Below are 68,868 nucleotides of genomic sequence, written 5' to 3' on the forward strand. Positions count from 1 at the left end.
GTAACCAAACAGACATCACAAAAACAAAAAATTTAGTGGCAAAACAAAAGCATTAAAAAAAACAAGGGAAGGGATATGGCCATATGTGTTACTTTTACAAGCTATTGTAAACGGCTACAACTAATTATAACAAATAAAGTACACCAAAGTGTGCAATAAAAAGCCTGGAATTGCATCTCGGGCTTCTGGTGACATGGATCCTCCACCTTCAATAAAATTGATTCGCAATTGTAAGCAGCTCACAACCCTGTTGTGTAACTACACTCCGGCAAGCACTGGGACATCCATTGACATCAGATGGAATACCACAGCAAAACAACAAAGCAGGCATTTACAACTTAATATTAGGGAACTTTTAAGAAATATTGCCACTCTTATCAAACATGGGTAAAACAGTTTTTGAAGCTCATAAACATATCATATTTGTTTTAATATTCCTTTGATTTATCTAACAAACGTCAATAGTTATGCCTTGTTGAAAAGTGAAAGAAGTGAAACACACTACATTTCTTACCTGCAGCAGGGCTCTGCACATCATTGCTTGCTGACCACTCTGATTTTGTGCAAAGTATTCACTTGCAACATCCATCTGGAGCTGTCCTTGGATAAATTAGTATTTAACAGGTGCGGGAAAAGAAGACGGTTTGTGCTAAAACTGTTTGATGATGAATCTTGGCCAGTCCGGCTGTTATCCACATCGTTAAATCCACTATTATCTGCATTTACAAAACTGTTGCTTGCAGAGTGATTGATCAGCGGGATTTGTTCCGTGAACACGTTGTTGCAGTTTTGTGCCTGAGCGCCAGTTCCAGTCATGTCACGTGAATTTGGCTCTAGCTCACTTGATAAATCCATTGACCACTGTCTTAAACAGCTTATATTCTTAGGAATATCTGTTGACATGTTTCTAGTAATATGTAGCCACAAGAGACTCTTGCCATGTAAGTGCAAGTAGTTTCTTCTTGTCCTGCCTGTTATGATTTATGTGACTCAGCTGCATTTTTAAATCTATTTTTTCATGATGATATCTAAAAAAAGAAACATCATGGGTGAGTTTTTTTTTGTTGTATTTTTAAAAAATGTATATACCCCCAAGTGAAATATCAAACTAACACAAATGAGTAGATCTATTCTGTATTAAGGGCTATTTGAAGTTGATTTCAAAAACATGACGGCATATAACTGGCTCATGAATTTTGCACCATAATAGTTTCATTACGAATTAAATGATGAATAGAATAAAACACCAGAGAGTCTATAGTTGAAACACCATTAATTAAAACTGGGTTTCCAATATGTCATGGTGGAGATTCCTCATTTTTCTCTCTCTCTCTCTCTCTCTCTCTCTCTCTCTCTCTCTCTCTCTCTCTCTCTCTCTTTTTTTTAAAATAAATTCCTTAAAATAGTCAAGCTTTCAACATTTTGAAGAGCTCCATTTCGTTGACCATATTCTGCTCTGCTGGATCGGGTAGGGATGGGATAACTCTTCTAATGCAAATCACACCAATGTGTGCTCACAAATTATCATAGATCTTAAAAGCGGGGAGGTGAGATTTTGGGGTGTTTTGTGTGAATGGTCAGCTATAAAAAAAATATGTAACTGTGCTTGTTTAATTCATAATTAAGCTGAATATACATTTTTAAATCAATCCTGTAAGGTGTTCAGATATTCTAAAGCATTCATAGAAATAAACAAACATCCATAACATGCAAACATATAAAGACAGCATATTCAGCAAACAGAATAATGCTCTTACAGTCATCACCGGCTTTATAAAATATAACAACATGTCACATTTGTTTGTGGTTAGAAAAACAGAGTATGGAAATTTAAACATACATTTGTTCTTCTCTTGCTGGGCACCGGCTGGTAAATAAGATCACAGTTAACGTCAGCAAATACATTAATCAAGGAGTATAAACAGCTTCCTGTATCAGTACTGTATTCTATTAGCATATCTGCAATTGGTTCTTTTTAATACCTGCTGTGTTTTACATACTGATGCATTATTTAAAACAACTTCCAAAAAAACTAATGAAAATAAACGATGTAAAAATAATTTATATATCAATAAGACGCATTGTATTCTTTAATCTTCCCAGCAAAGGCTACTATTCTGAAAAGGTAACCAAACCTTGCCCAAACTAACTGATTGCTCCAACTGTTATATAATATATATATATATATATATATATATATATATATATATATATATATATATAATCGTTTGTACCAACTTATTACAAAAAGCAAATAGTATGCTCGTAAAAAATAAATGTAAGTTATGAATTTCAGATTTATTTTACAATAATGTCTATGAGCAAAAAAATTGTTTGCAAGTGCAGTACATGTCCAGTAAAATAAATAAATAAATTAATAATATAATTTAATAATATAAATAATAATAATAATAATAATAATAATAAAGCTTTTACATAAGGTTTCTTGTTGCATCAGCAGTAATTCATGTTACTTTTAAAAAGCAGGATCTTTTGGATTAAATTGGACAGTTTTAAAATGTATCCAGAGTTTTTCTTTCGTTTTTACTGCGTAGAAAACAGAGTAATTAAAACCCAGCGCTTTTAATCTAACCAGGCGTCTACAGCGTCGTTATTAGTAACTGTAAACATTAAACTGAGTCAGATGCACTGGTTAAAACGCTGAGAATGTTATCTTATAATTATAAATAACCCTCTTCTGATTATATGAAATCCGGTTCAATTTCTATCAATCGTACACTTTTGTAATAGAAGTGAAGAAGCGCTATTCAGCGTAGGTTTCCGTGCCACTTACAACGGGCTTTGCTAATAATGCCCAGCGCACCTCTGCTGGTATTCCACTGTATGGGACTTTTACTGCACCGTGAGAATTAATTCAAGTGATTGATTGCCGAAACCAAATTGTAAATTACAAAGCTGGTTCTTGGTAACTAGTTTAAAGTGATGGTGTTTTGTATGCAGCCATTTGTTTTAAATTGCACGTTTCACATTTTCTGTTTCCTATTTTCTTTTCGCAATGAAACCTAAAAGGCTCCTTGTTTATAGATCACCCATATTCCTTATCTGATGACCTGATATAAAAAAAAAAAAAAAAAAAAAAAAAAAAAAAAAAAAACCGATTTCTAAGTCATCAAAAAAAGAAGCGATTTTACATGGTTTATCAAGAGCAATGATGACGAGAGTACTGCTGTGCTGTTTAAACATGGCATATGCCTTTCTGCCAACTCTCATTGTTTAAGATGAGATATATAAATAAAGGGCTATTTTCAACACGACTTTATAGGACTAAGGGGACATTCCAAGACGTGATTTAAGGTATTATTTCAGAATGTTACCACCTAAATGATATAGAATGTGTTTGTCATGTGCTGCATAGATGATGGTGCATTGAAAATCAAAGGTCAAATCAGTTGTACATCAGAAATAATGACCCTTATAAATAACACAGTAGTATTGCACTGTGTACTTTAGTGATGCAATTCTAAACGATTAACATTACTCCGAAACTTTTTTACACAGACTACAAACGTTCAACAGAAATACATTGAAACACCTATTTACTGTATTTAAGCATTGGGCAAATACCTTTTATCTGTTTAAAGTCCTTTATTTACTATAAGCTACTATTTTAAATTAAATGCTCGAAAATTAGCAAACGTTTGGTGAGATATATATATATATATAATATATATATATATATATATATATATATATATATATATATAATAAATAACTTCGTTGGATCTGCATCTGCTTTGTTTGCAGAAGGCAGGTTAATGATTAGACTTGATAAGAATCACATTTTTGAATAAGAAATGCTTGTGGTCAGACTATTTAAAAGTTGATCACTGTATGTAATTGTTCAAAACACAGCATTCTCCAGACAAACACGCATTTAATTCACCTACAATGAGACTAAAATATACCCTTGAGCAATGAAGGGACATTTAAATATGTGACTCAATGTCTGTGTACCTGTATCACACAACAAAACAGATGAGTGCAGTTACTAGTGTTACTCTACACGTGTATGGAATGGTTATTTATTCATTAAAAAATATATCATATTTTATTATTAAATTGAAGAACACATAAAACACATATGTGTGCTCTTTTTTTTTTTTTTTTTTTTTTGTTATACCAAACATTTTATCAAGGTCATGCTAACAAGCCAGTCCTAACCTTCTGTCTAGGAAATCAAAACAGATGCATCACAGACTGATCTCACAATAACACTGATAAACAAAAGGCATGTCACGCTTTGAGAACTTACTGGAAATGAACACCTACTCAAAAATAGTCTGTTGGTTTGCTAATTACTATAGTGTAGTATTCATAAAACTACAAAAAAAGAATCCTTGATATGGTTTCCATCACAGGGTCACATTATTTGTTTGCAAGGAATATATTCTTCTCAAAGTTGTGCAATTTTCATTAGAAGCACCCATTTGTGGATTTGTGTTTTTTTTTTTACTCAGTATCGCTAAAGCAGACTTTATGTGTGTAGTTAAAGTTGAACTCTCTTGTAAAATATCTATGTATTAAAAAAAAATAAAAAAGTAAACATGTTTGTTCCTGATGAAATGTGCATAGTTTTCAAAGCTTACTGTTGCCCTTTGGTAAGTTCAATAATGTGAGCAAAATGATATGTTAATGGTGAGAATAGTATCAGAGGTAAGTACGTTTTTTATTTTTTATTTGGTTATTTAATGTTCTACACATTTTTAACATAGAAGATAACAGTCAGCTGTACAAGAAACCCAGGTTAGATGAACAAATCAAGTTTGAACTTTTGTCTGTGTCCTTGCTAGGACAATGATTGACTATCAGTGGTGCCTTTTTGTTTGCCATCAAGAGCCAATAAAAGGTACAAACATCTAAGAGGTCTTAGAAGTGCTGGATGTCAGTGCCAAAATGGTTACCTGCAGAGCAGCATTTTTACTTTTCACTGTTTTCCATTCAGGTATGTACATTAAGATCTTGTATGAAGAAATCTGAAGCATTGTGAATAAAATACATTGGGGTTTCAGTCTAATAATTACATAGTGCAATCGTTTGTTTTGGTTATTTTTCTTATTATAACTTGGATACTGCCACAACTGATGTTATTTTATGTATTTAAAAATGTATGTAGAAAGTTGTATCTGTAGAAAAATGCTATAGCTTTAGCCTGGTTTGTGTTGAATTAATCAATGTCGTCTATGCAAAGACCAACATCCCCCGTTGATCCTACTGGGAACTAATTAGGTTATGTTTCTCCTGTAGAATGAGTCTTGGTCTTGAAGCTCCAAGCTCTCTATGTATTTACATATCCAGTAATTAAGAAACTGCAACTACTGTAACATAGCTCAATTTAAATGAAGAAGAAGAAAAAACTACAATTGAAATGAAATCATTTGTGTTTAATAATTCATTTTTTTTAAAAACTGTTTATAATACACTTTCTTGAAAAGTTAAAGAAAATAGGGAGCTTTTCCTGGTCTACGTTATGGTAACTGATCAAACTAGAGTGACCCCAAAACAACTGTTTTTTTTTTTTACTGATAATATGATTAAGATTTATTTTAAGAGAAAAGAAAAACAGATTGAAAGGAGAGACTTAATAACATGGTTGTATTCATTTTAGGAGGTTTGCTAGTTTTATTACTAATATCATGTGGTTAATACTGGCAGAGTTTCATAGGATTCCTCTAAACGGGATTACATTTGAATTGTGTTTTTGCAATGTCCTACCAGTGCCAGTCAAAACAAACAACAACTGTGACAAATATAGGGGATTTGTTTTGCTGTTTTATACTGCAGCACTAAATTATTGGACAAAGTTATCCAAATGCTTGTTATTTGATACTTTTAACAGCAGATAGTAAAATTTAACATCCTAATTAAAATGTAATCTTTGGATAGATCTGCCCTCAGCTTTTAACAGCAACATGTATGTTAGGGAGTTGCATCCTAGTCAACATATTGTACTGTATACACTACAGAAAGAGATTAATTTTGTAATTTTTGTAACTTTTTTTTTTTAGTGGCGGCCAGTATTTTGGATAACTATATCAAAACTGAAGGAGCCTGGATATTTGCTGCCCGGAAAAGCTATTACATAACAAAAACTAGCCTAGAATGTGCAGAAAAATGCAATACTGAAACAAAGTTTACTTGCAGGTACAGTTTATTTTTGTATTGATAGCATTGTATTTTTTGGATCAGTAATGTAAGTAGTCACATACTGACTTCAGTAAGAAGACCATGTCCACATTGAGTAAATACGCTGACGTGTTACTCCATGCTCACTTGATTGTTTTTTTAATTCATGCATTACCCATCAAGCCCAACACACATGGTACATTAAGTAACTGAGGTGCCCAGAGCGAGAACTTTTCCGTTCACTCAGATCACAGATGAAATCTGCTCTGCAGCTCTCAGCTGCTCAGAGGAAGAGAAACTGAGCATGCCGTTAAGTGGGCTCTTTCACAGAGCTGCTCTGAGTGGCTCACTTACTTAACTCTCCCACTGTGTCCTGCTGAATGCGTATCACATCAGAATGTTGGGGTCACAATTCTGGTGGCCCAGAAATGTTAATGTTACAGCTGTGGAGGAAAAATGGGCTTCAGTAGAATTTTTGTAAATTAAAACTAAAGTCTGCAGATTACGTAGAAAAACAATGCATACACGTTGAACGTCTTTTCTAACATTTAGTTTTTCTTCCCATTATTAGGGCTTTCAGATACTCTACCAAAGACCAGGAATGTATAACACATGTAGACAACAGCAAAACAACGCAGGTGTTGCGAAGGGGAGACACAACTTTCTATGAGAAGAAAAGTAAGTGAATATTTGAAAAGTGGATAAGTATATAATGTTACCTCTTAAAATGTCCATGCCTGGATAAGCTTTTTGCAACAGTTAGACTTACCCCCTGTTCTGGTTCCAGATATCACATTCCTGATAATTGCGAAATTCACAGTAAATTTTGTCAAAAAAGTCTATAAGGTTAATGATTTATAAAAAACTGCGTCTGTCAGTAAGTTAATAAAATAAAAACACCACCCCATTATGGGTTTAAGCAAGTGCAAAGGTGAAAGGCAACTGTGCTATGAGGAATTAAATAAATATAATGGTTTAAAACATGCAAGGTATGACGGTTTGAGAAAATAACAGCTAGTGTTCTCTGAAAATGTGCCTTTCCTTTTTTACTTGCTTCAAAACTGGGGGCAAAGTTTATCATCAATTTTTTGGTACAATTTGCCAAATTGTATTTCAACATAGAGTAGTGTCTGGGCCAGCTAAAACTTACCGCAACAGTTCGATTGGAAAAAAAAAGATCAAGAGAACTGAGAATCAGGGGGTCAAAAAATATCTTCAAAGGGAGACAGCTGGATTTGGTTACATTCAAGAAATACTCCATCTGTGCTGTACACCCTATGGATTGTCAGAGTACAGTACATTTCCTGTTCCTGATAGGAAACCTTTAAAAAAAAAAAATAGCAAAGAACTATATTTAATCAAGAAATATATACAAAACTAGCAACACATATACATAAATGTGTTTTTAAGGTGATTGTTTACATTTATGTTTCCATACACTGTTTCCGGTATTTTCTTATAATCAGAAAGCTCAGAAAGAAACAAAAAGAAAATCTTGTGACATGAACAAACAAGCTAATTAACATATTTGGAGTCTCACTATTCAAGTAATTCTGTCTGAAATAAACCAGAAAACCATTTGTTTAAATTAGCTGAAAACCTGTGTACTATTAGTTATAATTGCAGATAGAGAACAGTACTTTTAAATGTAATTGTAACTGATTAAGTGTGACCATGTACTGCAGCTGTCTTCCAGGAGCCCCATGTTAAAGAAGTGAACTGTGTGTGTGTGTGTATGTATGTATGTATGTATATATATATATATATATATATATATATATATATATATATATATATATACACACACACACACACAGTGCCTATAGAAAGTCTACACCCCCTTGAACTTTTTTCACATTTTGTTGTGTCAGTGCCTCAGAGTTTCATGCATTTAAATTAGGATTTTTTCCTACTTATCTACACACCACATTCCACACTGTTAAGGGGAGAAAAGTTTTTATTGAGAATAAAATAATATATTAATTTTCCCTTCTATCCTGACAAGTGCCCCAGTCCCTGCCAATAACAAAGATCCCCATAACATGATGTTGCCACCACCATGCTTCACAGTAGGGATGGTGTTCTTTAGGTGATGTGCTGTGTTGGGTTTTCGCCAAATATAACGCTTTGCATTTAGGCCAAAAAGTTCCATTTAGTTTCGTCAGACCACAAAACTTTTTGCCACATGGCTACAGAATCTCCTGAGTGTTTTTTTGCATACTTCAAACGGGATTCAAAGTGGGATTTCTTGAGTAATGGCTTCCTTCTTGCCACCCTACCATACAGGCCAGATTTGTGGAGTGCTTGGGATATTGTTGTCACACGCGCACTTTGACCTGTCTTGGCCATAAAAGCCAGTAGCTCTTACAAAGTTGCCATTGGCCTCTTGGTAGCTTCTCTGATCAGTCTCCTTCTTGCTTGGCCATCCAGTTTGGAGGGACGGCCTGATCGAGGCAAGATCTTGGTGGTGCCATACACCTTCCACTTCTTAATAATCGTCTTGACCATGCTCCAAGGGATATTCAAGGCCTTTGATATTTTTTATACCTATCCCCTGATCTGTGCCTTTCAAAAACTTTGTCCCGGAGTTCTTTTGAAAGCGCCTTGGTGCTCATGGTTGAGTCTTTGCTTTGAAATGCACTACCCAGCAGAGAGAACCTACAGGAACTGCTGAATTTATCCTGAAATCATGTGAATCATTACAATTTAACACAGGTGGAGGCCACTTAACTTGGTGTGTGATTTTGAAGGTGATTAGTTACACCTGAGCTAATTTAGGATTGCTATTACAAGGGGGTGGACACTTATCCAACCAAGCTATTTCAGTTTTTATTTTTAATTAATTTTCTACACATTTCTATAATATTTTTTTTCACTTGGAAGTAGGATGTGTAGATAAATGGAAAAAAAAAAAAAAACTATTTTAATTCCAGGCTATAAGGCAACACAAGATGAAAATTTTTAACGGCGGTGTAGACTTTCTATAGGCACTATATATATATATATATATATATCCTTCATTTTCTACCATACTCTAAATACTTTTTGGTATTTACTTTTTCAGCTAAGCTTAAAGTTGACTAGTAAACAAGCACAAGATAGGAGAGGTTATACACACTGTAAAAGGTTTACACAAACAAGGTTGAATCAGCCCATGCCAGGTTATTACTTGTTTGCTCTGCTTTGGACAGTCAAGTTCAGTACATTCCCAATGCTGGAAAATCAAGAAGACAAAGGCCAAAGTTTTTTGCAAGCACTGGTAAATATGACGTTCATATGAAATCAACTAAATTCAGTGGTTCAGGCCAATCTGCCAATGTTATACCTTTAATTTACAGTTGGTATGATACATATTTGTATTATTAATATTTAGTTAAATTTCCCTGTTCCCTTTTTAAGATATTTGTACCTTTTTTCAGTTTACCTGACAGAGTGTAAAGAAGGCAATGGAGTGGGCTATAGAGGATTCTTATCCCACACTGCTTCAGGAAAAACCTGCCAACAGTGGACATCCAGCACCCCACATAAGCCCAAGTATGCGTTGCTTTTTAATAATGTGCCTATATCAAATTTAAGATACTCATAGTGTGCTGTGCCTTTCACATGTTGCATATGTTTTTTTTTAGAAAAGTATTTGAATTACATGTGATGCACACCTTCTCTCACAGGAATACTGACCCATTCTATAGAAATATATGTAAGCAACTTATTAATTAAGTCATTTTACTAAGCTCAGGGATATGTTTTTTATGATTATTTTTAAATATATGTGGCTTTGCAAAACTTTAAAGTAATTGTAGCTAACAAATTAATTGCATACATCTTAACCTTTTTGTTCTTCCATGAGCTACAGAGGTCGTCAAGTGTGCAGTTTTATAAGGAACACATTATATAGCAAACATTTATTTTAATTGTACAATTGTACTACACTAACTTCTCAGTTAGCTTGCCTTGACTTCCAGGATGTCTGCTACTGCTTTACTTTGTCATTTCACCCTAGCAGAGTCTTTTGGATCAAAGCATGATACTGGCTGAAAGCATTTCAGTCACTAGAAGTAGATGATAGGTTATTGACAGGAAAAAAAAGCCAGTGAAGGGGGGGGCAATTACATCCTCTTGGTGAAAAGACGCAGAATGTGCAAGAAATTTTTTATAACTTAGTATACTGCCAGATACCGTGTTTTAAAAGGAAATGCATGTTTGCTAATACATTTGTTACTTTCAAACCTGAACATTTAAAACCAATATCATGAATGGGTGTGCATGACGGGGAAAATGTATGGAGCTCTTCTGTTAGCTACATGACAAATACCTCGAATCTTGCTCCCTGACATTATTTTTTTAAATCACAGAAGCAATTCAAGCCGACCCCTCTTTCTGTCAGTTACACAAACCCAACAATGGTTATAATTGCTTACAGCATCACAGCAACAACACATCCAGATGCAAATTTGGAGTCAAACTACTGCAGGAATCCAGACGGTGATCCAGAAGGCCCATGGTGCTACACCACTGATCCAAAGTTGAGATGGGAACACTGCCTGATACAAGATTGCAGTGGTACTGTTTTTCACACTGGGTTTTTTTTTTCCAGTCTCTGTCTGTTTTGCCATATCTGCTAATATTCTTTATGGTTTGATATCCAGTTTACATTTTCTTTGCTACAACAGTTTCAAATTAAAGTTGCTGCATTTCATTTTATTTTTTTTTAAATGTAATTGAAAAGCATCTTTAACATACAGTGCTTCCTTAAAATGAACTTTCGCCATACCTTTACAGAGGAATGCATGCACTGCAGTGGAGAAGATTACCGGGGGAAAGCTGCAAAAACAGAAAGCGGCTATGTTTGCCAACGCTGGGATTCTCAAAGTCCACACAGCCATGGATATCTACCAGATATGTAAGTGCTGAAGAATGCAACTGACCACAGATGAAACCTATGTGTGCATGGGACTGTAAATACTACAAACACTATTGGCTCATGTATAAACTGCTATGTTCACTGTAACTACAAACTGGTATTTTTGTGAGTAAAACTACCAAAATATTGTCGATTTTATCTTTATTTTGTCAATACAGATTACGTCAGTTATATATCTGTGCAAAAATATTTAAAACATTAAGGTTAAAAGTTTCTGTTGAATAAGCACACATTTTCTAAGACCACTGCAAATGTACTGAAATTACACTGTCCATATCAAAGCCAGTGATAACCAGTCACGTTCTTCTTGGTAGATTGTTGTCTTTCCAGTTTGTTTCACAGTTTTGTAAAACTCCTGATGTTCAGCTGCGACGCAGTGGCACTGCAATGGCAATGCAATGGTTCTGTGCTAAGGAGCAATGGTAGCACAAGCACAGCTACAGTTGTGTGTGAGCCATTGGTAAAATGTTATCACACTGGTAACATTTTCATATTTTGACATACCAATGATATCACAATGGAAAAAGCAAAATATACTGTACTGGCAAATCTATCTTTGTTCTACTGTATCAGGACTATATATTCCAAACCCATTGTGTTGTTATTGCAGTTATATGCCAATGGTATCCCAATATATGTTCTTAACTTTTCTGTTAGAGCCGGTGTTAGTGTTTATTGCTTAATTAAATAACAAGTAAATATATTGCCATGGTCTCCTGCTAAACAGTACATACATTTAAAATGGCTTTGATAAAAGGGTACCTGTTTGTTTCATTGTTAGATTGCCAGATAAATACCTAGAGGAGAACTATTGCCGGAACCCTGACGGAGAGCCTCGGCCCTGGTGTTTCACAACCAACCCTTTAAAACGCTGGGAGTACTGTTCCATCCCTCGCTGTGGTAATTTTGCTCTTCACACACAGTCCAGCTCTACACCATTAACAATCTGAATGTTGTTGGTGAACTCCTGTAATACACATCTATTAAAGGAGCATAATGGATATATTACAGTCACAGTTGACCAAGTTTCCGGTTTTGACAGAAGAGTGTCTTCTCATGAGCACTTCAGGTGGTCAAGAGAACCACAAAGCTTCTGAGCAGCTCTGCCACTCACGCAGTTGTGCTGGTGCTTGTATAGCTAGATAGTCCCATTGAGAACTAAAAAATAAACCATATATATATATATATATATATAAAACAGCAACGTCTTTTCTAGTTACTCAGCCTCCTGCCATCACCCCGGAGTTGACATGTGCAACTGGAGATGGCAGTTCTTATCGAGGAACCGTATCCGTGACAGAGAATGGAAAAATATGTCAGGCCTGGGATTCTCACACCCCACACAAACATTCCAGAACTTCAGAGAACTACCCCTGCAAGTAAGCAGACTTGTCAAAGGAACACTTTTTTTTGGCATAGTCTCTGATGTTGCCCAGCGAAACCATACTATAGAAGGGGGCCAGCCTATGATGTGTTGCATCACTGCACGTGTAATGAAATCATTAACCAATGGCCCAGATACAAAATGGACTTGTGTAAATATTTTTAAAGTAGCCACTATAAAGGAATCATCATTTTTGATGGAAGCCATTTCATAATTATGGTTATTCATTATAACACCTGATCCCTTTGATTATACATTTTGATTCATGAGACAGTTGACACTGTAAATCATCAAAGTCATCATCATTCTAATGTGAAATACCTTATGCATATCCGGTGTCTATTTCTAAAATAAATACAATCAAGCTGAATCAAGGACGATTAGTTCTATAGATTCTGCACATACTGCATCAGTGCTTATAGAGTTCTCATGCTTAAAATAGAAGGATGTATCTAAATGAAAGATAACTAACTCTTTAATATCAAATTTCTAACTTACCAGCATGAGCAATCTTTTTACTAGTCCCCTTTTCATTATGATACAATGTAAGGTCACATGGCTTAATTGCTGCTAGACTATTGGATACAAGTTGACAGTTCTGGAAGTGTTTAGGAACACAGGAAACTGACATTTCTAATTTTAAAGCCTTCTTTTTAAAATGAAAAAAAAAAAAACAGCAGTTTGATTTAAAGGTTAATTTGAAGATAAACCAAGGAGATATTGCAATAAAATAATATTCTGTGTTCTACTTCCAGAGGTCTTGAAAAAAACTATTGCCGAAACCCTGACAATGAAAGAATGCCTTGGTGTTACACAACTGACCCATCAACTCGATGGGAGTACTGCAAAGTGTCAAGTTGTGGTGCTCAGCCTCAGACAGGTACGGACTATTTGCTTATTACATTTTTTAACCATTTTCATGGAGTGCTGTAGTCGAATAACCAACATGTGCTGGAAGTGGCTGTGCAGCTGGTTTACAGCCACCCTCATAAGTGGACTTAACATAGGACTCAGAAAATTACTTTACTTAGATCAGGCTGCTCATAATTTGGTACAGGGTGATTTGTTTAGTTATTCTGTCTTTGGATTTTAAAAAAATGTAAGGTAGATAGATTCTAATGAGATTCTGTTAAAAAACAAAACAAAATCACACAGGAATATGAAAACGTTAAATCAATGTTAGAGCTCTCAACGCTGGTTGTATGACGTAAATGTAGCTCTTGTTTAAAAATAAATAATTCCATGTATGGATTTCTATTTGTTTTTTTCAGTATGGGAAGAACCGATTGTTCCTCCTCTTTTGGACTGCTACGTAAATAACGGGAAGACATATCGTGGAATAACATCACAGACCATCAGTGGCAAGAAGTGTCAGTCCTGGAGCAGCATGAAACCTCACAGTCATAATAAGACCCCACAGAATTTCCCAGATGCGTATGTTCTTTCACTTACCAAATACAAACCTGTTAAATGTGGCAAATTCAAAATGATGGCCTACAAATTCACATAGGTTTACAGCAACTAAACATATACTGTACAGTTGGACAAACCAGTTATCCAGTACCATGAATGAGGTAGTTATTCACCTTTATTTTTCAAGGCTGAAACAACACTTCAAACTATAGGAACGTCTGCCTTGTATACTGAAGTTCTTTAATAGTTATCTATCATCCAGACCTTCAAACAATCCCAGGCACAAATAATCTAGTAGAGTGTTTTCTTAGCTGACAGATCACACCAATGTACTGAGTTAAGTTTTTAATTGTAACTAATTGTAGTTTGGGAAAGAGGTTGTGGTTGCTCAAAATGTACAAAATGAGTCACTTTTACAATATAATTAATTAGTATTAACTTATCACACAAATGAAGATTGTACCCAGGAATAACTTTAAAACACAAAATATTAGAATTTTTGTAAAACATAGTCCAGAATTAACCGCCACAGTAGCTGAATGTGTGTAGACCTACAGGTGGTGTGTCACGGTGCTGTGGTCAATTTCTTAAAGGTGCCAGGTATTTTTTAATTTTTTTTTAAATTTTTGAATATTAGAATTAGGTTTGGTGTTCTATGCATGACATGCCATCTGTATACAGGATAAGATGTACTGGAATCCTGGTAAATACTCTACTTCACTGTGATGGTTGATTTCTGATAGTCGATTTATAATACACTTGCAAATGATTTATGCTGTAGACATAATAATAGTTCGCAGATGGGTTTTGGGGTATTTTGGATGGACGGTTTGGTGTAAAAACAAAACTGTGACTGTTTCGTTCACCCACCACCCAGACAAACGTTTTGGCACAATCACAACACTGCAGTAGCCATTAGTCAAAATAAATGATTTTGTAGTGAAACCTCACTTGGGCACTTAATAAATGATTACATAGAGATTCTAAAGTTGTGTAAACATAACCAAAATTTAGGGAAAAGAAAATTCTGGTTAACAGGGATCTGAGGAGAAACTACTGCAGGAACCCTGATGATGACAGGGCGCCCTGGTGCTATACCATCGATCCCAGTGTGCGATGGGAATACTGCAGCATTGACAGGTGCCCAATTGTGCCATCTAATGATGCCATCACCAACTTCAAGCCTCCTGTGGAAAAACCTTCTTCTACTGTTGAGCTTTCAAAACCAGAAGTACCTCCACAAAATCCTGATGCTAAAGGTGATGGCATAAGTGTCTTCTATCACATATTTCCTATGATTTTTTATGATTCAGCCATTATTCCTGCATACATTCATTCACATTTCTGCTGGTAGAGAATGGAAAACAAGAAATGTACAGTATGTTTAATGCATTCAAATGTCTACATGAGGCATTAACATTGGTACTATTTTCACTAACCAATGCATTAATCAATCTATTGTACTCTAATATTATTCTACTTTAGACTGCATAGTTGGCAATGGAGAAAATTACAGAGGGACAAAGTCAATTACTATGCTGGGGGTAACATGCCAGGAATGGGCCTCCAATACACCACACCAGCATGACAACTTCACTCCTCAGACCCACCCTGATAAGGGACTTGACTCAAATGTAAGTATCTGAATCACAGCTGAACTTCTCTAGAAAGAGCATGGGAAAAAAACAAAGTATAATAACAAGTATTCAGGAACGAATTACGACTGTAAATTAAAAATTAGAATGACGAAAAAACAGGATATTACAGACTTAAACCATGGCAATGGATGGTTGACAAGTGGTATTTAGACCTATATGTCATTAGGTAATCAAATAAGGTGTTAGCATCATTCTAATAGATAAATAAATAATAAGTGTCATGGTAAAGTATAACAACTGATCGATCACTGAGGAGAGTTTTTTTTATTTACCTGACCAAATCGAATGGTTTTATGGATTATGTTTTAAAGGACAGGTGTGTGTATTTTCTGTACAATACGACAGCACGATGGTCTGGAATCAGCTGATACATATATATATTATACATATATATATATATATATATATATATATATATTATATTTTTCTTTTTTCTTTTTTTTTTTCTTTTTCTTTTTCTTTTAGTATTGCAGGAATCCAGATGGCGATGTAAACGGACCATGGTGCTACACAACGGATCCAAACAAAAAATGGGACATTTGTGAAATCCTCAAGTGTGGTAAGGATATTTTGTATTATTACTCGCCTTTGGAATATTACAAACTAGCAGAGACTCTCCAAGACATTAAATACATTTTTAAGGACAAAAGGCAGGACTTCCCCTCTACCTTTATTAACACAGGTTTAGTTTTGTAAACATAGATTCTGTTGTGTTCACATCTACTGTGCAATTTTCCCCTGTGACTGGGTGGTATGTTCACATGGGGTGCTCAGGTAACATAGCATATCCAATGATAACCCAGATTCAAAATCTGCAAATGCGGTATATAATCATATGGTAATAAAGTAATTCATGCTTTTGCGGAAATAAAGCACTCCAGTCTGCATGGTCTCCGATTCATGCACACCTACATCATACAGGTGAATGCTGTGGACTTCAGATAAAATTCTGTTGGTTTGCATTTTATTTCAAGTGTTCCTTGAAGACAAGTATGAGGCAGATTTCCATAATGCTTGATTGAAACTTATTTAGTATAGATTCAAACCATCGCTGTAGTTTACACTCTGTTTGATTCTATTGTCACATTATTAGAGATATTTTTTAAATGAATAGGTACTGTATTTTGTTGAGTGGGGTGATGACTGTAGACGTCCAGTAAGATGTATTTATTGGTTATTACAAAAAAATATCTGTGTATGTATTCCCGGGCTAAAAACCTTATACACTGATTGTGTCTATCTGTCAATGTCACACTAGACCAGGTGAACAGAGTAATTGTCTTCATTTTGCATCAATCTTCACCTAACTCTTGTCATACACTCCTAGCCTCCTACAGATGTTGCGGATTACATTTAGCTAAAATCAAGGGGAATTTAGTTGCTCTTACTTTGTGAGATGTTTGTTTGAAATAAAGGGCTACACCCTTACCCTTACACCCAGACCTTGGCCCCTCCCACTTTTAGGAAGTCTCCGGTGACGCTGGCTATAATCCAATAAACTTTACATTTTATATGAATATTTGTAACCTCTACTTGTGCTCATTCATTTTCTTATTTTAAGCAGTCCAAAAAGCATGACATCATCTCTTTACACTGTATCCGCCAAATATGCATGCACAAATCATACATGATTACCATCCAATAGGTTTGATAAATGTAAATTACAAAATTTGTATTGAGATTTCAGCTGCTAGGATAGATCGATTAGCCAAAAATGTAATACAAGAAGATCAAAATGATTTCATTTCTGGAAGATATTTGCATAATAATATAAAAACGTGTTGGAATGTAACTACCCAATCTACACAGAAAAATATACCAATATTACTACTGTCATTAGGAAGCTGAATTCCCTTATCTTATTCTAACATTAAAACATTACTAATTTACTGATAATTGTATTTATATACTTAATTGTATTTACACAGGGGCATCTGCAAAACTTATTTCAAATTAAATACTTTCAACTTCTTTTTTTTTTTGACACAGGATATCCTTTTTCTCCAATTCTTTTTGACATTTCCACAGAACCATTAGCACAAGCAATAAGACAAGAAAAAAAAAATTATAATTATATTAAATATAAATTATTATAGGTGATTAAGAGATAAAAATAATCCTTTATGCAGATGATATTATTTTATACATAACAGATCCCAAAAAGTCCTTATCCACCCTGTGGCAAAGTGGTTTGTAGTGCGCAGGTGTAGAGGTGATGCAGTGCTCAAGACAATGACAAACAATAAAGGACTGGTGAAATGTGGTTTATTTGTAATCCAAAGTCTGATGACAACAGTAAACAATAAAGAGAACAGGCAATACACAGCAATGTGTATTGCTTTGTTTAAATCCACAGGTTAATTCCCAAAATAATAAACATGGTATTTAAACACAGACAATAAACACAAACACGGTCACAAGTCCATTGAGTAAGTGAGTGCTCGTGGTGAAAATACCATTATTCATGAACAAGTGCAGTGTTGTTCGGGTTTAGTGCTGGCCTGTAGCGACAGCTCTGGATCGTGTTAGACGTCTAATAAGAACAAACACATAGATTTTAGACATGACAAAACAAACAAAACACTCCCGATAACAATATGATTCGCCTTCTGGTTCAGCATTAACCATAACAAAGGAACAGATCACCTCGCTATGTCCCCTTACGTACTGTCAATCACGCCCCCTTGGTTAATGATTGCAACTGTTCCTCCAATCCACGGCTGCCACATCATTTCCCTTCCGGGTCGATGGTTTAGTGTACTTTAGCCCTGCCTCCTTTCTAGATGACTGACTTCCGCCTAACACTGGGAATGAATTGTCTGGCCATCCAGTCCAGGGCACTCTGTTCCCTTTACACAACGCCCTCATAGGTTGGGAGGGAGATTTATCACCAAGAATCATTCTGTCTCTGTCACAACCCTCACATAAATAATTAATAATATAGTAGTATATCTGGGTATAAAATAAACAAATTAAAATCAAACATATTGCGAATAAATTACAAAACACCACCTCATGTAGCTGATTTACAAGATTACAAATGGTCTCCTTAGGGGATAACATACTTGGATGTAGAATTACATAAAAATTACAAGATTCCTTAAAAGCTAATATCACACCATTAATAGACAGATTTAGACAAGGAGAGATGAGAACTTTTACTCATATCACTTATTGGGAGATTAAAATGATTTATGTACCCAAATTTCTTTCTCTATTTAAAGACATCCCATGCTTACCTAGCAACATTTTTTATTTATTTATCTAAATATAAAATAATGAATACAGTTTATTACACTAAGTTAAACAAATTCTAAATCCACACCTACCACATCCTCTGAATAAAAAATTGAAAACATTATACATGCATTTTGGGGTTGTGCTAAAATTAATGCAATATGGCAAAAAATCTAGCAAACATTTCTGATATTTATAAAATAAGGCACACAGTGATACCTAGCTTCTATGGCAAGCCAAATTATCTCAAATTGCATTTTAAGATATCTTCAAATGTTTAGCGATATCTGTAAAACATTTCAAGATATCTCAAATTGAATTCCAGATATCTTCAATTGTGCAGTTTGTAAGATATCTAAAATGAATTTAAAGATATCTGTAAATCAATTTGAGATATCTAAAAATGAAATAAAGATATCTCAAATTGATTTATAAATATCTTTACATACTATGGAAACCATATGGACTGTGCTAGCATGGCACGCCAAACTGTCATTTAGAGATATCTTCAAATGAGGGTTTTAAAGATATCTCTAAATCATTTAAAGATATCTCTAAGTAACTTCCTGTAACGTCCTGTTCATTTAAAGATATATGTAAATCATTTGAAGATATCTTCCAATAACTTCGTGTTCATTTAGAGAAAAAAAAAGACAGCTTGGGAGGACACGTTTCGGAGGACACAGCGGTGAACCAGGAGAAAAATTATAAATGGGCATTACAAATTGGGAAGAAAACGGGGGTAAAAATAATTTATGACTAAATTAAAGTTTTGATGTGTTTTTTTATTTAATTTTGCCATGTGAAGGGATTTGAGATGTCTTACGTGAAAAGCACTAGATAAAAATGAATTGATTGATTGATAACCCCGTCTTTAATCATTTTTTTGATTTAATAAAGTGTGTGTTTACCTGGGGCAAATGCTTTAGAATAGTAGTAGCTAATGTAATAATACAGCATATAGGGAAAGTTTATTTGAAAAATCCCACTTTCAAATTATTCCCCAGGATAAAACTACTGCAGTTTAATAAGGGACATTTCAAGGGGCAATTGTTTTGGGGGTTAGATTTAATGTGTTGGGGCAAAAGCCTTGGAACCATTCAATAATGCAGTAGACCTGGTTTATATGTGTAATTTACATGGTCTTCTTTTGTGTAAAACCCGTTTTTTTTTTTTTTAGGAATTCATAATATAAAAAAAGACGATTGGAAGACATGATTTTGTTGTTATAGGAAAATGGAAACTTAAGTTTTATTCTGTTCTGGGTTTACCCAGTTCCTGCACAAACACACACTTTATTAAATAAAAAAATGATTAATTAATTCATTTTTATATATCGCTTTTCATGTAAGACAACTCAAAGTGTTTCGCATAACAAAATGAAATCAATCACAAACCAAATACATCGAAAAAAAAAAATTATGTATGATGCCTTATTCTGAGATTTGCCTTAAATTCAAATAATGAAGTTGCATGTTGTAACTTTTAAAGTATTTTTTAAAATGCTTCAAATATACATATTAAATGGTAAAGGTAAAATGCATGCTCCAATCAGCAGCTACATTGACATCTGTGTCATCCAATGGAAGCACCAAAAGTTTTTTTGCATTCAATTCGGCGATTCAATTCGGTTGATACCTGATTCCTGACGGTTGACTCAAGGAGGGGTGCGGTTTGATGTCTGACAATTGAGTCAAGGAGGGTTGATGTCTGACGATTGACTCGAGGAGGGGTGAGGTCTGATGTCTGATGATTGACTCGAGGAGGGGTAAGGTCTGATGTCTGACGATTGACTCGAGGAGGGGTGAGGTCTGATGTCTGATGATTGACTCGAGGAGGGGTAAAGTCTGACGATTGACTCGAGGAGGTGTGATAGAGGCAGTTATTGATGTGTGAGACTTCAGTGGGGCTTGCCTGACACTTGACTCCAGTAAGGGTGATGTCTGAGGATGTCCTAAAATGGACACTGTTTTCCTTCTTTCACTTCCTCTCCATAACGTATGCATGCTTAGTCCCACCTATTCATAGATACAGTATCCACAAGCTGTCACTCATGTCTCTCTTACTGAAGGTAAACTTCATTTTCGGGCAAACGTAATTCTAAAGGGCTGCGGCAACACTATTCCTAATATGTAATACTTATCACTGAAGTTATGGGTATGGGTTGTGGATTTTGATTTTTATACATGTATGAATGTTAGTTATATATTTCAGAATATGTTTGTATTATAAGATTGCATGTATTTTATTTAAAAATGTGTTATAAAACATATATTAAAACAAAAACATACTGTAGAGACTGAAGAGCAGTCAGAAGTCATCAAAGTTAAGTTTGGGTGTAAAAAAAAACGTGTTGTTTATTATACAGGCAATACACATGTGCATGTAGCAGACTGCTTCCTAAAATAAAAATCCGGTGGAAGCTAGCTAAGTGACATTTGATTTTCGTTTCCAGTCCACCCAAACCCCACTACACCCCTTTAAGTTACCTACAGACTGTGACGCAAGATTACTTTGCAGTTCTTGATAAAGCTCACCGATTCTCTGTAGAGAAAGTCGAAACCTCCGTAAACACTCAGATATATTTAAATAGATTACCAAGACGCTTTACATACCATCTGAAAAACAAGATAAATGCGTTTGCGTCTGTAAATGTATGCCTTTTCTTTCCATCTTAAACAGAAGTCCTGGAGTGCGGATACTCTGCTGTGAAACCCAAAAGATGCTTTGGCAGAATCGTTGGCGGCTGTGTTTCCAAGCCCTACTCGTGGCCCTGGCAGATTAGCCTTCGCACAAGGTGACATTTTTTTTTGTAAATATATGTGTTAATATCCAAGCATCAAAAGAAACCTATCACTGTTATAAGGCATTTTTTTTTTAAAAAGGTATGTAAATGATGGACAAATGTTTTTGGTTTCTTTTTAATCACTTGATCATTCATCATTGACCATGACACACTTGAGTGACTACGACTGAAGCATATGCACTTAATCACCTAAGCAGTTGATTTGACACTGGATATGGAGTGATTTCAGCTGTTGAATTGCAAGCTTGAATAAAAGCAATAAAGAAAATCACATAAAAAAAAAACAATATGCCATGTCTGTCAAGAGAACAGTGCCCTCGTGCAATAGGCATGTTGCAGGCTGGACTAGGGCAACATACTGGTGGCTCACTGTGCTCACAGCCAGCAATTTCAAACCTGGCGAGACAGTATAACCAGACACACTCTGTCAATGACAAGCCACGAACCGGGAGACCAAGATCACAACACCTGCCCAAGATCGACAGAACATTTTGCAGTACCTTCATGATGTTAATTGTTAATCAGCACAATAAAAAGTCACTGCACCTGCTCTAAAACAGAGTTTGTCATTTTTCGATCACATCTAGTGAATTTTGTCCAAATATAAGTGATAAGTTTCTTTGGATGCTCAGTATATATATGTATGTACATATGTTGCAACTGATCCTATCTGCACATTCTTCAAAAAGGTATAATTTGTTATAGCTAATTAGAAAGCATGTAGTGATCTAATCTTTCAGATTAGATAATAAACCTGAGCTCCTTCGGTCCTTAGTAAAGAATTGTGCCGATGAGGACGGTTGTAATATAGGATAGGCATGCACACATTTATTAAAACATACAGTTTTTTGTTTTGTTTGTTCTGTTTTCTTTCAAGATGATGGGAGAGGCTGTTATAAACTGTTGTAAAACAGCTTAATTTATATACTCGTTCTTTTGTTCCAGTTTCAATGCCCATTTCTGTGGAGGTACTCTGATAGCTTCACAGTGGGTTCTAACTGCTGCCCACTGCCTGGAAAAGTAAGTGAACACATGGAAAATGACCCAAATTGGATTCTGTTTGAAATGCAGTACAAAGATAAACTTATTAAAGGTTCAGCTTGTGCTTCAAGACAGTGTTCTACTGTACTTGTGCTATATTGAAGGCCATTTTAATGTCTGACTAAAGGTAATGAAAAACGTTCTATCCATCCACTGTATTTACGATTATTTTGTATCTTAAATGTACCTACAATGTCATGTTTTATAACATTGGTATTTCATTTTCTTGCTTTCAGAGTGAGACAGATAAAACTGCGACCAAAAAGTGTATTAAAATGAGCACGTATTACTCCAAATGAGTGAGATGGCATGTCTGGATAGCATGTCTGTTTGTTAGTAGTCTAGTAGTTTTATTTTAGTTTCTAAAAAAAAAAAAAAACTTGATAAATATGTCCAATTATATTTGCAAGCCAGTATCAAATCCAACATTAGTTAAATTTACATAAGAAGAAAAAATGTCAATATTTGGTTGATAGCACATTTTAATAAGTAACAAAGAAAGAAAATGTATGAACAAAAAACACAGTTATTTGGACCAATGAATGACAAGCGAGCAAACACTTTACACAATGAGGCTCAGAGTAGAGCAGTCATTACCCCACAAACAAATGCCCTCTAAAAGCTAACAGGACTTGTTAAATCCTAAATATAACATGAAAAAAAAACCCCATTAAAAACCATCTTTTCAGTTTAGAATGTTGTCGCATCAATCATTACCTGTAGATAACTGAACCTCTCCTTCGGGGACACCTAACTGTCCCTGTGGTCAATTATCCAGCAGAAATGCCTGCTGCTTAGGACATTAATGCTTAAGTCAAATTAAACAAAATGTGTCTTTCACAGATCGTCAAGGCCCTCTGCATACAAGGTCTTGTTAGGAATCGCTACTGAAAAAGCAGATGAACCGTCAAAACAAGAGAGAGATGTTGAAAGACTGATTTTGGGACCTAGTGGAACAGATATTGCATTAATTAAGTTAAAAAGGTACTTGAATTTAAGTGCACGTGTATTTTTGTTCTCGTGAAATGTATGACACAATGTTATTGACTACAGTGAACCTCAATCCTGACTTGACTGCCTGTGTCTCTCCCAAGCAAGGTGTGGTGTGGTGCTTTTGTAATGTGTCAGATTCTAAACCAGAAGGTCAAAAACATGAAAGCTAGAGCATTAGGCAACTGTACCACCTGTAGTGTTGGGTCTCCCACTAATAAAACATGTATTAGTTAGAGTGTTGTAATGTAAAAACTGGTAAACGTTTAGTTAATCACTACATGAATTACAGTAACCAGCTGGTGGACCTGCATATGTAATTTACATTTTGATTCATTGTAGCTACTATAGTTACCATAACCATGCTTAATTAAGAGATCCTAATTGAAAGCCATACTTAAAAAACAGAGAAAACATTAACCATATGTGCCTGTTATGTGTTTCAGTCCTGCTTTACTTAATGATAAAGTGCAGCCAGCCTGCTTGCCAGAGAAAAATTATATTGTGCCGAGTGGAACAGAATGCTACGTGACAGGTTGGGGTGAAACGAAAGGTATAGTATTCTATAACTCATTTTTATTCTAATTGGAGTTTACATGAGTGAATTTTGCATTCAGAGAACTGACCAACCATGGACATAGATTGAACAGGGATCACCAAGGGTATACAAATACATATTAAAACATGAATAGAATTTAAGCAGGTTTGCTCCTTTATTTATTATTTATTTATTATATTTATTTATTTTATGAAGCACAGTGACCAAACTTGTTTTGACAGTTCTTTTAAACCATGCACATGCAGCGGTTCAGCAATAAAACAAATAAATTGTAAACGTGATAAATTGGATTCTGTGGTACGCTATAATCCTATCTGTACAGTAAATTGACTATATATGTATATAAAATATATACTCTGTATTTTAACTGTTTTATTTTTATACAGGTACCGGAGGAGATGGTGTGCTTAAGGAAACCGGGTTTCCAATCCTCGACAACAAAGTCTGCAATCGTCCAGAGTATCTCAATGGCAGGGTGAAGGCACACGAAATGTGTGCAGGAAACATTGAAGGAGGCACAGACAGCTGTCAGGTATGGAACCGATTCAGTTCTTCTGTTTTCTTCACTGGTTCATGTAATCAGGTTTATATATATTCCCAGAAAAAATGCCACCTTATATCTTGTAAACATCTGCATTTAGTTTATAACTTTTCAAAATAAATTATATAAAAAATAAACTATACATTTTCAAAAATTGACAAACTATGCCACACCTATAAGTCTAACAATGGAATACTTGTAGTTTCTATATTTGTTGGTTAAACCGATATTAAATCTGGCAGGTAGTGGATTGACCAGCAAATTCACCTTTCCTCCCTCAGGGTGATAGCGGTGGTCCCCTGGTTTGTTATAAGGCTAGGAGTTTTGTTCTTCAAGGAGTGACTTCGTGGGGGCTTGGCTGTGCCAATGCCATGAAACCTGGAGTCTACGTTCGAGTGTCCTACTTTGTTGACTGGATTGAAAGAACCATGAAAATCTATCAGTGAGCGAGCAACTTTGTACTCTGCACCTACAATGACCTTTTTAATGTTGTCTTTATAATTAATACTTTTCTTAATGTTTTGTAAATACAGCACTTTGAAATGATTACGAACAAAGGACTAAATAAAAAAAATCCTTACTCTGTTTTTTGTTTGTTTGTTTCTACAAAAATACTACAATATTGTGCTATTATTCAGTAACCTACTCTATAACAGGGATAGTCAATAGGCGGACCATGGTCCAAATTCCGACCACCAGTACTTTTTAGAACGTACAGCAAGATCATATGCTAATCTATGTTTTGATTGCATATACACATTGGAAATGCTGTGGATTTCTAAGACAACATGGGCAGGACTTTCAAAAGCTTGTAAATTATAACTCTAGTGATCTGAAAAAAATGACTCCCCTCTCTACCTTAACCTCTTTAATCCATTGTAATGCCAAAATAATCTTATTAGATCAGCCGTCATAATAGACATGTTATCAGTAATACGTACATATTTTCCTACCTCAAATTCTGGAATGTAATAATCTACTCCAACCCTACCATTATCTATATTTTTAGACCCATCTGTAAATCTTACAGTAATTTTCCCACACAGTTTACCCATTTCCCCGCCTGTTCACAAAAAAACCCTCTTTCCTCCTTTTCTTTAACTTTTAATAAATGCAGATCAATCGCTGGATTTTTAAAACACCATGGACTGATGGCCCGGCTCCAGCTCTATCAGTCCCCTCACCCGCAGAGAAGAAAGTGGACCACTATTCTCCAGGGGGGGTGGGGGCCTCACACACACCCATATACACCCACATTACTGAAACTAGTGGTATGGTCTCACCCCAGAACAGTACAGATAATGTGAATGCACAGGATCAGATTAAACAAAAGTCTGCCGACCTGAACTGACTTACATTCATGAAGAGATATTGTTAACATTTTTCAAATTAGTGCTCAAGTAATTATAATTATTTTGAGTACTCTAACCCACCCCTAAACACAACCTTTTTAAAACGTTCGGCAACATGCACTGATTGATTGGAGAAAAGTTTAAATTTTTAAAAGAGGAAGACTCCTTCGAGCATTTTAAGATCAATTATAACTGTACAGCAAGCCATCCGCCAGAAATTTGTAAACACACAGCACATGTACTCTAAAACTTTGATTAAAAAAAACAAAACATTGCATCACAGGAAGTGAAAAGCTGCAGCTGTAAGTTTGAGTTAAAACAAAAGTTGTCACGTCTGTCACACCTGTTAGTTACTGTGTGATTTTTTAAGACACTATTGCAAAGATTTTTCACCTGTTCAATAACACACCTGTATGGATGCTTTAACTGTGATCAGGTCAAATTGTTTAATATAATTCAGTTGCCTTCTCATTAAATCTGCCTATGTCCAACCTCAACATTTTCGCTGTTAACTGCATCATAAATGATTACATATATGAGAAACCTGAATTCAGAATGTTGCCAGATTTATAGCCACGTTTAGTCACTGCAAAAAGGTCAAACAATGACTGTACCTAAATAATAGTTTTACCAAGATGCTTGGGCATAATAATGACAATAACCTGGCTGTTCAAAGCGTCCTCTTGCTTTGTGGTCATATGCAGAAACTTCTAGGCTTTGACTTTGTTTCTTTTAGCTTTAGCCTTGTGGCCCCTGTGAAAATAACACAAATTAAAAACGTTGGGTTACCTTACCTTGTAACCGAGGTTCTCTGAGTCATCAATTCCACTTACAAATGAGTGATTTACTAACATTAGTCTTTCTTGAATATATATATATATATATACACACTATTGTTTTTAAATTAGGGTTATATAAATAGCCAGCATCACCTGTACACTAAAGTTCAGAAAGCTATAAAATATGTTTAATAAATGCTAACGTTACGGCTATAAACCACTGTATCAAATCAATGACATCCTGGCTCAGGGGGAAACATTACTGTTAGGGTACAAGTGTCCTTTCTGATTTCATCTTTCAGATGCTGATAGAAAGGTATGGGCATCTTGGGATATAGGACTGAAGTTAGTTTATGCAATTTCTGGAGCCTATTTCTTAAAGTCCTACTCATAGCACAGTTTCTTAAGTCTTACCCTCCTATTGCTTCTACATCCTGCACTGCCTCTGGTAAATCAAGTCTGTTGGTTTCAGGTAAAAGCATTACTAGCCCACCACACAACAGAGTGATGACTCCTGTAAGAACATAAGGAAACTGAATTGAATTAAGGTTTGTACATTGGACCACAACTCGAAGACAGACGTACAATATGCATTTAATAATTCCAGCAAAAACTGCAACTTTTATAAAGAAAAGTATTATATTCTGTATAAAGATGTTAAAAATGTTCAGTCATACGACTTTTGTTTCATTTCAATATTCTATCCTGTGAGGGTCACGTGTTGTAGCAAACATGTACACTTGTGGGTCACAGAACAAACTGTGCTTGGGGAGAAACTGCTGAGTTGGAGAAGGGCAATCCCAAGGTTACTGAGAGTCTGCAAATCATTTAATGATCATACTTTGTTTTGGTTTTAAAGGGGCACTTTTTAGTTCAATAACTAGCTTATTAACATATAGTATCAACCAATGTCTGTTTTGTCAGTTAACTGTACTTACAATATTTCACTTAAACTGGGTAAAACGACATGCACTTACGTTGGGTAGCCTGCAGTCAGTCATTACACAGTAACCTATTTATGAACTAGAAAAAAAGGCCAGCCTAAACTATTCAGCATATCAGATCCCTACTATCACATTTAAGTTTATCATATAATTGAAATGGGGTTACACAACTAGTAATGTTTAGCAAACAAGATCATGTTTTATTCTACTAGCTTTTAACTAATTCATAAACAAGTAAAAAACAAAAAACAAATATATATATATATATATATATATATATATATATATATATATATATATATATATATATATATATATATATATATATATATATATGGTGTGTGTGTGTGTGTGACTGTCAGGATTTTTCAAAGTCCCTACACAAAATGGCACCCAAAGTTAAGCACTACAAGTCACAAAATGGCCATCCTAGAAAAACTACATTTCCCATATTTCCCTAGCGGTTCCACAAGGAGGGGACAAAGAAGAATCAGTTTGTCACTATATCATCACCATCATCATCGTCTTCAGCCTTTTTCAATCCACTGCTGGATGAAGGCCTCCCCAAGATTCTTCCACAAAAGCCTGTCTGCTGTGTTCCTTATACCCACGATGTTCCAGCGTGTTTTCTAATTTCATCTTGCCATCTTTTTGGAGGTCATCGTCTTGGTCGCTTTATATCTCTTGGGATCCAGTCTAGTATCTCCTTGGTCCAGCAATGGTCTGTTCTTCATGCTACATGTTCGGCCCACTGCCATTTCAGTTTTTTCCCTCTTATAATAACACTGCATACTTTTGATTGCCCTCTTATCCATAGTAACCAATGCCATTTTTCCATTTTAAAGTATTTTAATCTTAAAATTATCAATTTAAATACCATTTCAATGTTGTTTTTCTGATTTGCTTTTCATTCTGCCTGAATATTCCAGTTATCTTCCAGCTAACTAATGGAGCTTCCTGATTGGTGGAAGAAAGTTTTTAAGGTTCTAACTTTATTCATGTATTTTTTATTTTTTTTTACCACCTGTTAAACCTGCCCTATAAATCCAGTAAATTATGATTTGTAACCTCCACTGTCCCCCTGACACATTATCAAGCCCCAGTAACTACTTTAGCCAGCTCTCAAAGTGCTGTAAAAGCAGCCGTCACCAACTTTAAAAATGAAGCATAAGTTTGTTTCAGCAGTGTCTAATGCAGGAAGGGTTCTATAGGGTTAATCTGACATGTTATCTTAATGATGTGGGACACAGCTTGGAGTTTACAAGGTAAACGATTTCAAACATTGTTATCCCAAGCCTGCCAATAACGGCAATGGTTGTCTTTAGTCAGTTATATCTAAAACAAATCAGATACAAAAATATATACGACAAATAGTTTTTTGGGGTTTTTTTCTTAATTGTTACAGCACAATACCATTACTCCAAACATTTAAGCCAAATGTTTTTTGCAAACATGGTTATGTGGTTGCAAAATTAAATTTCACATGTATTCATGCTGGAAAACATAATACTCTCAATCACAAAGTTATAATAAGCCAACTAAAAATATAAAAAACATATGATCAAATGTGGAAACACTGTCTGCTGAACTTTAAAGAGCTTTGTCATTGTTATTTAATGCTCACTGTCAGCATTCATTTCTATTATTTTTACGATATTTAAAAATAATTACATGTAAATCAATACTTAAACTGTTAGGATATGCCTGGGAACAATTGCTGCACCCACACTGCATCACTAAAACTGACATTGTTCCAAAGGATTACAAAATGTATGGGCTCTCCTTCTTTGCCACATTCCCAGATTACTTCTTCCTGATTATGTAGTGTGGCAAAAAATACTAGCAAATAGAAGCTTGGTAAAATGAGCCAATCATCAGGCCACAACCCCACTTTGGGATATATGGTAGCAAACATAGTGACGTTCACTCCACGTTGACCAGGCACTTCCACAATGCACGCTGTCTGTTTTGACCAACTCCTACACAGCACCTTTTGCACAAGTCCAAACTCATGTCATCAACGTAGATGTACTAAACAGGCCGAATGCTGGCAACATGTATCGTGCACAAGAATGATACTTTTCACTGTGCAACAACCATGATCATACAGAGCCCTGACACCATCCTCAAACACACTTTCCCTCTTCTTGTTCTCTTTGTTTTCTGTTATAGCAAGCTTTTATGCATGACTAAAAATGTGTTAGCATATCGGAAAATGCATTTCCATGTGTGAAATGTTCAAATAAACAAGTGTTAATAGTTGGCAATTGCAAACTGAATATGCATTTTTAGACCCCTCACATAAGAAATATAAATGTTAATGGATTTGTGTTAAGAGAATTGTGGCGTGTGAGTTTAGAAATGGCGTGATAATTGATCATGCCTTTTCAATGAGGTTCAATCTAGGTTAGGGAAGGGAAGTCCTAACACAATAAAATGTCCTTTCAGTATTTATAAAGCATTGCTAACTATAAAAGCTACAGTTTTTAACTGTTGTGGCAACAACAATGTGAGTGGAAATAACTCTGTAATGGTCACAGAGCAGACAAGAGCGGGTCCCACATCATATGTGAAAGACAGCACTCGTCTAGACTGTCTCAATGCACACTTTAAAAAAGCTTACCTTCTGTTAGCAATGGCAAACGGAAGACATCTCCCCACTCGGTAGCTAGTAAATAAAATAACGAATGCTGCAGGCAGTTCCACAATCCCGGAGATAAAGAACCCAAGGTATAGGTTACCTCCCACGATTCCTAGATGCATAACAAACCCTTGGTAAACCACTGCACTTGTGAACCTGAAAAAACAAATACAATCTTTGACAGGCAATTCACTTCAACTATAAACAGATAGTCTCATCCAATCAGATTATGTGTAGACCGGTCATTATCCCACTGGCAGGCTTACCTCAAAAAGCTAACATACTTTAGAATCTTGAAACTCGCTTTAAATAGCAACATACATTTCAAGTAGTCTAAGCCCAAAATATTAGTGTATCTAAAAACACATTAAAAAATGTCTTTTAAAAACAAAAAATGTGTTTGGTTTATAACAGCCTTAATATCTTCCTGGTCATTACATTTCGTAAAGTGCCTTCACCTTTTCCATGGCTCGGAACACGTGGTAAATTATCTAGCACTACTGTACATTAATGCTTAAACAGCTGATTCTCAAATATGTGAACATAAAGAAATGTCCATGTTCCAGCTATAAGATAGCATTTGACAGGCTTTCTAAAAGAGCTTACTTGACATCCAGTAATATTGCACCCCAGAGGCAACACACTGTTTACTGTACTGTATGAATGTGGCAGCAGGCACCCAGATGAAATGGCGCTGTTAAATGCACAGCTCCCAAAACTGAAACATAAAAACTGTGCCATTTAGGATTTGCTTTTCCATTTACTGTTTAGACTGTCTTAAACCAGTCTATGGAGTCAACTGACATCAGTTAGCATTGATCTTTGTTGAAATAGCTTAAGTTTTAAGAGTGTTCTTACCAGGCATACATTAGAACAAGTGTCAGCTTTGTCACCTGCGGTGTCCTAAACAGCTCGAGAAAGGACGGGTTACTGAGATCTTCAGGGTTTGGCTGTAAACTTTTCATCTGAAAATGAGAATTAGAGCATCAGTCTGTGTTCCAGAATCATGACCCATTTAACAGATACAATTGCTTGGTGTCTGTCTACTACATCATTCTAGAGTTTAGCCTTCAGTGACTCTAATTGATCAGAAAGGAGAAATTGTGTCGTTGGTCTTTATTTATTTGAATTTAATATAGGACATTAAATGCAGATAGGAACAAAGATAAGGAAAAACATGAAAATAAAATAAAAATATAGAAACAATAATATATTGTGCTTGCACAAAGGGGTTCAGTTAAATATTGACCAGCTCAGCAAGCCACTATTATTTTAGCTGATGATGTTTTGGTATGCTTCCAGCAGAGCAGTATTTTCTACTTTGTATTGGAAGTGATAGTTCACTAACACAAAGGTGAACTTCAGAATCGTGTTACCTCTCTTTACTTTTGTGGTAATAATCTTCCATTGTGCTTGGCAATGTCCTTTGAAAGTTTTTACAGGTTTAGCAGGATTATTAGCCACGGCATAATTTTTGCATCTAATTTGCTTTTCAGCCGATTGATATGGGTCTGTTTATAACAATATAAAACATGTTTTGTAATACATGATGGGCCATTTATTTATTAAACACATATTAAACACGTACCAGAAGTACCAGAAGTATATCAATAAGATGAAAGTTGGCAGTGTGATGGTTGTAAGGCCTTCCATGAGGGGATGAGATAAGAGATCCCAGGAAGGACAACCACACCAAATGTAAAAAATATCACAGCCACAATAAAGACAATCCTCCTGTGATTTGATCCAACTACTTCTGTTACTAGAAAACAAGAGAAACACAAATGGGTGGTTAATATTGTAGTACTGAAGTAGTTGCAGTTTTGCCAGTTTATAGATACACATAATGTATACACTGTACATTTACAGTAGTGTCCAGAATTATTGGGATGACCTCTGCTGGTTTGTGGTGTAAAATGTAAAATGAGTTTCTGCAATTGCGATTGATATGACAGGTACTACCTTTATGGACAGTCACTGCAGAAATAATGTTTTGTGTAAAATGCAGAACAAAATTCCTACCCAATCATTATGCGTTGGTAGTTAACCGGTAACATTTGGCGTGCCAGTACACGAGTGTGATATGTTGCTTATTGCTGAAGACTTATCTACTTTGCAATATCAAGAAGTTTAGTAATAAAGGGTCTGATCAGGGGTTAAAAGAGCAATAAACACCTAACTCTAGTCATTCATTATACGAAAAACAATTCTGAATGTTTGTTTTTATAAACAATTACTCTTTTCTGGAGAATGATATATTTGAAATGGTATTTTCTTTAATAGAACTCAGAAGTCCCAGAAGCAATATGCATTGGCCTGCCTGTGAGTATTAATCATTGCTTTTCCTATAACTTACAGTAGTTCCTTCATGTAATATCTCCAAGTTGACCAGAAGTGTAGCAACAAGGTATCTGCACTGACAGCTCCAGTTAAATTACAAATACAGTTCAAAAAAAGAAGCCAAGTTAGAAGCAACAATTGTGTGAAAGTTGGGCCACAGCACCTTTCCAATTGTGCCTATTTGCTTGATGCTTGTCAAGGTTGCCCCAGTTGCGTCTCCTAACTTGGGCTTCTGTGTTTGACAAAAATCACCACTTTAAATGGCTGTTGCGTTTTTCTAACTTGATATTTAATTTATATAGACCTTTCTCTGCTCCGTGGCTGTGTAAAATACTGTGAGGTAACAGCAAACGAGAGGTCACTGTCAAAGACAGAGTCTGTCCACTGAATTGAATAAGCCAAATGGTGTCTATGGGACAAAGTAAATTAAGCTTTTTTTCAGTTGGAAATACTGTTTTATTGATTCCTTACTGATGATCTATAACATGTTTAATTCCTGAATGTATATGTCATTTTACGGTTGAGATACAGGACTGTAATGCTGCTTATGTAACGTGTTTAGGGATTCTTGAAGTGAAAAGCACTACATAAATGTTTGGTGCATTGTATTGTACTGCATTCTACTGATTGTTGGTTAAGTAATCACAGATCCGTGCTTAGTCTAAAGCCTGGCATGACCTATATACAACGTGGTTGTAAACTGATTTGATGTATGTTTGAAGCCACTGTTTCTCTTACCATTGTTTTGTAGTTTGTTTTGTAGTTGATCTGTATTAATTGTGTATCGCTTGTCTGTATAGTTTGAATATTTATGAGTTTCTGTTATTTCTTTTGATTTTCCTGTTATTAGTGTGTGACCCTACGGTGCCTAGCTCACTGACTTAACATTAGTACTAAACAGTCCTTGTTAAGAATAGCTACCGAAAATTATTTTACTCTGTGGTTGTTGGAACTCTTTTCCTCCGACTGCACTATGAGTTTGTGTGCACGGTATAATTTGATTATTATTATGGTCTAAAGAATTGTATTTTGGTTTACTTCGGTTTGATTATTTGAGTTTTACTTTACATGTTCACTTTGGTTTTTTGTGTGTGTGTGTGTTAATTTACTTTGTTTGTTTTGAAGTTTACCTGATCTGCGTGTGGTTGCGGGAGTCCCTAATAGAGCTACAGTTCATGTTCTCGATAACATTTGATGAGCATAAATACACCCAGTTAACTAGTAAAGAAGATTTTGTCTGGTACTTCATTTAATTCTTATTTAATTGGATAATAAAAAATGGATGATTTTAACTGCACTGCTGTCTCTGTTATCCTTCATTCAATTGAGAGGGATCTGAAGGTTTTATCTGATCTTTTCAACCTCTAGCCGAGGTTACATTTCTCTTGCCCTAAAGGTAAGCCCTCTCACCGTTTGTGTTTTCCCAGTGTGATCTTTTAATGTATTTATTGTATTGGTTGTTTTATGGATTTTATTTTGAACACTGTTTAGGGGCAACCCATGTGACTTCTTTGTGTGTGGCCACAGCAACACAACAGGCCAAGGTAATTAACTGGGAGTTTTATTCTTTAATGTATTAAATGCTTATGGTGGCGTGTGTTTATGAATTGCACCATTTTGTTGCGAGTTAGTCCATTAGTTAATGCACATTATATGTTCTTTTTCACAAGTAATTGCTTTCCTTTTTTTATTTTTAGTTTACCCCTTCTGTATATGCTGTTAGAGGTGCGGGTGCTATTTCAAGCAAGTCTGTTGATGCTTTGACTGTATTCCCCCTAGTGGAGAGTTTGTTGTACTGCAACTACCAATATTAGTGAAACCTTTGTTTCTTTATGATGTTTGTCAATGCTTTTAATTGTTTTCTGTTAATGAACTTGGTCCATATTTTGTAATAAAACCTTTAAACTGTATTCTTGTCTGTTTCATTTTGTTTGTTTAATTTTGTTTTTCGGTTTTTTTTGCAGTTTGTTACGTTTGTTACTTTACCGTCCTATTGCCTTATTAAAACAGATTTAAGTACCAGATAACTCACATAAGAGCCAGAGCAGTAGAGTTATCCGTGCACTGTTTAACTACTCTGGGGTAACTCCTAAACAGCAAAATTATTAGCCACGCACCAACACAGAAACAAAAACCACTGCAAGGTTTATATATCAACAGGTTATTGTTCGTCAGCATAAATGCACCACGCTGCCTTCTGGTTTTGCCACAGCATTCGCTACGCTCCGGTTACAATGCACACGATAACCTTTGGCAATCATTTAATTAAACAGTAGCTAAACATTCCAGTTTCAAACACATATATCAATAGCACACTACCAGCAATCCTTACACAAAACAAAACAACAATTAGGATTTTTACACAACTTTAACCTGTTTTTATACGAGCTTAAAACCACAGTGCTCAGGTCTCTATCAGTACTCGCAAATAGCAGCACGCATTTTTCTCTCTACCCAGAACGCATCCTGTCAAAGGCACAGTCTGGCAATACGCTTTATTATTATTATTATTATTATTATTATTATTATTATTATTATTATATCTATTTATAACGCATTTTATAGTGAGCCACCATCACAAAGCGCTTTACATAGGTAGGCTGTGAACTGTGCATTATATGCAGAGTCACTTAAACAGGACATTGATTTAACATCTCATCTGCAGGAAGGAGCAAGGAGGTTAAGTGACTTGCTCAGGGTCACACAGCGAGTCAGTCAGTGAGTGGCAGAGGTATTTGAACCAGTAACTTTCTGGTTACAAGCGCTAGACTTTAACCACTGGACCACACTTAATATAAACTGCATATGTATATAAACTCATTTCTATTCAAATGTTCATATATTTACAATATTTCATTGTGCAGATGTTTTATACAAGGTGCCTGAATATAACTATGACTTGCATTCAATTGTTTGTCCTTTTGATTATAATCTTTTATGTTTTTAATGGCGCGGTCACATTAAACTCTCATGGTAGTTCTAGGTACGCGTGTAACTCCGGTAGTCCTAGTGTTAATCAGCACCATCTGTGAATAGAAAATGGGGCTGGGAATTCAACCAAAGTGGTCACGTAGTTATAGCTCCTTGGATGAAAAACAAAACAAAATGGCTGTACTATCCCTTTGTATAAGTACATCAACACTAAAAACATAAATCCAGTGGCTTTTTTTTATATAACTGTCACTTGCTTTCTGGTTTAACTGTGACTTCAGAATTTCAGTGCCCACAATTTTTCAAATAAGTTTATAACAGACCTACAAAACAACAAATTGGCATTAAGCAAGCATCTTGCTTGTAGAACCACATCCCAAAGCATAGGGCGGAAATAAAACACTATAGGTTAAGAGCCTATGTACTTTTTACAAACACGGTCATAAAGGTTTTAATATCTGATCACACCCCACTGCTGTTCCTGCAACAGGAGGTGCAGCGAGCACTGTGTTTCCCATCTGTTATTTTGTTTGAGCAGGTCCCTCCATACTGCAACACGCCACATTTACAAATGATTACTTTTAGGCAATACCAGAAAGAACCGATCACTTTTCTGATTGATTTCAAAATAAAAGCTAGAATAAATACAGATTTAGTTTTTTTATTTTGGTCATCTGCAAAAAGAACAAAGTACCTAAGAATAACCAACAAAAAAAAAAAAAAATGGAAAACAGAAGTGCCACTTCTTGCTACACACTTCAGGGCATGTGGATACAAAAAAACCACTCAATTGTGTTTAAAAATATACTGATGCACAAAAGAAATGCAACACTCTGGTCTAATGGATTTAATCAAATATTTTAAACATAGATATCAAACAAAATCACAGAAAATGTGAACAAAATAGAGATTAAAGAATCATACGTTTTCAGTATAAAATGAGACAGGCTGCCAAAATGAAAACATTATAAAGTTAGTAGTGGGTATGACCTCCATGAATATTAACACAATCCTGGCAGTGTTGATGCATAGACCTGATTAGCCTCTAGATAGACTGCTGTGGGATGTTCTACCACAATTCCTTTGCAGTTGCAGCCAGCTGGCGAAGGTTGGCTGGTCACATTTGTCTTTATGTGTTTACGCAGATGGATCAGTCGAATGTGTGGTGATCCTCTGCCTTCCAGGGCATGGCCTGTCCCTCACAGAGCCTGTTTCTGTTTCTCTGGACTAGTCTACTGATTGTTGAAGCAGAACATCTGATTCTCCGGGCAACTTCACTCACAGACAGGTCGCCTTCAATCATGCCGATAGCAACCAAGCGATCATTATTCAAGCGGTGCATGGTTGTATCTTTCGCTGTTCTTGCATTAATTAAAATCATGTCTTTTCGAATGGATATTTACACAGATTCTTAATCAGCTAATTTTGGCAGTTTTAACACAACACAAACAACAGACACTGAGCAGCTGGCGTTTTCATCAAATCACATGACTTGAGCTCAATATCTTGTTATCACAAAGAACAATACTATTCAAACAGATCACTATTTCAAATGCAAATAACAATGAGCTAGTTACTGATGTAAAACTTTTCATTGTGCATCAGTACATATCTGCAAGAATAAGCATTGCTACTGTATTGGGAATGTAACACATACAGTGCCTATAGGAAGTATTTCCCCCCCCCGGACATTTTCACAGTTTGTTGTGTTACAACCTGAAATCTTGATGCATTTAAATGGGATTTGGGGGAGGGGGGGGGGGGTAGAAGATGACAAATCAATTAAAAATAAAATCCTGAAAAGTCTTCATTAGATAAGTATTCACCCCCTTTGCTATGACACTTCTAAACAAGCTCAATTGCCATCAGAATTCACACAATAAGTTAAATGGAGTCCATCTGTGTGCAGTAAAAGTGGTTCACATGATTTTAGATTAAATACACCTGTCTCTGTAAGGTAGTGCATTCAAAGCAAAGATACTACCATGAAGACCAAGGAGCTTTCAAAACAACTCCGGGATAAAGTTGTAGAAAGGCACAGATCAGGGGAGGGGTATAAAAGATTTCAAAGGCATTGAATATCCCTTGCAGCACAGTTAAGTCAATCATTAAGAAGTGGAAGGTATACAGCACCACCCAGAATCTGCTTAGAGCAGGCCATCCTCCCAAACTGAGCGGCTGGGTAAGAAGGGCAATGGTCAGAGAAGCCACCAAGAGGCCAATGACAACTCTGAAAGACCTGCAGCTTTCCATGGTTGAGATGGGAGTAACTGTCCATATGTCAACAATAGCTGAGATACTCCACAAATCTGGCCTGTGTGGAAGAGTGGCAAGAAGGAAACCATTTCTGAATAAAAAAACCCATGTAAAATCCCACTTGGAATTTACAAAAAGGCAAGTGGGAGACTCTGAAAAGATGTGGCAAAAGATTCTGTGGTCCGATGAAACAAAAATGGAACTATTTGGACTAAATGCAAAGCATTATGTCTGGCTCAAACCCAACACAGCACATCACCCATGTAACACCATCCCTACTTTGAAGCATGGTGGTGGCAGCATCATGCTATTGGGATGCTTTTAATCGGCAGGGACTGGGAGGCTTGTCAGGGTAGAGGGCAAAATGGATGGAGCTAAATACAGCTAAATTCTCGAGGAAAACCTACTTCGGTCTGCAAAAGACCTAAGACTGGAACAGAGATTCACCTTTCAGAAGGACAATGACCACAAGCACACAGCGAAAGCGACACTGGAGTGGCTTAAAAACAAGAAAGTGAATGTCCTAGAGCGGTCCAGTCAAAGCCCAGACTTGAATCCAACTGAGAATCTGTTGCAAGACTTGAAGATTGCTGTCCACCAACGATCCCCATCCAACTTGACAGAGCTTGAACAATTTTGCCAAGCAGAATGGGCAAATATTGCACAATCCAGATGTGCAAACCTGGTAGAAACTTAACCCAAAAGACTCTTAATTGCTGCCAAAGGTGGTTCTAGCAAGAATTGACTCAGGGGGGTGAATACTTATCTAACCAAAACATTTCAGTTTGTTTTTTTTGTTTTTTGTTTTTTTCATTAACTGTTGTTTCACAATAAAAATTCTCTTGCTTTTCCATGTTGAGTAGGTTGTGTGAATCAAAGGGAAAAAATCCAATTTAAATGCATCAAGATTTCATGTTGTAACACACACAAACTGTTAAAACGTTCAAGGGGGGTGAATACTTACTATAGGCACGGCATCAAGTTGTTTGCTAATGCTTTAAAACCTGAGTGATTTAATAGCTATTTATTATGGCAAGCCAAATTATCATTCAGAGATCTTCAAATGCAATTTAAAACATTTTGAGATCTCAAATTGGATTACAGAAATCTTTAAGACATTGAGATAGCTGCATTGTGTGGTTAAGACATCTGAAATTAAGATATCTGTAAATTAGAGATACGGGCTAACTGCACTATAATTAACCCTTCTTATAACGAAGCACTGTTTTTGACAATCCCAACATTAAGAACCGCTTTTTTAAAATGGAAATTAGCCCTGTTACAATGATCACTTACCAGAAGTGAGTCGGATACACCAGTCCCGGTACTGACTGCCACTTAATCTTCTCTAGTGTGAACGTGTTATTCTCTCAGTGAAAAAAGACCATGGTTGGCTAATTCAAAGATAAGGCTAGTGCGAATCATGTGTGAGGAGGCAAGTGCATCGAAAAGAACTCAAAATATGAAGCAATCTACACTGGGTGTTTTTGTTTTTTTAATATCTTAAAAAGATAGTGACATTTATATATTTGATGATATCTTTAAATGATGATTTGGCTTGCCATAATTTACCACTATTAAACAATACAAATGATGGCCCAAGGTCAAACAGAAGTGGAGTCTTTATTAGTTGTGACATCTGAAGGTAACAATGTGACAAGCTGGTAAGTTTTGGTTTCTTTAGTCCTGAAATAATAAATAAAAAAATAAAAAAAAATACATTGTCAATAGGAGGTTTTATACATCAATGGAAAAGTACCTTTAAATATATTTGTGAGATTAATGGGTTCACCAAAGTTATGTATTGGTCCTGGAATTTTCCATTATAAAATAAAACATTAAAACAACTCTGCAGCTGTTCAATGTACTTTCTTGACCCACATGTGATGTTAGGTAAATAATAGTTATGTAGAGGAAAAACGTACCTTTTAGGGTTTTCAATATCGTCAATCGTCTCTGGCAATGGCCTACCTTTGGTTTCAGGCAGCAAAAGGACCAGTCCCCCAGCAATGAAGGCAAGAATTCCTGTGGTACAAATAAATGAAGTTTCCTACACAGCAATGACAGCAATCATCCTATGCCTAACCCTTTTATAGTCTCTAAGAATGTTCACCTACAATTCAGCATTTTCTAGACTTTTCTCGAATCAGGTTCTGCATTATCAAATTTCTAGCACCTTGTAGGTAATACTATCATAGCATCAAAGAATACTTTTGAATTAGCATTTTTGGAGTTTTGCAAAAAAAAAAAAAAAATTGCTGCAATAAATAATTGTAGACATCTATTTATTATAAATTTTCCCCCCTCAACCACAAAAGCAAAACTTTTGCTGCAAAAGATTTTCCCTAAAATTCTTTGTTTTCAAGAAATTATAAATGTCCACTGGAGTATGTAAACTTTAGACTACATCTGTATGTATAGTACAGATAATAGCAAGTGAGGGGCTTGCCATATGCTCTTTGATCAGAACAACATACAGCTTTGAATTGATAGGATTTGGAGATACATACCAAAAATAACCAGCGGTAGCTCCAGCCATATAACTGCTAGCCTATAGAGAAGGAATGGTGCAACAATCCCTCCAATATCACACAGGGTGGAGCACACAGAAACCGCAAGATTCCTGTCAGTGCGAAGAAAGAAAAAAAACAGACAGTTTTAAAAGAAGATGAGTTTGAATGAAAAAGTTGCTCAGATTTCATTTAACTCTCGTGAAACAAAAGTTTGTATAGTTCTAAACATACAGCTGCTTCCTCTAATGATTGGCATTCCTTGCAGCCAGTCAAATGCTTGAACTGGTGTGAAATAAACAGGAAGTGCAAGCTTCCTTGATGGAGAAGCAAACTGAAAATGTTCTTTTACTTGGAATGGTATGCAGATTCATTTATGAAATTGACAGCTGTGATTTATTCCATTATTTTTACCTTAAAAATGCACAACTAGTGCGGAAAGTGAACTAAAGTCGCCACGTTATACAGAATGCATTTCTGAAATATTCTCTTTTTAATCAGATGCCTGTTAAGTGGGCTTGCTCATATCATAATTATACAATTATACAGTATCTCCTTTAAAAAAGACCCACACAGCAGAATGTGACTTGTATTTAACCTACATTGTATAAATTACATATGCATCATAGAAATAAAAAAATAACCCTTTTATTATGCAGTCATGTAGTGATTAGCAATTAAATAGGAAAATACTTCTGTGTGTTTTGTGTATATTTCTACAAAGTAAGGAACTTATCACATTACAGTGGATTGTAGCATTTAGTGAGTTACAAAAATAAATAAAAAACAGTTTTGATCAGCACAACACATACCTCACAAATGTAGGGTACAATTCAGCGTTCACAAAACAAACCATCTCAAAAGCCATGGTAATACCCAGTCTGCCAATACAGGCGGTCAAAGTTTTAGCCCAGTATTCATCTTAAAAACAAAGCAAAAAACCCAAGAGTTACATTCAGAAGGCACAGTAAACAGTTATTGAAATGTTGACCTAATACGGCTTACAGAGAACAATTGCAAATATATATATATATATATATATATATATATATATATATATATATATATATATATATATATATAATTAATAATAAAGCTGCTCAGAGCACAATAAGACTAATGCTGAGAGAAAATGAAGAACTCTCTACGATGAAGGAATAAGAATGACCTATATTTAAGAATGAATTTGTTTTAGGCTGAGAGCAGTCTAATCCACATAGACTGGCAACCTTTTACAAGCTTTCTCACACCTCTGCCCTAATGCCTCCCCTCTAACCAAACACTAAAAATGATTGTTCAGTCCCCTAGTACTTCCCATCCAACCAGACAGGTTTCTACATTTAACACCTGCTAAAAACTGGAGAGAGACCACATTAAAAAACGCAATATTATTTGATATTTAAAAAAAATGTGTAACTTATTAACCATATTTATAAACCATATCAAACTGTAATAAATCCCTCTGCCCAGTGTGATTCATGACAGCATTGGTACGAGGCTGCTGCTCGGTTCTTCATTATACAGGCCTCTGTCAGTTATCTCATGATACAGCAACAGGGGTTGGTCTTTATTCCTCTTGCAATGTGTCTCATTCCCAGTAAATACAACCAAGCAAAATGTTGTTTAGCTTACCTGCTGGTATAAAAGCAGCTATTAAACAAGCAGCCCCCGAAACTATGTTAGAAAGTGTGAAGGGAATGCGTCTTCCCATCCGTTCAATGGTCACTATAATGAGAAAAGCAGCTGGAAACTCGACAACTCCAGAGATAAGGAAGTCTATGTAGACATTTCCCCCCAGGATTCCGAGACGCATTATGAGGCCTTGATAAACAACTGCGCATGTGAACCTGAAAGGGAAATACAGGTAGAGTTAGTATTGTCAAAAAACATGATAAAGCATTGTTAAATAAGCATTAAAACATTGTATGGTCACCAAAGTTGGGGGTCAATTCAATGTTTTCAATTTCAATTCCAGTCCCAGTTCCCTGACAAGTTCATTAAGTTATATGCAGTATTTGTTTGCTCAATAAAGCCTTTGCTGTAATATGGTTGGATTAGGAATTTGAATTGATTAAAAGGGAATTGGGATTAGAAATGAAATTGAAAAAAAATAAAAAATAAAAAAATGGAATTGACCCCAACTCTGACGGTCACTTTGAGTCAAAATCAGAGCCAGAGATGCATTACATGACACTTCCAGTTTTAGCCCCACCCACTGGCACATTTCAGCCTCAGTTTTTTAACAATAAAACCAGAGTAAAAAGAAAAATATGAATTAAACTGTCTTACCAATTAAACATTAAAATGAAAGTGTGTTTTCTCATCTTGGGAGTCCTGACTAAGTCAAGAAAAGATGGTTGCAAAAGCTCTTCATTGCCATCTGTAAGAGCCTGTAAAATAGAAGATATAAATAATTTTAAAAAGTTTGAATCGTCATGAATAATTTGTCACCCAATGGATTATTGTGATCATTACCTCCACGTTTTTGGACAGTGTTTTCCCGTTCACTTTAGAGATCTCTTTAGCAAGTGTCACAGCTTCGCTAGGCCTTTTTTGGGACAGAAGCCATCTTGGAGACTCTGGAATCCACCTGGAATGAAAATCTATTTACTGTTTTGCTAATTTAAAACACACGTAAAAACAAGATTAATTACAGTGAGTATCACATACATTTCCAACAAAACAAATATGGAGCTGAAGCAACAGCTACACTTTGGTCTACTAATAAAAATAGCTAGGCTCTGGAGTCAAAAATGTGAATAATAGTTTAAATTTATAGTTACAAAAATAAACCCTACCTACCACTGATGGAAGAGCCTAGAGGTTTGCATCCATTTACTTTAGAGTCCAATGCTGTACATGTATAAAAATGTTTTTTTAAAACTCGGGAAAGACTATGATATATTTGAGTTGGGTTGGTAAAGAAGGCGCATTTGCAGCATTATAATACTTTTTAAAATTTACTGATTACCAGTAGTAGAGCAAGAAGAAGAAATAGGGGGCAGTGATGGCCACTTGTAACCAACGCCAGTTTGGAATGAGGTAAGCAATGAGTGGCAGAATGAGAATTCCAACACTGAAGAACATCTGGTAGATGATTCCTACTGTCCTCCTGTAGTCCACTCCAACCAATTCTGTGACTGAAGAAAGAATAGGTATAAGATATTGTATGAAATATCTGAAAAGAGATAGATGACATACTAGATTTATTGGTAGTCCATATCATCTTTCTACAGGGCTCTATGACACTAAATGCCCAGCTTAGTATGTTAATCCTTACAAGAAGAAAAGATGGAGAGGTCCCGTGCCCAGCCTTCGCTAGCAGGCTTTGTTGAAAATGCAAGCCTGCCAACTAAGCTCTTACTTGAGCTGGAGTCTTCGAAGAGAACACGAAACAGGGCTATTTTACTAATATATTGTTCTATTTCTCACCGAAAACATGCCTCAGCAATTGTTGCAAAATGAACAGAGAATATAATTTGATATTCTCAATCGACTTAATTTTAAAAAAAAATAAAAAATACCCCCCCCCCCCGCATTCTGTAAATGTGCTGTGCCTCACATGAAAGATTCATTTGTTAAAATGACAAAACAGCAGCTCTGTATTTGGGTTGTACATCGGTTGTAAGATTTAGCATCTCACACACATTAAGAGTCTTGAATTATAACAATTTAGGAATAGCTGAAATCTGAATTGTGTTTGTGTTACAGTTAAGAAGTTTCAGATCTTCTATTTTGCTAAAGGACAGATTTTAAAGACCTTGGAATAATTATAAAGTGTTCTTACGGAGCACATAGCCTGTCACCCAGCCACCTTTCATGGGAAATCCAAACAGACCCCAGAATATAACCAGAGCAATGTAATTGGGCGAGACAGCCACAAGTATTCCAGTAATTGCATTGGCCAGTGTTGACACTAGAAAACATAGCTTTCGGCCATACCTTAAAAACAAAACAAAAAAAAAAAAGAAATACAAATAAATAATTAATGTATTAACAAAAATATGATTGTGTATATGTACTCTCACAAGTGGCAATAGAAATGTAAAAATAAATGTTATTCTACAATGCAGTACTGTACTCTACAGCAGTAAGCTACCATTGGAATGTATGATATATTATAAATGTAAGTGGACATTGGTGGTATAACATTTATTACCTTGGTTACCCATTTCATCCCTTTCTTTTCAGTCTTTTAGTGTTATATGTGTGCTTTGCTGGTGTATCACAAAACTTTCATTATGATTATGGTATATTGACCATAATCACACGTTCGAGCTTGTGGATATTTTGTGGAAACACAATCTAGAAGGTGTAGCATAATGTGTGATTCATGGCATTCAGAAATAAAATTGTTGACTTTACCTGTCTGCTACATAACCCATGACTATCGTTCCCACCAAAAAGCCAAGATTGAGTATTGACTGGAAGAGATCCACCATCCAGGCATCAGAACACACCAGATTAAACTAAAGTAGGGGGCAAGGGAAAGGATAAAATACAAACAGGCCTGCGGTGTATGCAAAATACATTGGGGGGGGGGCGGATCCAGCATTGAATATAAAGTATTCCGAATACGGTAGCTATTTGGCTGTCTTGTATAATTTACATTGGTAACTATTAATAGAATAACTGCCTTATATATACAGTAACAGGCTTGTGTTGAGTAATAACTGCAGACTACTTTGACAGAAACCAAAAATGAGGAATGCCACATTCCAATGAAATCCCACTTGGAATATATAATTTACTGTATTTGTGAGGCAATGAGCTTTTCAAGGGTTAAGAATGGTGTGCTTGCTGGTAAATGAATGCTTTAAGGTCAGAAGAAAACAATGTACCAGATGTTGCCTTTTTTGTGTGAACGTGTTCCTATTTTTATTTTTTATTTTTAATTATGAATACAAATACATTAAAATTAAAAGCTAAAAATTAACTTCAATGGTGGTTCTCTACCAAATCGTGTAATTTAAAGCAACAGATATTATTTTATATTAACATTCACTGACCCATTCATGAATCTCTGATTTTCAATATTTCCACAACAAAAACAAACAAATAGTTTAATGAGAAGTCCAACATGTTGATTTGAGTTACTGGTACAGGTATAAATGTTTTTTTATTTTTTTTTCATTATGTTCATCCATTCACAATAACTAAAATGGGGTTTTGGTTTTGTGACCAGTGTAACAAGTCACATGACTTTAACACTGCAGCAATATTGTGTTAGAAGTCATGCTCACTGACATTTAAGGTCTAGATTTTATGTCACCCTTCACTTATGAAGTCACTACTTCTTATGGCTTCTATATGGGACAGTAACAGGCAGCAGTAGCTTTGTAGAGAATCAGTTGTGTGTTGAAAATGAAACCAATATCTCATAGCATTTTGTTGTTTATAACCTGAAAACCAGAAAGTCACATACTGTATCCACAATATGGTAGCTAATGTATATGAGGTTACAGGTGAAAGTTAAAGCTACCATTAGATTTTTCCGAAAGATTTCCCAAACTGAAAATATTAAGTTGGCATTCCTCATACTTAAATTTCTCCACTGTTCCTTCGGTTACACTCTTTAAACCATATGGCATTGGATTGTCAGGAGCCAATCAGGACGCAGGACATTTCCAAGCCATTTTATAATAGGCTTGCACCAGCATCAAACTAAGAACTCAGAACCAATTCATCCATAAGTGAGAGAGACAAATGTTTCTGTTAGTGTCTTCATCACTACTCTGTCAGCCAAATAATTAAATAATAAAGATGTTACCTCAGTAACAAAGGAGCTCCTTTGCTTATAGTCAAATACCCAGCCATCTTGGCAGGTAGTCAGCGGTACATCGTTTCCATAGTTAACGGTGAAATTTGGCTGAGGACTGCTACAGCCAATGGTGCTGTTCCAGTCTACATCATACCTCTGGCACTGGCTGTATGCCGGGCCAGTCGTTGTGTTAATTAGAGGAACTGTGTACTTCCTCTCCTCTTCCAGAGTCCAGCCACATTTGCCCCGCAGATCTTCCACCACTGGGTTCCGACACCAGTGTTCGGGTGTGAAGCCTTGAAAAACGATTCCCACAAAGACGCAAGCCCATGGCATGGACACCAGACAAAACAACCCAAAGACACGCTTCTGAAACCTCCCGAACTCCCCGGCCTCCACCAGGATCTCATCGAAGGTTGTCATCTCTGCAGTGTCCAATAGTTACTGTGTGGTTGTGCTGAGGTGGGCTGGCAGTTTTTAATGCAGCAGATGAGTTCAAAAGTCCATCAATTGTTGACTTTAATCTCTTAATTTTAAAACAGCTAAACCATGCGTTACAATGCAAGCATGTCTCAGGTCACTCCAGAATTATATCAGTAGACATCAAATTATTAGTAAGTAACACAACAAATAAACATGATTTATGAGGAATATTTGCAAAATCTGGCCAGTATGTTTTATCTATCATTTACATGGGATGTGAAAGTTACTTTGTGCATGGGGTTAATCAAGTAAAAAGGGGTTACATAAGCGGACCGTTTCTTTAATCTTTTTTTAAAGTAAATATTTGACCAATGTACAAATCAAGTTAGTAATCTGGAATAGCTACTTTTGTGGACTGTGCCAGACAATATACAAGACAAATTGCAAATCCCAGGGAACAACATCCACTCACTGATGAAGTCATGGTGCACATCAATGAAGGCCCTACCGTCTGGTTGTTGACCGTGGCGCAAGTTAAGATCAGCTTCTCGATGGTAAGACTTTATCAAGTGGCCACTACACAGTGGTAGCCTGTAATAGAAATATTATAGAAAATAGGATTTGCTCAGCATGGAAAAGTACTGGCATCTTGCACTCCTATTCTCTTGCTCGCCTAACCTTGTATGCTTTGCTTAAGATAAAGTTTTGCCTACATTGCAGCTGCAGCCTTGAGACAATGGATAATGGGATGAGCCAGATGTGTCTTTTTTAACTATACACTCAAAACCGCCATTCTGTTATTTGCTTGCTTAGATATATGTCACTTATGCATAGTTATAAATTGTTTCCCTTGTATGCTAATATCTGAATCATCATTGGCTAACCCTCTGCCTTACTGACAGTTTTAAGGTATATAAAAAACTGATCCAACTCTGTATGTTGGAACACTACTCCATGATTATCTAGCACCCTGTGTGTTGAGAGTGTTCTCAGTTTGCAAACTTAAGAAATAATGGCCTGTGTGTTTGGAACTCGAGTCTCTCTTCCTTTTATTAGAATTTCCACGACAATTCTTGGTGACCCAGGTGGAACGGCTAGCTCAGTTTTCCGATCGTTCCCGGGGACTTTAAGGTTAACCGTGCACGGGGGCTGCTTAGGAGTGGCTCAGGGAACCACACTCTGAAATAATTTCAGAGGATAAGGACCCGCCTTGAACCCGGCTGGGAGCATCGGTGGACGGATACACCATCCCGAACAAAGACAAAGGGTGAGACTGGTGTTCCTCATACATAAAATAGACCAATTAGTTCAGGTTCTGGGAACGGGCTGCGCAGAAAGAGTTCTGGGAACTTTGTTGTCTAATAGACATTGAAATCCTGATCCGGAAACAGGTAAATGAAGTGATTCAATTGATCCATGAATAATACTAATAAGTAATTGCAAATTAAATTAGTTAAAAAAAAACAAAAAAAGACATTGTATGAAATACCGAATATTGAACCAAAAATAACAATCGAAAAAATTAAGTGCACAGTTTTGGAAAAAAAAAAAAAAAAAAGTCATACTACTAGTGTAGTTGATTAATCTACCTAGCGCACAGTTGGATGGTAATTAAGAAAAGTCATTTTTCTGTGCAAGTGGTACAAATAAAAATAGGCAGTGATATAGTGTGGACGACAGATAACCGTGTGAATGAGTAAGTGAACGAGTGTTACCTAATAATTGTGTGTGTGTGTGGACGTGGGTTTGATTACAATGGGGTCAAGTAATAGTAAAAAAGAGGTCTGTCTCCCGGACCTGCTGGTTGGACTGGGACGAACAATGGTTGATAAATGGGGTCGCGGTGTTGTAGACCAGGTTGTTTTGTGGCACAAAATAGCTGATTTTCCCCTAAAAGGAACCCTGAGTGAAAGGAAGTTAATAGAATGTAGAGAAAACTTAGAGTTTGAGAAGACGAAGAAAAAGAAAAAGACTGGGATAGTTATAGGAAACTGGAACAAGAAGCAGAAACACAAACAGCATTGCAGGCTAAAAGCATAATGGTAAAAGCAAGTCAGAAAGAAGTACTGAGGAAGTGAAAAAAAAAAGAAAAAGAGACAGAGAAATAGATATTGCGATGAGGAAATGGACTGAGGAAAGACACTAGTTGCTATAATTGTGGCCAGGAAGGACATTTTGCTAGAGATTGTCAGAGACAGCAGCAACAACAGCAAACCAATGGGAGTAACTGGCAGAGCGCTCCCCTACCGCAAGTATCACTATACAAACCGAAACCAGAATGAAACGAGGCAGGGACAGCTGACACCAACACAACGAATAAGCAGTACGTGCTAACTTTTTCTAAACCACAAGAAGCCCCCACCATTGATCTCTTCGTGAATGGTGAGTCATTTGATTCTTAATTGATACTGGTGCTGCAACATCTGTCATAAATGCTAGAACTATGCATAACCCAGTGATATCAAATGAATCAGTAAAAACAGTGGGAGCCTCTGGGGTAGTATTGAGGGAGACAATTATGATGCCTTTACCTGTACAATATGAAAAGAAAACGTTTCTGCATCGGTTTATTTTCTCTCAGTACTGCCCTTGTTACCTAGCAGGGCAAGACCTACTATGTAAATTCAATTGTGAAATTAAATGTGAGCAAAAAAGGAGTTACCGTTTCGTGTCCCAGATGATTGAGACCCGTAGTTGATTCTATTCATGGGATATACAAAATGGAGGCAAACAAATTGAGGAATTATTTAAATTGACTCGTTAACATTGGGGTCATGAAACTGGGTTTATATCACCTTATGCCTTACATTGCACTGCCCTGTACTCACCTTTATCAAGAGATTATGAATTTGAGAAAAAGTGGTTAGCACAAACTCCATTTAACGAAACAATTACGTGCACAGCCTTGTATATAGGTTTACGCTTTTGTGTTGCAGCCATTAAACTAAATAGCGATCAGTTTTTACCACACAACTGACTATGCCACATATAAGCATAGCAAAAACCGATGATGTAGAGTGGAAAGATACTGGTGTCTGGCTTAAGTCTGTGTTGCAGGTGACTGACTGGCAAAGTGAAGACGGGTTCAAATTCTCCCCCAGTGTTCACGCTGTTTGCTCTCCTTTCTTTTGGGTCGCGCCTGTCCAACGGGGAATTCATGAGGCAGAGAACTGAGATGTGCCCCCTGGGGAGGCACTGGGAGGCACGTTTTCACCCTTGCTGATCGGCCTCCCTGATTCTCTATGGTAAAAGATAAGTATGATATTGGCCTTATGAAAGGGGCAGAGCCCCTAACAGTCACACCTAAAAGCACACATTGGCCTAGCCACGCCCAGTATCCTCTCAGCAAGGAAGCAGAGGAAGGCATTGTTCCTGTGCATGCGTCTTTGGTCTCTAGAGGGGCCATTGTGCCCTGCCCAGACTCGCCTTGCAACACCCCGATTCTCCCGGTCCCCAAAGCCTAGGGAGAATGGCGCTTTGTTCAAGACCTCAGGTTAGTAAATGACACGATACATGCAAGGGCCCCTATTGTGCCAAACCCAGTTACTGTTTTGTCAGCTGTTCCCCCAAGTGCAAAGTGGTTTACTGTTATTGATTTAGCAAATGCATTCTTCAGCATCCCTGTTGCAAAGGACTCACAGTTTTGGTTTGCTTTCACCTTTATGGGGAAAGGATGGACCTGGAGTTATGCCTCAAGGGTTCACCGAGTCACCAGCCGTCTTTTCCGCCGCTTTGGGGCAGAATCTGAAAGGTTTTGTTCCCCCTGGTGGAAGCAAACTCATACAGTATGTGGGTGATTTGCTTTTATGTTCTTTCACGCGTGTGAAACTGATACAAGAGCTCTTTTAGTGTACCTAGCTCGTAATGGCCATAAAGTATAAAAAAAAAAAAAATAATAATAATAATACTTGGGACACGTTATTACACCGGAAGGCAGGAAATTGGGCCTGGAGTGTGTCACTGCAATTCTGACACTGCCCCAGCCTGCCACAAAAAAAAACAAAAAAAAACACATGATGTCATTGCTAGGTATGGCTGGCTACTGTAGAGCTTGGATTCCAGATTATGCTGAAGTAACACAGCCCCTAGCTGACTTGATACATAGCTATAAGATGACTATGAAAGACACAATTGACTGGACTCCTGACAGACTGACTGTCCTAAAAAAACTTAAACAACTCTTGTCCTCAGTTACCTGATCACTCTAAACCTTTTAACCTGTTTGCTTGTGAAAAGGGAGGATTCATGTCGGCAGAACTGACACAGGAGCACGGGGGAAAACAACGTTCTGTGGCTTTTTACTCTAAGCACTTTGATAACGTAGCCCGAGGGCTAGTCTGTTGCTTGAGAGCAGTGGCTGCCACCACTGAAGCTGTGCTGGCTAGTGCTGACCTAGTTGCAATGTGCCCTCTAACTGTACGTGTTCCTCATGCAGTACATGCTCTCATTTCACAGGCTAAGACAGCACATCTGACACCAGCTCGTCTACTACATTACCAGAATGTATTAATGACCATGTCACATGTTGTGCTAAAACGCTGTACTGTGCTTAACCCTGCTACTCTTCTTCCTACAGAAGCCGATGGAGAGCCTCACAATTGCACTGCCTTAGTAGAACAGGTCTGCAAGCCATTTCTGTATGTAAATGCCAGGCACACACTAACGATTCTGATCCTGTCTCTCAAAGGAATGCTTGCTGTTGCAGATGTTACTTACAACACAGTGTGGGTCCTGCTGAGATAGCTCTGTGGAAAAACAAATGCACTTATGATTTGACTCATAAGATTTGGAGAGGACCCACTGGGTTGTCTGCCCTTCCCCTTTTATGTTTCCCCTATGTAGCTAAGTTGGCACACGGCCAAGACCATGTGTCAAAGGGAGGGGTGGTGAATGTTGTTAACAATTTTTGGTTTGCTCCAGGTTTTTCTACATATGCTAGCCAATTTTGTGCTAAATGTGTGATTTGTATGACCAGCAATGTAGCCTGCAGCACGCCCATGTCCATGTCAGCTCATCCAAGTCCTGCGGGCTCCTTTGAAGATGTTATGATGGATTTTATTGAATTGACACCTTGCCAAGGTTACAAGTACTGCCTTGTGATAATTGATGCCTTTTCTAAATGGATTGAAGCATTCCCCTGCAGACATGCCACAGCTATGGCAGTAGCAAAAAGCCTGATGAGAGAGATTATACCCCGATGGGGTCTGCCATCTAAATTGACATCTCACAATGGTTCTCATTTTGTGAACAGTGTGGTACAGAACATTTCTGAAAGCCTACAAATTTATTTACGCACACTGTATCTACCACCTCGCAAGCGGAGGCTTGGTGGAGAGAGCGAACCAAACAATAAAAACTAAACTAACTAAGCTCATGGGTTACAGTATTGTCATTGGCCCTGATGTACATGCGTGGACGCATGCACAGTACTACAGGGCTAGCACCCCATGAAGTATTGACGGGACACCCAATGCGGATGCTGAACACACCTTTTCCTCAAAATAGGCTCACCCTAATGGGATGTGAGAATGAAATGGCAAAATATTGTGCTTCTCTTAATGTTCTGAAGTCTATTTTTCCCAGGGTAAAAGCTTTGGACCCCCAGAGTCCTGACTGTTATTTTTCTTGGCAGCATATTAACTGTGTCTCTCATCTGCCTCTTAACTGAACTTAAAGATAATAAAAAAGAGCCAGATATTACAAACCGCAGCCACACTGAAAATCACACAGAACTCAGAGTAAAAAGACAAAAAAATCTGCAAGCGGGATATGTTGGGTCGTCACTTAGTTTATATTACACTATATGTTAAACTTTGTAAATCTTGCTTAACTTATACTAATGTGTGTTTGTTGGGTATAAAATGTATTAAAAATTTTTTTTGTTAAAACTACCGATGCAGTACTTAAATTACCACTCTTAATGCCTGTAAAAAACCATGATAATCCATTTTCTGAAATCATATTGTAATGTTGAGACATAGTCTCAAAAGGGAGAGAATGTGATAGAAATATTATAGAAAATAGGATTGGCATGGCATGGAAAAGTACTGGCATCATGCACTCCTATAATCTTGCTCGCATAACCTTGTATGCTTTGCTTAAGATAAAGTTTTGCCTGCCATGGAAAAGTACTGGCATCTTGCACTCCTATAATCTTGCTTGCATATCCTTGTATGCTTTGCTTAAGATAAAGTTTTGCCTACATTGCAGCTGCAGCTGTGAGACAATGGATAATAGGATGAGCCAGACGTGTCTTTTTTAACTATACACACAAAACAGCCATTCTGTTATTTTCTTGCTTAGCTATATGCCACGTATGCATAGTTAATATTTGAATCATCATTGGCTAACCCTCTGCCTTACTGACAGTTTTAAGGTATATAAGAAACTGATCCAACTCTGTATGTTGGAACACTACTCCATGATTATCTAGCACCCTGTGTGTTGAGAGTGTTCTCAGTTTGCAAACTTAAGAAATAAAGGCCTGTGTGTTTGGAACTCGAGTCTCTCTTCCTTTTATTAGAATTCCCACGACATGCCACATCCAGCTATTTACCTGAAGCCTTGAAAAACGATTCCCACAAAGATGCCAGCACACAGTATGGACACCAGACAAAACAACCCAAAGACACGCTTCTGAAACCTCTTGAACTCCCCGGCCTCCACCAGGATCTCATCGAAGGTCGTCATCTCCGCAGTGTCCAGTGGTTACTGTGTGGTTGTGCTGAGGTGGACTGGCAGTTTTTACTGCAGCAGATGAGTTCAAAAGTCCATCAATTGTTGACTTTAATCTCTTCATTTTAAAACATCTAAACCATGCGTTACAATGCAAGCATGTGTGACTCACACGAAAAAGTGAGAATTCATACATGAAAAAGTATGGACACTTTATTTTTTTTACTTACCTGTACCTTTAAAATAGGAACACGTCAAGTCCTCCTTGAACCTAAAGGAAAAGCCTAGTAAACTGCACTATCTGATACAGCCACTAGGTGGAGCAGCCTAAGCGCAGGACAGCGCTATCAGTTAGTGTCGATATCGTGCTTTCTTTCAGTAATAAAACCGAGAGACTGCAAGCAACAATTGATTTAGTCCTGTCTTTACTTTTCCTATTTTAACAATTTAGTAAGAGTCAATATAGCATAAACGCCATAAATCACAAGGTTAAATGCTGTAGATTATTATTCTGTGGGTTTGGTGCATTATTTTGGTGGTTTAAATATGTATTTTTAATATATAAAAGTGCACATTTAGAATCGGCCATGATAGTGGAGATCACCACGTGGGGATAATAATACAGACAGTGTTAGTCAGTGAAGACAAGATGGCGATTATGTTTTCAAAGTGAAACTAACTGGTTTAAAAGATATATAAAATGCTTGTGAAAGATTATGGTTGAAGGTGTTCTGATAATAAATTTAAGCCCATACTATCCTGATGCCAATAATCAATGTAAACTGATATTTCTGTGATGTTTGTTATTCTGTGTTTTGTTTTGCTAATTAATAAAAGGTAGAATTTAGGCATGGTATAACGTGATGTAAATGCATGTTCTGAATTACTAAAACTTGTACCTTATTGTGAGTTGTATGTACCATTATTAACACTGCGTTCAGGATGCTTAGACTTGAATGATATTTGTAGTTGAACTGATGATTAATAATAGTGCAACAGTGCCATGGAAGTAGTCTGAACGTGTTAAAATAGTGATGCTAGTTATATAACATGTATATGGAGAATGCATAACTATAGAAATGACACAGACTATCCATTGTGGAATGCTTCTTTGTTGTGATTGTCATGTTTTATTTTAATATACTACAGCTGAGATAGCGGTTGAATACCAATATGAAGACTATCTCAAAAGGCTTGTTATTGGTTATGTTCTATTGCTATTATTTTATTGTCATGATTATTATTGTTCTTCTCTGCACTTCTTCAATGAAGTGATGGATCGTTTTATGTTTTAAAACTTTCAGTAGTAAAACCGAGAGACTGCAAGCAACAATTGATTTAGTCCTGTCTTTACTTTTCCTATTTTAACAGATTAAACACTTTATCTTCTGTTGATGGGCTCCCTGCCCGAGACCCGTAACACATGTCTCAGGTGTCAAATTATTAGTAAGCAACACAGCAAATAAACATGATTTATATTCATGAAACATTATATATCTGGCCAGTATGTTTTATCTATCATTTACATGGGATGTGAAAGTTACTTTGTGCATGGGGTTAATCAAGTAAAAAGGGGTTACATAAGCAGACCGTTTCTTTAATCTTTTTTTAAAGTAAATATTTGACCAATGTACAAATCAAGTTAGTAATCTGGAATAGCTACTTTTGTGGACTGTGCCAGACAATATACAAGACAAATTGCAAATCCCAGGGAACAATATCCACTCACTGATGAAGTCATGGTGCACATCAATGAAGGCCCTACCGTCTGGTTGTTGACCGTGGCACAAGTTAAGATTAGCTTCTCGATGGTAAGACTTTATTAAGTGGCCACTTCACAGTGGTAGCCACATCCAGCTATTTACCTGTCTCAAGACTGTCACAGTGCAACAACACAGAAACATTGCAGCTTTGCAAGCCTGCTTTTTCTGACTACAGTACTTTAAAATCAGTTGCACTTCATCAGTGCTGCCATCAGGTGGCAAAAGAGACAGAAACAGCAGAAAGAGCCGATGACTAAAAGGTAGTCGTGAATTTTGACAGGGCATTGCTAAACTTCACAAGGTTGGAGTTCATTGTTCATGCTCCTTCAAACGAGAGGTGTTATAGTTATTAAACTAAAATCAATATAGCAGGCTGTATAAAAGTGCTTACAAATACCCCACAAAACACCCACCCTTTTTTAAGTCCACAGGAGATGATCAGTGCAGCAAGAATCTGAAATAAGCTGCAGCATCCTTATTACAATATTAATATAAATATGCATACCGGTACAGTACTTGTACACTTCCAACCATAGGCAAATAACCCTTGGTTACAGAGAGATGCATCTATCTTTGAATGTATTCTCTTATGAAAAACAGAGGGGTTAGCTAGATTGATATACCCATCTCAGTTGTTGTATATAACTCTTGTGAATTTTGTCTATCTAATATTGAATCTTTAGAACACATTTTATTGTCCCGTCCGCTTGCTAAACAGTTTTAGAATGAAATTCATACTTGGTTGTTTATAACAATTTTAGGACTATCATATGTTATTATGATGACATTATATGGTTTTAATGCAACCTTTAAACCTGTAATAGTGACATTTTATTTATGCAAATCTTATTATTTTGTTAGCAAACACTTTTATTCACAAATGTAATGGGGAGGCTTGAAGCCTTCGGTCATAGCCTTTACTCATGGTCAATTCTAAACTAGCATGCAAGTGATATGATTTGATAACCCTTGTAATGTATTTCTTGTTCTTTGCTCTCATGTTTCCCCACATTTGTTCTGTAAATAATGCATTGTTGTGAATCAAGTGAAATTAGTTGGTTGGTGTCAATATCAAATCAACAATAGTCACTTGCACCTTTGAGGACACTCTCAAAAAGAGAGGCCACGGTTTGGATGGGCACGGAGACTCCCAAGGAACATGCTTGCTGGGTAATGTGTGGAAGCTCATAGTGTAACAATTTGCACTATCCATGTCCTGTAGGTGTATAAAACCAATATCTCAAAGTTAGGTCTTTATTACCTAGCAACAACAAATTTCCAACATGGTGGCCATCTCAAGTAACGTCAAAGTGAAGGGTGCCAACGCATTGAAAATTAATGGCCTAAATGGTTTATGAGATATTAGCAGCAGTAGGTGTGGTAGGCTGACAAACTCATACAAGCTCCCCTTACAGGGAGGCATACCTATGCTGATGGAAGGTTTTGTAAATGGACAGGTCTCACACAGTATGCTTTGCCAAAAGCAAGGGAAACACGTTGCCCTATTTCTTGGAATATTTCACAATATTTACCAATAATCAAACATAGAAAGGAATGCAAAGATAAATCCCAATTCCAATGAGATATATTTTCTAATTTATGCCATCCAGGAATAAACTACAAGCCAAATAATATTGTGAAATCATTGTTGATGACTAGTTACTTTTCACATTTTCTGTTTAATTGGCAATGCTGGGATTAAAATAAAATCCCTCGCCGGATCACATAAACTAAGGAATAGCGCACTGTTCTCTATCTCTTCGAACACCCCAAAACAGGTGCCAAGATGCACACATTAAGCGACAAATCCTATATGATCAAGTGAATGCCCAGTCCTTAACTATCAAATGGAAAGCACTGGGAATATAAGGCGTTCACAAACACTTTAGATTGCTTACAAATACATTTTGATGAATGCAAACCAAACAAATATTTAGGCAGTAATGCATGCAAACATAATTAATGAGTCAGGACTAGCCTACAAGTAAAGACAAGGATACTCACTTAAGAAGAGAGGGTGTTCCGAATGTACTTGCACATTCCAGCTGCACAATAGTTTTAGCCTGAATACCTTTCCCACACACATCACCACCTGTGGAATAGTTAACATATATCTTCTCATCTGTCAGGATACCAGAAATATGGGCATCGTTTTATTAGGGGGGACACAGTGATCATAGAGCCTTTATAGAAGAGGACAAAAATCTACAAAAGACTTTAAAGCAAACATTTAAATCAACTGGCAAAAAGAAAACTATTCCCTTCCAAAGTATACAGTCCAAGTGATTAGATCCTCAGGATTGTGCTACCTCATTAGGGCATTGTGTCTAAATACCTATAATGAATGTGTTTGACGAACAGATATGCTGTTGTTCTACGCAAGGTAGCATTTTATACTAGTACAGGTTGCTACTGAAAAAAATAAATCTCATAATAAGTAATACCCATATTTCATAATATTAAACAGAGCACACCATGAACATATCTGCTGGGTATAGACTAGCCCCAACGTTTGGGTTCTACCACTTGTCTTTCGGCACATAGAAGCACTTTCAAGGCAGTCTGTAAGTCCTCCATGCACTACCTGGCAAAGATTCATGTAATACCTAAAATGCAAACAAAATAAAACTAATTTTTTTTTAGGGTTACTGCTTTTTCAAAATAAGGCCATAACAAACAACAAACAAAAACAATTATACATAAACTCTACGTTGTTTGTATTACAAGTACAACATCCTATATATATTTTGGTCTCAAATTCCAGAAGTCACATGATAGGCAGAAGCAGAGCTACAACTCTAATGATCTCTTAATTCCACTGGTAGGTTGTGGACAGTGCATAGTTACCACATAAAACAATTTATGTGCAAACCATAGTAAAAGCACAGCAAAGTGTAATAATACATATTGAAAGTCTGATAAAGCCTAGGTATATATTGTAAAGAACAGCAATGTATGGTAAAGCTTATTTAAAAAAAAATGGGCAAACCAGGAAATTTAAAACCAGGTGATTTAAAAAAACAAAAACAAACATAACAAGTGCTCTGGCTTTGCTGTTCCATACCACATCATGGATCTTCACTGCTGTGTTACCTGTTTGACAATGAGGGCAATAATCCTTACACTATCAGTGCACCAGAGTGGTCATTTTGAAAAGAGCTTTGAAACAAACCTTTAAAAGTTATAAGTGTAAAAAATTGAAAAGAAATTCCAAGTACGTTAATTAAACAGTTGAAGCAACACACGAGGACGTGTAACGCTATATTTTTCGGAACCCTGCTACTTACTCTAAAAAATACCAGTAAAAAGAATATTGAATTAACTGCTTCAAAGTTGGATGTTTGCACTCAAAATTGATTCTGATCTGCTGTACATGATCATGTTGTATTCGTGTGGTTCAAGGACTTAAAATTGAAAGCAATAGTATTGTGTTAAATCAGCAGATATTTTTTCAACAGCAGTAAAACAGCTGGTGTAACTATGGAAACACGTTGGCGATTATGTTTGTTTGTTAATAAAAATGTACTTATTTGAAGTTAAGGACACCTTCACCAGTTTTTCTCCCAAAGTGGTATAATGGTTGTTTCAAAATACAATAATTTATTTGTAACGTCTCGCTTGAAATGCTTGTTTTGTCATTATATTCCTCACAGTCTTAGTGCCTGAGTGTTCCTGGAAATTGCCTGGCACCCTCCTGGACTACATATTTTCTCTTCCCGCTTGTGCGTAGCACACCTGGCCATATGAAGGCCACCTCCCTCTCGAACCACAACCCACCCTTTTAAGACACAAACCAGCCCTCTTTAATTCCAACATTGTCTCTCTTTCTTTTCCTTCCGAGGGGGGGGGGGGGGGGGGGGGGGGGGGGGGGGATTAAAGGGTGGGTTGTCCCACATTGTGGCACATCCACAAAGGGACTGAGAACCGACGACAAGCAACTCAACAGTGTTGATCTTGCACTCAGAATGTCAATGACAAAGAATTCAAAACAGTTAAACCACAACAGAATCTACATAAACAGATGAAATACGTTAATATCAGCTTTGTGTCTGTTTTTATTTAAATGCACTCTCAACTTGATTAGAGGTAGCCACCAAATATTAGCTGCCAAATGACAACCAGCATCATACATGGGTAATTGAAATTTACCTGGTGTTCACAGACTAATAGGGTATGCCAGGAAAAGAAATGAGTGCATGTGTTCTCATCTGATGACACCAGCACAGGTCCTTCGTTCGGCTGTGCTTCAGAGTTACACACAAAACTGATGATGCTCTTATGTTTGTATTGAGGGTTTCCCAGGCACACGTCTCCCTCGTCGTAAACAAGCTGTACAACTTGATCCATGTAGGATAACTGCTTGTTAAACTTCCCTGCGTTGAAGGCATTCTGACCGTCACTGATGCACACACCTGCATAGCAAGAGAAAAAAAGTGTTTTGTTTTTTAAATGTCAAGCTAAGACTGTTCTCACAATGATACATATGAACTTAAAATGGTCTTAACAGTCTATGTTTGTCACATGTTACATGTCCAATTAAGGTACATATTTTGGCTTAAGATTCAAGACTATAATCAAATCATCGCCTCTGCAACTATCAGCCAGTCTGATGAGAGCAGTTTTCTGAGAGATGCGTCTCTGTGTGTCGAGGCAGGCAGTGTATATGTATTTTGGTAATTAAATGAAATCACATTTTTCTGAAGACACCTCTGCTTGGAAACAATGACACATAGATGCAGAGGACAAGTGGAAACTGAGGTGCATTTTGTAAATTAAAATCAGCCGATAAGACAACTGATTGCAAGAAACCGTGAACATGTTGACTGCTGTAGCAGAGAGAACGTGAATTAAACTAAACTGTGTCTCACTGTGTAGTGTCCAGTTAAACAGATTTGCTTTATTAGGATTTAAAGAAGAGTTTTTGGTTCAAATGTTGGATTCAGTTTTTGAAAGTCGTTCCCATTTCCTTTTCATTCCCAAAAAATAAGTTAACTGTCCGTGACATTCTTTCTTTGCTTTCAACATGATCTGCCTAATTTTTAAACCACAGATTTACATAAGACACCGGTTTTGTTAAAATGTTGCACAGAGCAGATAACCTTTATGACTTGGACATCATCATTTTTCACATTGGTAACAGTTTAATTAAAATCAGAAAATTGTCCCTTTTGACAAACAAAACATAACCCTTCACACTCATCGGATTCATCACCACAGCCTCCATCCCCAATTGCACCACAGACATTTAGACGAGTAAGTTCATTTTTTGTTCCTTGAATAGCATAGCCACGGTCTTTAATCAGTCTATTTAGATCAAAAAGATGCCCTGGACAGAAAAAAAGGCAAATTCATCACATGTAGTGCCAGATGATACAAAAATAATCAAAATGAAAAAAACTAAACTATTTATAATGCTAAATAAACAACTAGACAAATAGACTGTTAAATATGTAAACTCCAAAACCCGCCCAGCATGTTAGGGTGGTGAGACTTCAAAACCCGGAAATAGAAAAACAAAACAATACAAAGCTGTCATACCAGTAACAGGGTTGGTTACTTTGCATATATAGAGGGTGGGTTTTTTTTGTTTGTTTTTTTACATGCAAAAGTGCCTTTTCTTTTGCCATTCCCCCTAAAATGTTGGAGAAAGGAGGCAGTTGAGGAAGCAATGGAAAAAAAGAGAACAAAGTCAGAAGGAAAGATTCAATCTGTTACAAAGGGTCATAAAAGATAAGCTTGCAACATTGCGCAGAGCTGAGCGCCTACAGAAATGCTACAAGAAAGAGCGTCTGAGAACTAACTTTTATAAAGATCCATTCTAATTTATAAAGAAGATATTCACCAGCGAGAAAAAAGGCACACTAAAATCATCCAAGTTTGAGATGGAGAGATATTTGGAGGAAACACATACAGATTCAAAAAGGCAGGAGCCTATGTCAATTCCTTCAGATATTCCACCTACCAATCCACCCAATTACCAAATGGAGGACTGTGCACCTAAGTGGAAAGAAGTAGCGCAAGCTATGAAAAAAGCAAGGCCATCATCATCTCCAGGGCCTAATGGAGTTCCATACAGAGTGTACAAGAGTGCTTCTGGAGTTCTACAAATCCTGCGGAAATTGATGAAAGTGGCATGGGAAGAACAGATTGTAACAAGAGCATGGCGCCGAGCAGGTGGAGTCTTTATACCAAAAGAAAAGGATTCTACATGCATCAGTCAGTTTCATCCTATTTCCCTATTAAATGTAGAAGGCAAGATTTTCTTCAGCATTATTGCTCAGAGATTGGCAACCTACCTATTAACGAACTGCTTCATTGACACTTCAGTACAAAAAGTAGGCATTCCCGGTTTCCGACGATGCTTAGAACACATCAGCGTAATCTGGCAACAAATTAAATCAGCAAAAAAGGAGAGGAAGGAGCTCCATGTGACATTCCTGGATTTGGCTAATGCATATGGTTCAGTGCCACATCAACTTCTTTGGACGGCATTTGATTTTTTCAGCGTACCGATGACAATAACAAATTTAGTGAAAGCCTACTTTGGAGATTTGCAATTTAGTTTTTCAACTTCAGAATTCAGCACTACATGGCAATGCATAGAAGTTGGAATAATGGCAGGATGTACCATTTCTCCACTGGCTTTTACCATGGCAATAGAAATAATTATTAGGGCATCAAAATGGGTAGTGGGAGGAGAGCGCTTGGCTTCTGGAATGCGACTACCACCAATTTGAGCATTCATGGATGAGATGACAACAATGACAACAGTAGCCTGCACTAATCGGTTATTGGGCAAATTAACCAATAACATTGAATGGGCATGAATGCAATTCAAGCCCACTAAATCAAGGAGCATCTCTATAATAAAAGGTAAAGTAGTAGATAAAAGGTTCTATATTAATGGTGAGGCAATACCAACAGTGTCCGAGAAGCCAGTGAAAAGTCTAGGGAGATGGTACGACGGGGATCTAAAGGACACAGTTCATGTGGGAGAAGTTAGACAACAAGCAGTGGAAGGGTTGAAGAGACAGCGCTTTACCAGGCAAACTAAAACTCTTGTGCTTTTAGTTTGGTCTACTGCCAAGACTGCTGTGACCACTGACTGTGTAGGAGGTTATCTTGACAACAGCTGAGAAGCTGGAAGCTTTATTATCCGTTCATACATCAGGAAATGGTTGGGAGTTCCATGCTGCCTCAGCAGAGTGGGACTTTATGATAAAGGAATACTGCAGCTACCAATCTCTGCTCTAACCGAGGAGTTTAAGTGCGCCAAAGTCCGACTGGAAATGACATTAGTAGATTCACATGACAAATGCATTAGGGAGGCAGCACCTGTGTTGAAAACTGAAAGAAAATGGATGGCAAAGCATGCTGTGGAAGATGCTAAGGCTGCCCTTTGAATCGGAGATATTATGGGGCAAGTTCAGCATGGAAAAGGAGGCCTTGCTCAGGACAACTGGAAGCTGCTAGAGACTGGAAGATGCTGGCAGATGTTGGTCAACGGCTTATTGGTCAACGGTGGATCAGCACACTTTGTTCATCTGGTAGAGTTAACAGTGCCATGGGAAGATGCTGTGGATGAGGCGTATGAGAGGAAGAAACTTCGGTATGCTCAACTAGCTGCTGAAGCGGAACAGCGAGGATGGGGAGTGCGAGTTTACCCAGTAGAGGTGGGTTGTCGAGGATTTGTGGCACACTCTACAACCCGGTTTCTCAGAGACGTCGGGTTCAGTGGCTAAGAGTTACGTCACACAGTGAAGAACTTCTCTGAAGCAGCAGAAAGGAGCAGCAACTGGCTGTGGTTGAGACGGAAAGATTCTGGATGGGGATCTCAAGCACAATAGAAAGAAAGCAACGCTGATGTACAGGTAAGTAAGGTGGGCTGAGCTGAGTGGGGGATGGAGGGGGATGATGCTGCGACGCCAGAATCACTGTTCAGCCCTCTTGAGGTGTCATGGGCTAGTAAACGAAACACAGTGGATGGAAGATGCCCACTTGAAGACCCCAGAGATGTACCCTACTTAGCTCAATCCAGACGGTTGTCATGCTGATGCACTGGGGAGACCGCACTGGGTTGCTCCCCAGAGCCAACATCGCAGCCGTTGTGTGTGCTGTCGCGCTGGGGAGGCAAAATGAGCTGATCCCTGGAGTCAGCATTACATTTCAGCAATCAACACCAGACAGAAGGATATCTACATCAGATGGAAAAACAATGCAAAAGGATGGCGACGCAGATGGATCACGTTAGTTTACTGCAAAGCTACGTCTTAGTTGGTGCTTATCCTGGCGAGAGCCGAGTTCAAATCAGCATGAAGTTCAACATCTACTCTCATGTCATGGAAATCATTACACTAGCGATGTCCCGTGGAAAAGGACATTAAAACAGCAAAGGACTGGGAGTTTAAAGAGGTAAGATACACAAATGACCTCATGAAAGCAGCCAATCAGCAGAGTGAAAATGACTATAAAAACCAAAGCGGAATTGAACATTTGGCGCTCCACATCGAATGCTGAACTAGGTGCTGTCACTCTGCTAAGCAAAGCTACAACTCTGGGACTCTGCCTAGACGGACCCAAGACAAGGAAGCAAGCTGCAAGCAAGTCAATGACCACAAGCAACGAGACTGAGGTCCAGCGAGAAGACTGCCGTAAAACTTACAGCGACTGTTATCAGACAAACCAGTCTGGGTCTGCTGTACACCTAAACCCCACAGTATCCAAAAGACACTGTGCCCTGCTACCTGCTAGCTAAAGATTCAACAAAGTGGGCTCTGTTGTGGATCCTATACAGAGGACTGGAGACTTTGTTGCAGCTATTTGTTGATTCTATCAAGAGTTGACTTGATTTAATTGTTTGTCCTTTTCATTATAATCTTTTATGTTTTTAATGGCGTGGTCACATTAACCGCTCATGGTAGTACTAGGTATGTGTGTAACTCCGGTAGCCCTAGTGTTAATCAGCACCATCTGTGAATAGAAAATGGGGCCAGGAATTCAAAGTGATCACTTAGTTATAGCTCCTTGGTTGTACAAATACTATATTACCTCAGGGCGACTAAAAGGCTCTTGCAGTCCAAAGAAAACAGAAACAAAACCAAATGGCTGTACTATCCATTTGTATAAGTACATCAACACTAAACATAAATCCAGTGGCTTTTTTTTATTTTTTATAACTGTCACTTGTTTTTTGGTTTAACTGTGACTAAAGAATTTCAGTGCACACGATTTGAAAAACTTCTCAAACAAGTTTATAACAGACCTACAAAAACAACAAATTAGCATTAAGCAAGCATCTTTCTTGTAGAACAACATCCCAAAGCATATGGTGGTAATAAGACATTGTAGTGCCCTGACCATGGATCATAAGTGATAATAGAGTTGAATACGCCACCCCTACTAGATGTTATAATTACAACAGAGAAATTGAGTATTTAAACAGGTAAATCTTAAACCCTGCATAGATATCCTTCAATTAAATGAAAGACAGACATATATGCAGTTCAAAAATGCCAAGGCTGTTTATTAAAATACAAAGGAAATATAAATAAAAAAGTTTAACAGGTATCACACAAGTCAAACAAAATAAAAGTACAGTAATATCAGTTAGATTGATGTATTAAGTCAACTTGAGACAATAGTTAAACACAAGCAGTGCTATCCACTCAAAAGAGACAAAGATTGGTGTAACATGTGAAATATGTTAAATAATTCAGCTATAACTAAAGTGCAGAAGGCCAATCACTTAGTTATTAATAAAAATCCAAACCTAGTAAGAAGAAGCAACTTTGATGTGCAAAACAACAAAGTGCAATAATTGTACACAGATCAATTATTTTATTATGTATAGCAGCAAAGTCTCGTGTGCAAAATAACAAGGTGCAATATTTATACACTAATCAACAGTCTCATTTGAATACATAGAGCAGCAAAGTCAAGTCAGTATAGTAAAGCAACATAGAGAAAATCGTTGGCGTCAGTACAAAACTAAAATAGTTATCGAACATTCACATGGGGTCAATGTGCAGTGCGCAGCAGCTTCGAGTATCACTCAAACAAAACACAATATCAGTGACAACAAAAAATAAAAGTAAATCTCTTTAAAGTGAAAACAAAGCCTAGTGAAAACAACGATTGATGCTCGCTTGGGCAAACACAGCAGGGACACAGAATCAGTATGCCATCCAGCCTTGCTAAAGTAGCAGAACGAAATGTTTATCTACAGAGCAACCCCAGCAGTGTCTCGAATCAGGCAGTGTTTGAAAATAGTTTGACAAAATGGTAGCTTTATATAACTCACCCAAATTGCCAATAAAACAATTAGTCAAAGAATACGAAATTGAAGAAGGAATCTATGAAAAAGACCGAGGAGTTTTTGTTGACTCAGAAATGTTCATCTAGACAATGTGGGGAAACTATAAAAAAAGGCCAACAAGATGCTCGGATACATTGTGAAAAGTGCTGAATTTAAATCAAGGGAAGTAATATTAAAACTGTACAATGCATTAGTAAGACCTCATCTTGAATATTGTGTTCAGTGCTGGTCACCTCGCTATAAAAAAGATACTGATGCTCTAGAAAAAGTGCAAAGAAGAGAATTATTCCAGGTTTAAAAGGCATGTCATATGAAGAAGGCTAAAAGAATTTAATCTGTTCAGTCTTGAACAAAGAAGACTATGCGGCGACCTAATTCAAGCATTCAAAATTCTAAAAGGTATTGACAATGTCGACCCAAGGGACTTTTTCAACCCGGTAAAAGAAACAAGGTCAAGGGGTCACAAATGGAGATTAGACAAAGGGACATTCAGAACAGAAAATAGGGGGCACTTTTTTAGACAGAGAATCGTGAGGTTCTGGAATCAACTCCCCAGTAATGTTGTTGACATCCTGGGATCCATCAAAAAGCTGCTTGATGAGATTCTGGGATCAATAAGCTACTAACAACCAAACAACCAAGATGGGCCGAATGGCCTCCTGTCATTTGTAAACTTTCTTATGTTCTTGTAACAAGAAACAGAAATTAAGAATAGGGAAGCCAATGTGTTTAAAGACAGGATTTCCATGGGTCCTGCAATCCTACCGGTTCCAGTCCACCTGCTACAACACTATAGATTAAGAGCCTATACTTTTTACAAACATGGTCATAAAGGTTTTAATATCTGATCACAACCCACTGCTGTTGTGGCAACAGAGGTGCAACGAGCACTGAGTTTCCAATCTGTTATTTTGTTTGAGCAGGTCTCTCCATACTGCAACACGCCACATTTACAAATGATTACTTTTGGGAAATACCAGAAAGAACCTAAAATAATTTAAAAATAAAAGCCTGAATAAATACAGATTTATTTATTTATTTATTTGTTTTTTGGTCATCTGCAAGTACCTAAAAATAGTCACCAAAAAAAACTGTGGAAAAGAGAAGTGCCACTTCTTGCTACACACTTCAGGGCATGTGGATACAAAAAAAGCACTCACAATTATGTTTAAATACTGATGCACAAAAGAAATGCAACACTCAGATCTAATGAATTTAATCAAATATTTTAAACATAGATATCAAACAAAATCAGAGAAAATGTGAACAAAATAGAGATTAAAGAATCTTCAGTATAAAACGAGACAGGCTGTCAAAATGTAAACATTATAAAGTTAGGTGGATATGCCCTCCCTGAGCATTAACAGAATCCTGGCAATGTTGACTCATAGTCCTGAGCAGCCACTGGATAGACTGCTTTGGTATGTTCCGCCACTCCTCCTGTGCAGATGCAGCCAGCTGGCGAAGGTTGGCTGGTCACGGCTGTCTTTACGCGATTGCGCAGATCAATCAGGTCTGATGTGTGGTGATTCTCTGCCTTCCAGGACATGGTCTGTCCCTCAAAGAGACTGTTTCTGGTTTCTCTAGACTAGTCTGCTGATTGTTGAAGCAGAACATCTCATTCTCCAGGCAACTTCACTCACAAACAGGTCGCCTTCAATCATATCGATTCTTGCGTTAATTAAAATCATGTGTTTTCAAATGGCTATTTATACAGCTTCTTAATCCACTCATTTTGGTAGTTTTAACTCAACTCAAGTAACAAACACTGAGCAACTGGCGTTTTTATGAAATCACATGACTTGAGCTCAATATTTTGTTATCCAAAGGAACAATACTATTCAAAGAATCAACAAACAGCTCACTATTTCAAATGTAAATAACATTATGTATGTGCCCAATGTGTGAGGAGGCAAGTGCACCGAAAAGAACTCAAAATATGAAGCAATCTACACTGGGTGTTTTTTTTCATATATATATCTTAAAAAGATTGTGACATTTATATATTTGATGATATCTTTAAATGATGATTTGGCTTGCCATAATTTACCATTATTAAACAATACAAATGATGCCCCAAGGTCAAACAGAAGTGGAGACTTTATTAGTTGTGACATCTGAAGGTAACAATGTGACAAGCTGGTAAGTTTTGGTTTCTTTAGTCCTGAAATAAAAAAAAAAAAACAAAAACAAATACATTGTCAATAGGAGGTTTTATACATCAATGGAAAAGTACCTTTAAATATATTTGTGAGATTAATGGTTCACCTAAGTTATGTATTGGTCCTGGAATTTTCCATTATAAAGTAAAACATTAAAACAACTCTCCAGCTGTTCAATGTACTTTCTTGACCCACATGTGATGTTAGGTAAATAATAGTTATGTAGAGGAAAAACGTACCTTTTAGGGTTTTCAATATCGTCAATCGTCTCTGGCAATGGCCTACCTTTGGTTTCAGGCAGTAAAAGGACCAGTCCCCCAGCAATGAAGGCAAGAATTCCTGTGGTAAAAATAAATGAAGTTTCCTACACAGCAAAAGTCGACTCTCCAAACTTTGATTCAACATAAGTTATCCGACAGCCCCCTTGTAACGTTGGTGCAACTCTTTTGCCCAGAGAAAAAGCTCCAGTACAGTGCAAGATGAAAATGTACAGTCTATACTGCAATTATTTCTGGAGGTTTTCTTACAGTATCATACTAATAACTAGATTTCCAGTAGCGAGCACAAATATATTTAGGTCCCAATTATTTAGGATAATAGACATTTCCCTCTACCGTATATACATTTGTAGTCAAAAGTTTACATACCCCAATGAAAATGTATCATTTCTAGAAATTTCTCAATTATAGGAAAAATCTTTGCTTTTGTGGATGAGAAAAAAAGTTACAAGAAATAGATGTCTCCAATTATTTATTTATTTCAGCATTTTTTTGGGGAGAACACCAAAAATGTTAATTCAAAAGAATTCATAACCTGACAAGGACAATGAAATTAATAGCGACTTGAGTCACCTTCAGCAAAAATAACATCTTTTAAACTATTCTGATATTTATCAATGAGCTTTTGGCATGATTCTTTAGTGATTTTTGACCATTCTTTAATGCAAATTCCGAGGACTTCTCTTGTCTTCTTCAACTTATACCAAAGATTCTCAAATCGGATTGAAATCGGGACTTTGGATAGGCCATTCCAGAATCTTGATTTTACTCTTCTTTAACCATTCTGAAGTAGATTTTGATGTGTGCTTTGATTTGTTATTGTGTTGGAACGTCCAGCCCCATAGAAAGATATTACCACCTCCATGCTTGACAGTAGGTACGGTGTTCTTTTTTTTGTACGCCTCACCAGACTTTCTCCAAATGTAACGACTAGCAGCATGACCAAATAACTCGATTTTTGTTTCATCACTCCACAAAACGATTAACGAGAACTCATATCCATCATCCAGATGCTGTTTTGCAAACTTTAAGTGATTGTCCTTG

At 36.8% G+C, this 68,868-nt stretch overlaps 3 protein-coding genes across 3 annotated transcripts in view; 1 reads left to right on the forward strand and 2 right to left on the reverse strand.

Annotated features, from left to right (window-relative positions):
* The first annotated feature begins 4,856 nt into the window (after positions 1–4,856).
* Positions 4,857–25,259, forward strand: LOC121317025 (plasminogen-like). Its single transcript, XM_041252565.1, has 19 exons — positions 4,857–4,963; positions 6,027–6,162; positions 6,716–6,822; positions 9,564–9,678; positions 10,565–10,704; positions 10,924–11,044; positions 11,847–11,965; positions 12,282–12,444; positions 13,205–13,329; positions 13,721–13,883; positions 14,901–15,121; positions 15,348–15,496; positions 15,986–16,079; positions 21,440–21,554; positions 22,509–22,583; positions 23,448–23,588; positions 24,041–24,147; positions 24,540–24,685; positions 24,976–25,259. The coding sequence occupies exons 1-19, from the start codon at positions 4,915–4,917 to the stop codon at positions 25,138–25,140; spliced, it is 2,451 nt and encodes an 816-aa protein (XP_041108499.1). The 5' UTR covers positions 4,857–4,914; the 3' UTR covers positions 25,141–25,259.
* A 14,167-nt stretch (positions 25,260–39,426) lies between these two features.
* On the reverse strand, positions 39,427–46,631 carry LOC121317028 (solute carrier family 22 member 2-like). The gene is made up of 11 exons (XM_041252567.1): positions 46,218–46,631; positions 44,813–44,916; positions 44,235–44,389; positions 43,419–43,587; positions 42,923–43,037; positions 42,737–42,837; positions 42,080–42,294; positions 41,260–41,368; positions 40,448–40,560; positions 39,863–39,962; positions 39,427–39,623 (listed from the first exon to the last, which is right to left on the reverse strand). Exons 1-11 carry the CDS (start codon positions 46,629–46,631, stop codon positions 39,542–39,544), a joined length of 1,677 nt encoding a protein of 558 aa, XP_041108501.1. The 3' UTR covers positions 39,427–39,541.
* A 19,816-nt stretch (positions 46,632–66,447) lies between these two features.
* LOC121317027 (solute carrier family 22 member 2-like) overlaps positions 66,448–68,868 on the reverse strand; it is an 11,580-nt gene continuing 9,159 nt past the window's right edge. Inside the window, exons 10-11 of the mRNA XM_041252566.1 lie at positions 67,786–67,885; positions 66,448–67,548 (exon numbers count right to left, since the gene is read on the reverse strand). Of these exons, the coding sequence (XP_041108500.1) occupies positions 67,467–67,548; positions 67,786–67,885 (182 nt within the window). The 3' untranslated portion in view covers positions 66,448–67,466. The remainder of the gene's footprint in view (positions 67,549–67,785; positions 67,886–68,868) is intronic.

Source organism: Polyodon spathula, chromosome 6 (genome assembly GCF_017654505.1).
Source record: "Polyodon spathula isolate WHYD16114869_AA chromosome 6, ASM1765450v1, whole genome shotgun sequence".
In the NCBI taxonomy this organism is placed as follows: domain Eukaryota; kingdom Metazoa; phylum Chordata; class Actinopteri; order Acipenseriformes; family Polyodontidae; genus Polyodon; species Polyodon spathula.

Bases quoted from the DNA above. Each gene is read 5' to 3' on its own strand.
- LOC121317025 (XM_041252565.1), top strand. From the start codon at position 4,915: ATGGTTACCTGCAGAGCAGCATTTTTACTTTTCACTGTTTTCCATTCA. The intron at 16,080-21,439 runs GTAAGGATATTT...CATCTTAAACAG, and splicing joins TTGTGAAATCCTCAAGTGTG to AAGTCCTGGAGTGCGGATAC. The intron at 23,589-24,040 runs GTACTTGAATTT...TATGTGTTTCAG, and splicing joins GCATTAATTAAGTTAAAAAG to TCCTGCTTTACTTAATGATA.
- LOC121317028 (XM_041252567.1), bottom strand. From the start codon at position 46,631: ATGACAACCTTCGATGAGATCCTGGTGGAGGCCGGGGAGTTCGGGAGG. The intron at 44,917-46,217 runs GTAACATCTTTA...CCCCTACTTTAG, and splicing joins GGAGCTCCTTTGTTACTGAG to TTTAATCTGGTGTGTTCTGA. The intron at 39,624-39,862 runs GTACGTTTTTCC...TTATTATTTCAG, and splicing joins GATATTGAAAACCCTAAAAG to GACTAAAGAAACCAAAACTT.